The 72,089-nt window shown below is 42.4% G+C and overlaps 2 protein-coding genes across 2 annotated transcripts; both read left to right on the forward strand.

Annotated features, from left to right (window-relative positions):
• Positions 1-21,940: 21,940 nt before the first annotated feature.
• On the forward strand, positions 21,941-40,682 carry LOC138358354 (protein P200-like). Its single transcript, XM_069316191.1, has 3 exons — positions 21,941-21,976; positions 22,654-22,788; positions 40,173-40,682. Exons 1-3 carry the CDS (start codon positions 21,941-21,943, stop codon positions 40,680-40,682), a joined length of 681 nt encoding a protein of 226 aa, XP_069172292.1.
• Positions 40,683-55,998: 15,316 nt separating this feature from the next.
• On the forward strand, positions 55,999-71,960 carry LOC138358355 (osteocalcin 2-like). The gene is made up of 3 exons (XM_069316192.1): positions 55,999-56,120; positions 70,365-70,737; positions 71,853-71,960. The coding sequence occupies exons 1-3, from the start codon at positions 55,999-56,001 to the stop codon at positions 71,958-71,960; spliced, it is 603 nt and encodes a 200-aa protein (XP_069172293.1).
• Positions 71,961-72,089: the final 129 nt, after the last annotated feature.

Here is a 72,089-nt window from a genome sequence, read left to right on the forward strand (position 1 = left end):
TTCAGCTCAGAATTGGCCTGTTATCATGAGTCCACACCCTAACTGAGCCACCATGACTTTCCCTCTTTCTCCTAGTCTTAGGGGTGACCTCTTTCCAGTTCCCCTTTTAGTTTTCCGTATGCTGCCGTCCAGCCTGCAATTATTTATCTCTCTTTCCTCTTAGAAATCCTCATCTGGACAAGGTCATCCTGCCCACACAATCCTCTTGAAGGATTCACCACCGTGACTCCTCAGGACACGACCACACAACTGGCTTCAGGTCGCCCCTACTCACTGCCACTATTTAAGACATGCGTTACCAACTCGTCCTCTCAAAGCTTCCTCACGCTTCACTCACGAAGCTCCTCACAAATTCTTCTCCATAAACCACAAATAACTTTCTTCCTCTGGAGCGACGTCGTGCGTACTTCTCTTCAGACTTCCGCTCGATAAGTTACGTCTTAAGACGTTGACCAGACCACACACTAGAAAGTGAAGGGACGACGACGTTTCGGTCCGTCCTGGACCATTCTCAAGTCGAGTGTGACCCTTAGACGTCTTAAGACCTTTGCACACGACATTCTTCCGCGATGACCTCATTTTTGCTCACAGGAAGTTGCATACAGCCGACCTCTCACCTCAGAATAGCGTATTCCAACCACTTGGGCTGGACGGTAGAACGATGGTCGCGCATTATTTAGGTCAGCGTTCAATCACGGACTGTCCAAGTGGTTGGGCACTATTCCTTCCCCCAGTGCCATCCCAAATCCTTATCCTGATCCCTTCCAGGTGCTATATAGTCGTAATGGTTCGGCACTTTCTCCTGATAGGTCCCTTCTCTTCCCTCTTTCTCTCACCCCCTCCCCCCTCCCATTGCTCCCTCTCTCATAGCACGCACACATTCGTATGCGAAAACAGTGTACAAGTCTTTCTATAAATCTTTAATGGTAGAGAGAGAGAGAGAGAGAGAGAGAGAGAGAGAGAGAGAGAGAGAGAGAGAGAGAGAGAGAGAGAGAGAGAGAGAGAGAGAGAGAGAGAGAGAGAGGGAGGGAGAGTGTGTGTGTGTGTGTGTGTGTGTGTGTGTGTGTGTGTGTGTGTGTGTGTGTGTGTGTGTGTGTGTGTGTGTGTGTGTGCGTGCGCGCGTGTGTATTTGCTTTGATCACCGATTTTTAAATCCACATTTTTCAAACTCGATTCCTACTTAGAGCAGCCGGAACCGAAGCAAAGTGCAATGCAAAAACTTGCCCGTTATAGCACCCGGCTCTGTTGTATATATTTCAGTGCTTATCAGTGTCAGAGAGTGGAAAAGTAGAGGTGTAACTGCGTTATCTCTCTGACTTACATGATTGTTGAAGGATGAGGATAATGGAAATGCATGGGTGAGAGTGGAGGAGTAGAGAGAGAAGTGGGAGGGAGGTGGGGTGGGGAGAGTGGGAAGAAAATAAGGAATACAGGAAAAGAAATAGTGAAAGGAAGTGAAAAAGGTATGCAAGGGAGGTGAAGGTAAGCGAGGGATTGAAGAATGGAGTGAACAATAGGAAAAGAGCGGAAACAAAGGGGAAATAAATCTCTTCGTGGACAACTCAATGGAAACAAAACAACTTTTCCCGTCAGACTTGGTGGCCTTGGTGTCTGCACAGCCTCCCAGATTGCTTTGCCAGCCTTCTTTTCCTCCTCTGTATCGAACGATCTTTTAAACGAAATCCTATCAGAACCCATTGGTGATTCGGCAGAGGTACACAATCCCCCCTTGCAGGAGGCTTTCTCTTAACAGTACCTATGTTTGCAATAGGCACACGTCTAGATCCAGAGGCCATCCGTATTGCAGTGGCCGCAATTCACACCGGGTATAAGTGTATTTGCAACAAGGTGGAAGTCGACTAATATTGCTTGCATGGTCTGCACTGCAGAAGTTCCAAGGGTTGACATGCTGAACACAGTGAAGATGATGACATCATAAAGAGGAGCCATGGCTCAGCCCAGTACCCAGCAGAGAAGGGAAGGGAACTATCAGCAGAAAGTGCCAGGTCATTTCGACTATATAGCACTTAGGAGGGGTCCGGATAAGGATTTGGGATGGGACGGGAGGAAAGGAATGGTGCACAGCCCCTCGAACGGTCGGGAACTGAACGCAGACCTGCATGAAGCCATACCATCGCCATACTGCCCAGCAGAGAAAAAGCCTCGTTTATCCTTTAAAGCAATATCTTAACAGCCCTCTGCTTCACCAGGATGGTATCGCAATATACCTCTGAGAGAAGGGTAGACAGCTGGTGTGTGAACTACCCGTGTGTACCCACCCTGGCTGAGACCTATCCCTCGGTGCTGATCAGGTGTGTTGTGCGCCCAGCCATAGTGAAGCTGTACACTCCAACACCTACAAGCAACTGGAATATTGGTGAATGTTTGTCCCCATGACATCTGGCAGTCTTCGCTCGTGGGTCATAGGGAGCCATGAGCGTTCTCAAATAATTAAGGTTTAGGCTCATTACACTATCAAAGATCGATGAGCGGCAATTTTCCTGTTTTAGGGTCTCAGTGTAGCGATTCAGAAAAGAAACGCCTGGTGTTATTTTTTTGAGATGGGGGGAAGGGGGTCATAAACATTCCCTAGAATGCTTTGTATGTTCTTTCCTCCGAGGCTATCGAGTCCCCCATTCTTCCCAGAGGTGGTACTACTTTCAATATATAATACATTTTAATAAATCTAAATACGTCAAAAATCCGAAATTATTCCTCTACCGACCAGGTCAGATTTCATTGTGGTGCTCCATGCACCAAAGGACTAAAGTTTAAACCTTGCAAGCAAAACTATTTTAATACAGTTGAGAGTACACATACTCTCACGCAGTTATGCTCATACACAAACTCATACACACACAAACTCACGAAGTTTGTTCAAGAGCGGGTAAGGTTTAAACTATGAGGAAAGGCTGAGGACTCTGGACCTAACAACGCTTGAGGAAATAGAATAGATTAGACATAATGACGAAACATATGAGTCTCATGGAAGATGAACAGGTAAATAAAGAGGACATATGGAGCTAATGTTATACAAGAAAGCGGGACCCCAACAGGCACAGGTAAGTCCCAGAGATGTTAGTGGGGAAACGGAACAAATTTAGAGAGAGAGAGAGAGAGAGAGAGAGAGAGAGAGAGAGAGAGAGAGAGAGAGAGAGAGAGAGAGAGAGAGAGAGAGAGAGAGAGAGAGAGAGAGAGAGAGAGAGAGAGAGAGAGAGAGAGAGAGAGAGAGAGAGAGAGAGAGAGAGAGAGAGAGAGAGAGAGAGAGAGAGAGAGAGAGAGAGAGAGAGAGAGAGAAAGAGAGAGTAATTGAGACGGAGAAGCTAGCAAAATCTTTCCCAAAGTGGATTAATCAGGAAACTGGAATGCAACAGAAAATTAACCTCTGATGAAGCGGGTTACAGGAGCTAATTCTCAACCGATCAAAACATGCCAGTACACACACACACATAAACGCCTACACATGCATAAGTTTAATCAACGAAAATAACACATATACACTAGAGAAGTTACATCCTAAAATGGAACACAATTTACATCCAAAGCCGTCGACTCTCTGGGGCGAATATTGTATACTGTAATTATTTTTTTCCCATGATTGACAACCAATTTTCTGAACGAGGGAGAAAACTGAGATTTGTTTTTAATCACACTTGACTGACATTTTTCTCTGCCTGTTGATTTGTTTTATATGTTAGGGATAACTTACTTTCTCATTATGTCAAAAATAGGTTATTTAAAGATGGAATCGAGCGAGGATATGTATAATATAATTATTTTATATATATTATATATATATATATTATATATATATATTATATATATATATATATATATATATATATATTATATATATACACACATACATACACACGCACATAAATCTTGAGATGATTTCGGGGTTTAGTGTCCCCCGCGGCCCGGTCCTCGACCAAGCCTCCTTTTTGTTATACACCCCGAGGAAGCAACCGGTAGCAGCTGTCTAACTTCCAGGTATCTATTTACTGCTAGGTGAACAGATGCATCAGGGTGAAAGAAACTCTGCCAATTTGTTTCCGCCTTCACCGGGGTTTGAACCAGGAACTTTAGGACTACGAATCCCGAGCGCTGTCCATTCAGCTGTCAGGGCCCCCATTCATACATATTCTCCCTTTTGATTCTGATATTCTCGTGATCCAACTGTGCTACTTCTCCGTTCCCCATATTCTCAGACACATGCTTTTTTTCGTTCCTATTTTGCATTTCTGATATTCGCCACTCAATCAAATTCCCTTTCAATTTTTGCTTGTGGCACTTCCCTCGCTTGTAATTCCCTCACTTGTACACAACGACTAAGCTTCATTCATGCTTTCCCTATATTCTTCCTCTCTTTGCAGGCGATGAGTCACAATAACGTGGCTGAAGTATGTTGACCAGACCACACACTATAAGTTGAAGGGACGACGACGTTTCGGTCCGTCCTGGATCATTCTCAAGTCGATTGTGTGTGAACTTATAGTGTGTGGTCTGGTCAACATTCTTCCTCTCTTCTTCTCTTTCAAATCTGTTCCATCCCGTACCCACTTCCCTTACTCTCCTATCGTGTTCTTTCCATCAGGTGGTCAACGTGGTGTGTGTCCCACCTAGATCACATGACCTCATCAGCGCGTGCTCTTCATTTCTGGACTGGGAGGAGTAAGTGGGCCTTTGGGGTGAGAGTGAGAGGGCTCTGGCATGCAAATTTACTCGTGCCAAGTGCCCCCGATGAGGCTATGGCCCCTAGCGTTATTAATAGTCTATTTTTGGGGCGAAAATAGTAGTTTGGTGTACAGGTGAGTGCACTATTTTCCCCCCTCCGTTTAATAGTCACGACCTGCACATGGGCGTATGTGAATTTAATAAAGTGCTAATCAGTGGGTTAAATAAGTGGGTTGAGCATCCTTGCTACTCCAGGGATTCATAGTAACTCCTCGCCTTTGCCCACGTAACAGAGAACTTAGAGATGACCATCTTACCTTCCCCCCCCCTCTCCCGTTTCTAGAAGATCTCGCCTTGACAACATAACATACAGACAGGACATTTGTGAAATATCTTAGAAATAACCAGGTGCACTCACCAACATGTGCTAAGACCAACGAAACCACAGCGCTATATTTTTGATACTTGCGTCTTGAAACAAATTTGACGGAGAGAGAGAGAGAGAGAGAGAGAGAGAGAGAGAGAGAGAGAGAGAGAGAGAGAGAGAGAGAGAGAGAGAGAGAGAGAGAGAGAGAGAGTAAAGCATCTAAAAGCTGCGGGTAAGGGCCGGCAGAGAACAAGAGCAAAAGTATACAACACGACAGGTTTGGACATAAATGTGGAAGTATGGTGGATTGTGTTAGATGGTAGTTCAGCAAACTCTGAGGTGAGGGAGCGAACCATATGTTATATTTGATTAACACGGAGGGTGCCCGCTACAAAAAATAATTTTGTTATGGCTTGAATGTGGCGCAACTTTGGGAGGGAGAATGGAGCACAATGGGTTGGTTGAAAAGGCATAAGGTGGAGTTTGTTTATTAGAAATGAGTGATGAAGGACTCAACATTTGGGGTCACAAGTGAATGGGTTAAAGAGAGAGAGAGAGAGAGAGAGAGAGAGAGAGAGAGAGAGAGAGAGAGAGAGAGAGAGAGAGAGAGAGAGAGAGAGAGACCTAGAATTAATTAAAAGAATAAACGATAGAGGAAGCAGATGAGAAGTATGTAATAATAGGCATGTTCGGTGCAGGAATCAGCACCTTTCACCAAACAAATTTACGGGAATTAGTGTGTTGAAGCTAGATAAATGGTGATGATAGATGGATATATATACAGAGCAGGCAATGGAACAATAACCACCTCTCTTGTAATACGTTTGATCCCTTCTGGTCTTCGACACGATCGACTGACTCAAGCCATCTACACAATTGACTGCCATCAGCTACCGACACGATCGATATCCTCCAGTCGCCGTCGACACAATCGACTAACTCAAGCCATCGACACACCAGCTTTATCCCTCAGAACATCCTTTTAATTTTTCATTACCCGAGCGGTGAGCTGCGTCGTTCCTTCCCTCCTGGTAGAGCAAACCCACACAACCTAACACTACCACTGCACCCATACTACGACGTTAAATGTTTGCCACCTTAGTTCCCGCTGAGAAAGCCAAGGGTGAAAAAAAGAGGCGGTCGGGAGAACGATAACTCCACAGGTTATAGGAGACAGTGGAATGGTGTTTCGTGTTTGAGAGAGATGGTGTAAAGTAGTTAGGGGGAGTTGTCTTTCGGTGATGGAATTGGCTGTCTTCAAGTGCTCTTGAAGACAGGCTGATTGGCATTTGAAACAACATCAACGTTCTTTTTAAGATGTCATTGCTTGATATGGCCAGTAATACGCTTTCATATGGACAAATTTGTGTTTATTTAGACCCTCAAGCAGTAGCATCATATTTGTCTCTTGGGGTCCTACAGCATCCTTGTATTTTTCCTGATAAGTCAACTACATCAGAAACACACAATTGACTCTTTTGAATACATCTAATCTATTATTTATAAATTTTCTCATATCTGACACAAACTCCTCAGCTAAGTCTAGTTTTAATCCTGAAATATATAAGACAAATGACTGAGGCAGACATTTTGCTCAGTATGGCATCAGGACTGTCGCAAGCACATCACATGCACATCTCTGAACATGTGGTAAACTGCATGATTCATTCGATTCATTCATTTAATCGGTAAACTGCACGATTCATTCCATTCATTCATTCATTCATTCAATCGGTAAACTGCACGATTCATTCCATTCATTCATTCATTCAATCGGTAAACTGCACGATTCATTCGATTTATTCATTCATTCATTCAATCGGTAAACTGCACGATTCATTCGATTCATTCATTCATTCAATCGGTAAACTGCACGATTCATTCAATTCATTCATTCATTCAATCGGTAAACTGCACGATTCATTCAATTCATTCATTAATTCAATCGGTGAACTGCACGATTCATTCGATTCATTCATTCATTCATTCAATCGGTAAACTGCACGATTCATTCGATTCATTCATTCATTCAATCGGTAAACTGCACGATTCATTCGATTCATTCATCCATTCAATCGGTAAACTGTACGATTCATTCATTCATTCATTCAATCGGTAAACTGTACGATTCATTCATTCATTCATTCAATCGGTAAACTGCACGATTCATTCATTCTGTTACTTGTTACAGGCATTTCGGTCACTTAATAACCATCACTTTTACTCAGCGTGTCACTTTTTCCTCCTGTCACTTTTATTTTGTAAACCCGTAACTTTTTCACATTATTCCCCATTATTTTTTTGCACTCGTCACTACTGCAATTATTTGTTTTATCGCGTCATTTTTTATGTCCAGTCACTTTCCGAATTCCATTTTTTTTGTTTGGCTCCGACACTTTTCAACTCAATTACTTTTTCGAGTTCTTTGTCAGTAAAAAAATGGCAGAAGTGTCCTGAGAGTTTAAGGAATATGCTGCCAGGTTCAGACTTTAAATTGGTTCAGAGACTCAGGAAAATGCCAAGTGGCAAGAGGCAATTTGTTTTGTGCTCTCCTGTGATTATTGTTTCATATACGAATAGAAGACAGGAAGGAAGGAAGGAAAGAGAGATAGAGGAAGAGATAAATAGAGAAAGAGAACGGTAACAAAAGGAGCGAGAAAGAACAAGATTCTTTTTATGTTGAATTTTTTTGTCTATAGAACCACCAAAAATTAAACACCTACAAACCACACACAAACACACACTAGCCACTAGGCTAGTCCCAGAACTAAGAGGCATGAGTTACGAGGACAGGCTGCGTGAAATGCACCTCACGACACTGGAAGACAGAGGAGTAAGGAGGAGACACGATCACTACCTGCAAAATTTTCAGAGGAATTGACAGGATAGATAAAAATAAACTGTTTAACATGGGTGGTACGCGAACAAGGGGACACAGGTGGAAACTGAGTACCCAAATGATCCACAGGGACGTTAGAGAGAACTTTTTCAGTGTCGGAGTAGTTAACAGGGGGAATGCATTAGATGCATCAGGCAGTGATGTGGTGGAGGCTGACTCCATACACAGTTTCAAATGTAGATATGATAGAGCCCAGTAGGGTCAGGAATCTGTACCTGCAACGTTAATTGACGGTTGAGAGGCGGGACCAAAGAGCCGAAGCTCTTTGGCGAGTACAATTAGATGAGTACACACACAGAACATCCAACACAGAAACGCCAGAACCGTTCCATAATTCGTCAGTCTGCAAAGTTCTAAAATCAGGTATAACGAAGGAATCATTTCACCAAGGATGGAGAAAAACAGAGAACCTTCAAATGCAGTAATAATAAGAGTCTGACAAACAGCCAGGAATGAATGGTTTGTTTAAAGCTTCACTGAGAGAAAGAGAGAGAGAGAGAGAGAGAGAGAGAGAGAGAGAGAGAGAGAGAGAGAGAGAGAGAGAGAGAGAGAGAGAGAGAGAGAGAGAGATTAAAGCATCTACGAAGAAATAATTAAGTACGCAAGGCAGATGAACCTAGGAAGAGAAAGACGACCGAACAATAGTCCAAATCTCAGCTGAAAGAGAGACCAAAATTGTCAGGCGAGAGAAGGTAGTGATGCAGAGTATTAGAAAACTGTAGAAAAGGAAAAGAAAAAAGACTCGTGTATAAACACCTAAATGCAAGAACGTACAGACTCAGTTTTCTGAAACAAAGACAAAAACAATGTTTCAGTACAAAACATAGGCATATATATATATATATATATACGTCCAAAACAAAAGCGTATTAATGTTCCACAGACCAAAAATAGACGAAGTCAGCCAGACATAGACATAAAGACAGGTAGCCATAAAGACAGAGATAAGCCTAAAACAAGAGTAGACATCAGCACGTAGCCGCAAGATCACAAACATCAAAAGCTTAATGAAATTAGACGTTCATCGGAGCTTCTTAATGCAAAAAATTTTCAACTAAATTGTTTAAGATAATCCCGTTTGAAATATCCGTTCTTCTGTTTCTAAAACTCTATTTTACCTCTAATTTCTATAATTCCAAATGAAGCGAACATGCTTCCGCTGTCACGCAGTGACCACGTTCAGCATAGCCAGTGTCTCACCTCTCCCTACTCAGCATCACCCACCAACCAATAAATCCAGGTGAGAAATGTCCTTAATTTACTTAAGACTCGGATCAGCTCTAGAAGAACGGCCCTCATATCATTCAGCCCCTTCCCCCTGCTCTTGGGAGTGATGCTTCCTCAGCAGCTGTTCTTGGTGTCCTGATGCTACGTTAACTTGCTTCTCGGCCTCCAGAGGGCAACACCTGGCTATGGTCGCCGACTCTACCTGTACTGGGACTCCTGGTACTTCACTGCCTGTACTGGGACTCCTGGTACTTCACTGACTACCTGTACTGGGACTCCTGGTATTTCACTGACTACCTGTACTGGGACTCCTGGTATTTCACTGACTGGTTTAAGTCTGCATCATCTCACATGTGATTACCTTCACACTCACGACCCCAACACGCCCACACACTCACGACCCCAACACGCCCACACACTCACGACCCCAACACGCCCACACACTCACGACCCCAACACGCCCACACACTCACGACCCCAACACGTCCACACACTCACGACCCCAACACGCCCACACACTCACGACCCCAACACGCCCACACACTCACGACCCCAACACGCCCACACACTCACGACCCCAACACGCCCACACACTCACGACCCCAACACGCCCACACACTCACGACCCCAACACGCCCTCATCCCTGCGCCGTCCCTGGACAAGAGCTGTGACGACTGGAACAAAACAGTGTGATTGGCGGGACAACACGGAAGGGGGGAGGCGCTCTTTTCATTGGTCGCAATGTGTTTTCCGCTCAACACCCAAACATTTCACAATCACCGAATTTCAACACCGATGCGTTTATCAGTTGGACCGAAATTAAAGAGAATAAATTCGGATCTAAGTAAATACATAATTTTTTTTTTCCTTTTATTTCACCGTGAATTGGAACACGTTGAGAGATAAAACTTTATTTATTGTCTACTTTTTTTCACGTTCATATATTTCTCTGGCCCGCATGTTTCATGCTAAATGGACTCTTGCTGGAATGACAAGGGTTCTACTGTTGCATTTCAGTGGGTTATTTTTCAACATGATCCACATTCTGAATTTATGTTTTCATCGCTGTGTTCAGCTTGTTATTGAGAGCGAAATGCCGAGAAACACAATTGTCAGCGTCAAGAATATTCTTTTCTGGATCGATGAATCTTTGTCGATGGTTCATCGAGTTAATTGGTATTATTTAATACCCATACGCAGCCAGTCTTCATAAACTACAGTCAAATGCTCATTATTTTAGCCGCCAAACTATCTGCTTATGAGTTAAATACCATTTTACATGCGAGTTACAAACCTGTCTTCAGGCTTGGCTCGTCCACGCAGCGATCGACCCCCTCTAAAGAAACAATCCCCAATTTAACAAAACTGTACACTCAAAATACGAATTTTCTCAAATGGAACTGATAATTATTATTATGTAGTTGCGTTTGTGCTCATAGGAATAACGTATGTTATATGTAATGGTTCTGTTGGCAATTATTTGTTAGTAAGCGAGTGAAGCATTTTATTGTGGTGGGATTGAAACTAGCCTGTCCTCAGGGTAGGCTCGTTAAAGTGCCGACTTATGACAGAGACGCAAACATCAATTGTAATGTATTTTGTATTAAAATGGATTTTTACTCAAATGTAAATTAATATTATTATATATTAGAGTTCTACGTACAGTTAAGCGTAGGTTAGGTTAAGTGTTTAGATTCAACTGACAATTATTAGCATTTGAATTACGTGGGTGATACATTTATGGTGATATCATTCGAACAGAGCTCGCCGACGAAGTACTGTTCGAGACAGGTTCAAACGTCATTCGTTGCGAGTCTTGTGTAAAGCATTTATATATATAAACAAAGGGTCTCGCTGCTGGATTAGCGAGCATTTAACCTTTGTTGATAAGGACGGACTGCGACTCACAGCTGATGACGTTCGAACACCTGCGTAAGTGCTTCGCTCACTTCCTCTGTTCGAACAGCAAATCTATAAATGCTTCACCCACGTACTTCAAATACAAATAATCGCCAACAGAGCCAAAACACCTAACCTAACCTACGCCTAACTATACATAGATTTTGTATGTTTAATAATATTAATTTATTTATGAGAAACATATTTTTAGTACACAGTATGTTAAAATTGATGAATGCGTGTTGAGAGGACGGCCGCTGCTTTAAACCATAGTGTGAGGACGGGTCGGTGCTTCATCCACTTGCTACAAATATAAAATGCCAACAAAACCTTAGCATTTAAGCTATACCTATTTATACAATTTTAATATATAATTATATAATATTGCGTTTGAAAAATTGCTTCGTTGGTTCCGCAGTAAGTTAAAACTGTTGACTGAATGCTCGGTAACGACCGATGCTCCTAACTAACCACGAAGAGAATAGTCTGAGGATGTGTTAACACACAGTTAACTGTTTCAGACGTATTCCTTGACACACGTTACTATTAAAAAACCCCATTTACACCACTGACCTTCCCAGAGTTCAACCAACTAGGCTTGCCCGAATAATTCTTCGAATAAATGATAAACTACTCGATTTTACAAACCAACACATTCTTGGCGTCTTTCTAAAGAATATGGAACTCCTTCAGGGTAAACTTACCTTGCACAGCGTGTTTTAAAGAGTCGACGTTGATATTCGACAAGTAGGAAATTCGCTACAACATTTTAACACTCAATGTAAGACCACTCGGGTTAGTCATTCCTCACTGAATTGAATTTAAAACAAATGTCTCTTTCTATAGTTTCTGATCGTAGTCGTTTCACGCGGTCACTCACAGTGTCTTCAGTGTACTGACGTGCTCTTCCCAACAGCCTTGTCATCAACAGCTTCGGGTTATTATTTAATGGGAAATGAGACCTTAGATCTTTGAAGGGTTATTCATGCCCGTACCACCTTTTGGGGGGCTTAATCTTCATCAATCAATCTTAGTTCCTAACAACTCGTCTATGTCGACTTAGGTGTTTACACCACTATTGTTATATACATTATATACGTTCATTATATACATTATATATGCGTTTTTGTTTGTGAGTTACCATTACTGAGTACTAACGACGAGTCAATGTTTATAGATTAGGTTCATGTATTTAATGGTCTTAATATATATATATATTTTTAATTTTGTTATGTTCAACTTTGTAAAAATATTTTTTAACTTTAATTTATTTACCAGCTAATTGAGTTAGATGTTCTTGTGTTTTAACATTAAAGATGGAGTCTAACATTCTCATTCCTCTGATACAGAATTATATTCTTTATGGCGCTGGTGTTTTTTTCTTGAAAAAATTATAATTTCCAATCAGTTATTTACTGCTAAGTAACCAGTCGCATCAGGTGAAAGGAAACATGCCCAAACGTCTCGTCCTTCCTGGGAATCAAACCCAGAACCATTCTTTTACGAGTCAACTGCGTGGAGCATAAAGTAGCCGATATCACAAATAGTAAAAGGCACGTTCTCATGCTATCTCATCTTGCAATCGTTGTGTGAAATTGCAGAACGTCGCTTACCTGGTGTTCCATCTTACGGTATCGCTATCACGCAGTATGCCAAGTGTGGAATGTACCACACGGCGCTGCCAAACGCTTGCCTCTAACGCTGACAAGCTCATATTAATGAAATAGCGTCTGTTTAATTTGCATTCTGCTCTCATGTCGACAACTTGCAATGAGGGGGAAAATTTCTCATAGAGATGCAAAACAAGTTTATGCGATTTTTTAATAGTGGTTCGATGTTGCTGCAAAAATACCAGGGGGGCGTGAATTTTTTCCTGCTTCCATTAGTATTTAGATAATGTGATTAATTCTTTGCGATTTAATATACGAGTAATAATTTGCTATATCTCTTGATCTTTAATGTTGCAACGTCATTTTTATTTTGCCGATTTTAGTTAAGAAGTGAAGAAAACAAACTATAGAGGCATACATATTGCAAAAGCATTCAGCTACATATTCTCCATTAGACTCATTACTACAAACCCACAATACAGTACTAACTTCTCCCATTAGGTCCCTGGGACCCCTTCATTCTAATTACGATGTAAAAAAGTTCAATTGGTGAGATTTTTATTGCCTAAACATTTTTATTTTTAATGTTTAGTTTACTTCCCAACATATACATTATGAAACATTTCACATATTAATGTAAACCAAAGTTTGATAAAAAAAAGCACTAAATTACAGGATCTATTACCGTCTATCTACTTAGATTAGTCGATACAACGGTCGTGTTGCTTTTTGCAGGTTCGGCGTTCAATCCCCGACGGTCTAGTTGGTGGACACAGTTCCTTCCCTTCCTCCGTTTTCTCCCAGATTCTTGTCCTTATATCCGTTAGAAGTATCAAAGTGGTAATATTGGCTTAACGCTTCCTCCTCCTAATTTATCTAGTGTTTCTCTTTAATTTATCAATTTTTTTCTAAAGTTAGTTATAGCAAATAAATGTAGACACAAATTAAATGAAACAAATTAGAAAAACAAAATTCCTCTCATCGTTCATCAACATGCAGAAATGTTGTGATATTTGGATATTTCAACTTCGTAATGTCATTACTGGGTATTTTTTTTAGCAACGGAATTTAAATCATATTAAACAGAAAGCTAACGGTTGGAAAAACAGACGTTTGGTCTTGTAAACTATGTTAGGTACACACACACGCGCACACACCCACACACACACACACACACACACACACACACACACACACACACACACACACACACACACACACACACATATTATATATAATCAAAGCCGAACGGATAATGCTCGAGAAACGTAATAGCACCAAGAGTCCGGGTTCGATACCTGGCTGAGGCAGAAACAAATAGACAGAGTTTCCTTCACCTGATGTCTCCGTTCACCCATCAATAAAAATAAGTACCTGGCAGTGGGTCAACTCTACGGGTTGCATCCTGGAGATGTGTATACATATGTGTGTGTGTGTAAGAGAGAAACATGAAGTAGATATGATAGAAAAAATTAGGGCAGGAGTCAGTACATTAGACAACTGAGGTTTAAACAGACTGAGGGGGTCCAAGAGCTCGCAGCTCGATCCTGCAGTAATAAATAACTCGAGTAAATACATTGTTTGATTATCGTTACGGATGCTCCGATAAAATTGTCGACGATTACCATTTGTTTATCTTGTGTGTTATTGTTTCGCTTATTTTAATTGCGATAATCCTCCAGTAACGATGGACGAGGCAAATACTCATAAAACTTTGTAAAAAAAATACAAGTAATGGTGTATTCTCTGTAGCGGAAAAAAACAAATATATCTGTTGGTAACTTTACATATAGATTTTGTTTTTGTTGTATTGCTCTTTCTAGAACTGACTGAACGAATGACAAAAACAAAATGCATATTCACAACATGATTGCTAGTCTATTTTTAGAAATCCCTAACAAAATTCGAAATTCCAGAATATGGTTTGTAAAAATAAACCAATGTACAGAATTTAATTGGAATGAACTGGAATGATAGCTGTTTTCTGTGGAATGACAGGCCTGGCATACTGAACATAAACATTAAAATCAAGGTCGTACTTGAAATGACAGGCTATTTTTTTTTTTAATTTTTAAAATGAATTCTAAAATCCCAAATATAATTCAAGAAAGGCATAGATCAGTTTTTCTATGATTGAGAACAAGTAACTTGTTTAGTGTATCGAGTTACCCAATTCAACGACTGGGTCTTATCCAGAATGCGACCCACTACAGGTGCCTAGCTCCCAAGTACCTATTAACTAACAGGTAAACAGAGGCATTGGCTGTAAGGAATCATGCCAAAATATCTTGCCTGTGGAACGAGCCCAGGACCAATCGGAATGGAATCGGTTCCACAAACCACTGGGTTTGCTTCATTTCCTTCAAATGCCCTTCTCCTTGATGGCATTCCAACATAATTCATTGGAACTATGGACAAGGAGCCAGTCGGCCGAGCGGGCAGCACACTGGACTTGTGATCCTGTGGTCCCGGCATCGATCCCAGGCGCCGGCGAGAAACAATGGGCAAAGTTTCTTTCACCCTATGCTCCTGTTACCTAGCAGTAAAATAGGTACCTGGGTGTTAGTCAGCTGTCACGGGCTGCTTCCTGGGGGTGGAGGCCTGGTCGAGGACCGGGTCGCGGGGACACTAAAGCCCCGAAATCATCTCAAGATAAGATGGTAGAGAGTCGCACGAGAAGCCATGTCTCTAATGAAGATCAATTCCGCCTGGACTAATCAGAAAAATACGAGCCAACAGCAAGAGATAAATAGTGATGTTCTTACTGTTATGTATTAGACCAATATTTCCAAAATTCGCTAACTAGGTCAACTGTGTGGACAAACTGAATTCGGCAACCTTAACACAAGGCGCTCACCTGTCAATAACTTCATGCTATTAATGCCTTTCTCAGGAGCATCACTCCATCCACTCATATATTTTGAGAATAACTTATATATGGAATAATTTCAACACAAAGATACAGGTGAAATATGGCGAGCAAACCATATAAAGTGTCTAGCACACAGTTGGCTACAACTTTATCCAGTTACTAACATGATTGTAATTTAGCACAAAATATAGTTTATTCCTAATAGAAACAAATAATGAGATCATCAAATTAATGAGTATTTAGGATTCTGGCATCAGATGAGTTAATGTAGTTTAACAGCTCTAGCTTGCAGTTGCATTGGAACAGGGATGGCACTCCTAATGAACCTTAGTATTTGTTAACTAATCAAAGAGATTGAGACAAAGAAAGAGAGAGCCGGAAAATTATGAAAGAGAGTAGACGGAAATGGAAAGATGAGGAGAAAGCGAGAGAGAGAGAGAGAGAGAGAGAGAGAGAGAGAGAGAGAGAGAGAGAGAGAGAGAGAGAGAGAGAGAGAGAGAGAGAGAGAGAGAGAGAGAGAGAGAGAGAGATGGTCAGGATCGATGATCAAGAGCAAATGGTAGACGGAGAATGAGGGAGACTTGTTAGATTGGGAATAAAATAACGGACTGAAATAGTATTGTCTCATTAGTACAATATTGACATTAGAAATGAAGAGACATTAGAAAGGAAGTGACACGAAGAAAGGAAGAGTGTGAGATGGCACAATATAATTAAAAGGGTTGGCCAGTACCTGCTCAGTTAATGAATAACCACAAAAACACAGCCTCAGTTTGCGGGGGTAGTGATAAGCAGCCGGCTTGCAGTCCCGACAAGCAAAACCAACACTTAGAAAGATCCTCCACCTCCATAAAACAGAAATAAGGAGAACAAAAAACATAAACACCCTATATTATAATATTTTTAAATATCCACACAACCCTCAAACAAAAATATTGGTACAATTAATTCAAAGTTCCCTCAAACACACGCTTCCTAACACTCCAACACCGTCCCTACAACTCTACAACCAAGACCACCAAGTTTATTATTATTAATAGTATTTCTAATACTGTTATTACAAATACAATCGCTACTATTTCTATCATTTCTACTTTCCTCCGCCCTTGTATTCCTACACTGTGACGATCATGTAATACTGTTTCCCATTCTGCCTCTAATTTTGGGTGAGAGAGGGGGAATCCAATCCAATTTCTGGGATTCAATTGTAAGTGATAAGATTTGAGAACGGAGAACACCGTTGTTGGAGTGTTCTTGCCTTCCTCGAATCGGTGGGGGAGAGTGTAATGTAGTTTGTGTTTGGTGTGAATTGGTAAAATAGACTTCTGCTCGCCCTGAAGAATTATACAACCCTCGTGATGATATGGTAGAATCAATTATGGTAGACAGGAATGGTAGGCAGGTATTGTGGACACGATAAGTTGAGAGATATTGTATACAGGTATTGTTGACATGAATGCTAGAGAGATGTATTCTTGATTGTAAATGATTATTCATATATAAACTATTCTTTAATTATTATATATTTTGTAAATTTAGATTATTCTGTTGTTTTAATTTCCTTGGTGCTCATTTTTGAGGCCCCCGCCAGAGCCCAGACCCACGACACACACACACACACACACACACACACACACACACACACACACACACACACACACACACACACACACACACACACACATTCATACTTTTAAAACTAGGTATGATAGGGAAATGGGACAGGAGTCATTGCTGTAAACAACCGATAGCTAGAAAGGCGGGATCCAAGAGTCAATGCTCGATCCTGCAAGCACATATAGGTGAGTACATATAGGTGAGTACACACACACACACACACACACACACACACACACACACACATACACACACGACACACCCACACGACACACCCCCACGACACACACCTACTACACACCCCCCCACGAAACACACCTACGACACACACCCCCACGACACACACCAATATCACACACCCCCACGACACACACCTACGACACACACCCACGACAAACACCCACGACACACACCCAGTACACACACACAAGACACACACCCACGACACACACCCACGACACACACCCAGTACACACACACAAGACACACACCCACGACACACACCCACGACACACACCCACGACACACACCCACGACACACACCCAGTACACACACACAAGACACACACCCACGACACACACCCACGACACACACCCAGTACACACACACAAGACACACACCCACGACACACACCCACGACACACACCCAGTACACACACACAAGACACACACTCCAGCACTTGTTGTGCAACAAAAGAAAGTCATTAAGCGTGGATCATCACCTAATGTTGTCAACAGCTTACTCTTCATTTTTGTTGGAAGATTTCTTCAGGGAACTACTTACCTGAAATATATTCTATTCACCTATCAACTAAGTCTATACTAAGTGCATATAATTTGGCTGTGTGCGGGATTATGAAGGGAATTGTAATCTCTCTATGTCTGTCTGTCTGTCTGTCTGTCTGTCTGTCTGTCTGTCTGTCTGTCTGTCTGTCTGCCTGTCTGTCTGTCTGTCTGTCTGTCTGTCTGTCTGTTTAAAAATGGTGAACTGCAGAACTCGGAACACCTAATATAACTAACATTTGTGATGGGCTACGTTATAATGGAATGTCCTCTGTTGATTCAAATATAAACATAATGTCACTGAGTTTGGCTCACCTTGGTCAATTTTGCCACTGAAGTTACTATTGAGTTTGGTGCCATCTTTTGACATCTGAAATAGCTCTCAATTTGTTTATTTTAAACCCAGGAAAAGCTGGTTTCTTGGGAAATAATAGAGAGAGAGAGAGAGAGAGAGAGAGAGAGAGAGAGAGAGAGAGAGAGAGAGAGAGAGAGAGAGAGAGAGAGAGAGAGAGAGAGAGAGAGAGAGAGAATGAGTGTTATTATTGGGCAACAAAGGCATGGACAGTTACTGCTAATTTCCCCAACTACCATTAATCTGGCTATAAGCATTAATCACTCCTGGTGTATTGTGGGCCGCAGCATTTAGAAATCGTCCGAACGGAAGAGAAAAGCATTCCCAACATCTGAAGGCAAGCCAGGTTTTTTATGAGAGTTAAAGATTAATTTATTGCTGTACATGGTAATTCAGGCAAAGTGGGTTTGTGGCGTGCGGTGAGTGGTGTCAATATTAGTGTTGGTAATAGTAGTAGTGATGGCAGTAGTGGTGATGATAGTGGTAGTGATGATGGTGATAGTGGTGGTGGTGATGGTGGTAGCGCCGGGCGATGGTATTTTTTTTTTATTATTTTTACATGCAAGCATGCAAGGGAAAAACAATAAATACAATAAAACAATAAATGAAACAGTATACAACAAACAAGAAACCGCCGGCCGGAAGGACCGCAGCCCAGCACAACAATTATCAAAACTGGATAAGGTGACAATGTAAGCATGAGACACACACAGCAAGACAAAACAGAAAATAATTTACAAACAGGCAAGCACGGCAAAGAAAACAATAAAACATAGTAACATTATAAAACATTAAGCAGGAAAGAACAAAACAAAACAACATCACTGGCCGGAAGGACCGACAACAACGCACAACATCATGAACAACAGGCAAATACAACAAAAATCACAACATACAACAAACAAACACAACACTTAAAACATGAATATAACACACAGGGCAAAGAAATAACACAAAAAACTAATTCACAAAGAAAAACTCACACCAAACTACCTGCTACGGCCCAAACAAAGGGGGAGGCACAGGCACAAACTACACGAGGGCAAACAAGCAGCCATAAGGGCACACAGGATAAGAGGAAACACAGAATTTAGGAAATCAGGAGACATACTTGTCCGGAAATAAGCTCTTAGGGAACCGTACATTGTACGCCTCCCATTGCAACCACTGCCAAGGGTCGAGACCATCCACCGGGGACGCCATCTCAGCCGGAACCCTGGCAACAAATACCTGCAAACAGGGGATCCAAATGGTATTACACCGGAGGCGAGTGATCGGCACACGCTCCCACACGAAGGTAGACTCATCACGAAAGTACCGCGGCTCCTCGTATAACAGTAACGTAGCAATCCTCTTCCAGTGACCCTGCGGCATCTCAAACGCCGGCATCACGTCCCCAATGAACATCCTGCGAGCATGGACCCGTACAGACGGCACCACCAGCCACGGGCACACCGTCGGACGACAGCCGGGAATCCGATCGGCGCGGATTCTTCCGCAAAGTCACCACCAGGCCACGCCCAGCACCAGCATCCCTGGCAGCGGAAGCCACCACCCCCCACCGCGGAGATCCCTCCGGTGGAGGAGCAGAAGGCGCACGCGAGACACAGCCGCCGTCACCAGCAGGCACATGGACCTCCACCTCCACTAACCTCTAGGGACCCGGTCGGCCGAGCGGACAGCACGCTGGACTTGTGATCCTGGGTTCAATCCCAGGCGCCGGCGAGAAACATTGGGCAGAGTTTCTTTCACCCTATGCCCCTGTTACCTAGCAGTAAAATATGTACCTGGGTGTTAGTCAGCTGTCACGGGTTGCTTCCTGGGGGTGGAGGCCTGGTCGAGGACCGGGCCGCGGGGACACTAAAAAGCCCCGAAATCATCTCAAGATAACCTCTCAAGATAACCGTGGAGCCAACGGCGCATTCGGACCCACACCGTCCACATCCGAGGATCCACAGTCACTAAAATCCCCAACATCGGCCCAGGCGGACGACGAACGCCTGGAACGTTTGGGCTCCGGCCGAATATCGTCAGAGCCGGAAGCTGACCCTTCCGGCTCACCCAGAAACACGGGCACCACTAGCCGGACGAACCGACGCCCGACGCAGAACGGCAGCAGCCTCTACCTCAGGGGAAACCGGACCACACACAGCAGGAGGCTCCGCAGCCACCCCAGCACCCAGCACAGGAGGGACCCGAGGGGAGGACGCAGGGCCAGGTTCCACAGCCGAAGACGAGGAAGCAGACGGCGACGCCTCACAGGGAGTACCAGGAAGGTCCACGGGAGCGGCAGGGCCAGAGACACGATTAGGAGAAACATCCGACGACACCGCAACACCCGGAGGAGGGTCTGCGACAACCGGGGGAACGTCGGGCGACGCTGGGGGAGCCTCAGCAGCGAACGGGACGCTCATCTCCTCACCCCTGGAGTCCTCCAGAGGGAGCGGCGGGAAATCCTCCTCATGGAACAAATTCAGAGGAGTGACCGGATAAGCAGTACACCCGGCAGCCTGATGCCCCAACAAGCCACACCGGAAACAAGTACGGAGTTGACGTGCATAAAACACCCGCACGTTGTACCCTAACAGCCGGACAGAAGACGGAACGTCCGACCTCAGTCGCATCCCGAGGATCCGAATGTTGGTCTTCACACCGGAATACGTGCCAGACGATAGCGAGTTCATCCGCACACTGACGAAGGAGCCGTACCTCTGGAAGAATCGCCTCAGGAGAGTCTCAGGAAACTCCATGGGGGTTCCATAGACACTTACATAAGTCACAGCTCCACTACGGTCCGAAATGGTCACAGACCCTGAGCTGTCCTGCAGCTGCAAAGTACGTCCCTCGTACTTCCGGAGAAAAGCATGGTACACCGCCTCACCCACAAACTTGATGATGACACGGCGAGCAGTGACCAGCTCGACACCATACACATCCTGGACCGGGACTCGGAGCATGTCACTCAAGACCAAGTCCACCAACGGGTAACCAGCACGGCCAGTAAACTCCAATCCTATGGAGTTTATCCTCACGACAGCCGGAATAGGGCCGCCCATCGTAAACACCATCACTACCAGGAACAGCAGGGAGGGTAGAGACGCCCACACCCCCTTCCGGCGAAAACGGCAACCACCCCAAAACTGCCGGAGCGGGCAAACGACACGTCCACACCGCTCGGCAGCCCCAGTGGAAGTCCCCGGGCGATGCTAGTCGTTGAAACATTGACTGCCGTTGCAATTTTGCAAAAAGAGTCTGGGCTTTCCCTTGGTTTCAAATAGACTTATTATATTGTTACTGTTTCTCAGCGTCTGTACTGATTATACCGAACCTTGCAAGGCGTCCAGAGGAACATAATTAAGCTAGGTGTTGATGGAGTGTGTTTTCCAATACTGTTCTCTATAATTTCTCTGTATCACCGCAACTAATTTGGTTTCTTCAGGCCATATGGCACAGTAAGTCATTGTACGGTGGCCATTTTAAGTTAGACTTTGCTAATTAACACAACAGATGCTCCGTAAAAATATTGTGGAAATTAATTATGGAGTGAAGATATAAGACACGTTTGCATGATTTTGTAGATATGTTTTTTGTATATTTAAAAACGCGAAGATAATTTAGGGATGCGTGCGTAAAAGATGGTGGTAGTGATGGATCACCTAACAGTCACTAAGGTAAAGTTAGGTTTAGTTTGTTAATGGCCGACATAATAGCCTTGTTTTTTGTCTCGAGCGTTTTTGTTAAACTTTCCCAACACTCGAGTTCTTTGTTAAATTTAGCTTTAAGGTTGGGAATGGAGGTGGCTTACACGACTTCTTCTTTCTCTTTCAGTACATTCCACTTGTTGTCCACCCGTAGAGAATACGAGTATTTCCTGAATTTTTTTTTCGAGTAATTTGTGTTTCTGGTTCCCCCCTTCTCACCACCCATCTTTGTACGTATTAGAGTTCAAGTCTTATAGACATTTGTCTGCCCACTCCTGAAGTTTGTCAAGATCTTCCTGAATTTCTCTTCAGTCTTCCTCAGTTTCCACTTTTTTTTTTTACTAGTTTTGTGTCATTTACAAACATTGACAAGTATGAAATCAATTCTACGGAGAGATTATTTACATAAGTTATGAACAGCAATGGTTTCAAGACTGATGAGCCATCTGGGGACCTCGATTGCCATATTCCTCATGCTCGCCTCTTTCTCTCTGACTAGTTTTCATTTTCATTAATTTTTCATTTTCATTTTTCCTTCAAAGAGAAAACAATGTTTTCTCTCGATCAGGTAGTCCTCTAAGAAAAAGTTTGTTGTTATCCCACCTCGTTTCTACTTCACATACACCAGCCTTTTACGATTGTTGTAGATACTGGTAGCGGAGATAGTGGTAGAGGAGATATTGGTAGAGGAGATAGTGGTAGCGGAGATAGTGGTAGAGGAGATAGTGGTAGCGGATATAGTGGTGGAAGAGGTGACTTTGAATATGGTGAAAACAAAATTGGTTGGTAAATGTAGAGGTTACAGTGGTTAAGAGTTAAATAGAGATGGAGTATAAAGTTTATGAGGGTTCAAAAATGCAGCTGAACACAAAAATGAGCCTTCCTGGACAAAGATTTTTTTTAGTTCGTGCTGTAACGGGATGTTTGTCGGCGTGAGGGAACCTAATGGAATTTAAGCATTTTTTTCTTTCTAGTTGATGCTATGCGTTCTCCCATTAGTCGACTGCTCCGAAAAGTACCCGTAAATTAGCAGAGTAAATGTGTTTTGGTGATACGGCTGAGTGAATGCACACATTTGGGCACAGTAACTCTCACATGGGTCTATGGTAACTCTCACATGGGTCTATAGTAACTCTCACATGGGTCTATAGTAACTCTCACATGGGTCTATAGTAACTTTCACATGGGTCTATAGTAACTCTCACATGGGTCTATAGTAACTCTCACATGGGTCTATAGTAACTCTCACATGGGTCTATAGTAACTCTCACATGGGTCTATAGTAACTCTCACATGGGTCTATAGTAACTCTCACATGGGTCTATAGTAACTCTCACATGGGTTTATAGTAACTCTCACATGGGTCTATAGTAACTCTCACATGGGTCTATAGTAACTCTCACATGGGTCTACAGTGACTCCTACATTAGAGTGGTTAGAGGAAGAAAAACTACGAGAAAGGCGATTCCTAACAAACAACGTAACCCTCCCACATTAATATTACATTTTAACAACGTAATAACGTAAGTTGTTCTATTGTTGTGGTTACGTTGCTGGGAACGACATGACGCTTATCTTTTCCGGAAGTAATATACTAAACTTACAAATGTACGAAGATCCTCCTGTAAATTTTGTACTAAATAGCTTAAAATTATTTGAAGATTTAGACACTGCAAAGGTGGGAAATGTTATTGTCTAGAGGCATAACCACACTTGCTCATTGCTTAATTAAACACTCTACTATCAAGTCATTAAAGCTTTATCAGCATAATGCTCGGAACCGAGACACGTAAATTAAACGTTGTTCTGCCTATGCGACGATTGGGCTTATGAATGCATAATACCCCCCGGTGTTACAGCTCTACTTCAGTCGTTATCATAATAATGGAGGCCCTAAAAATATAATTAAATAACATGAATTTCCACAAGCTTTTTATAGTCATTAAACAATTAGCAGAGCCGAAGTGGGGCCCAATGATCGAAGAGCCCGAGCCTGCATTATGTTCATGGAATATATTTTGTTTTAATGCACCAGAGTAAATTATTAACGGTGTTTTACCTAGTTTGAAAAAAAAAATGTTTGTTACAGGAAATAATATTACTGTGTTTAACTTTATTGGTAAATTCCTGAAGTGTAAAATTAGGTGATTGGAGGTTTAATGTGAGTATTTTATATGTTCCTGTCATTTCTCCTATTTAGTCTCATTAGGTTAATTTCCTTCGTAGCTGATCCCACCTAGTTGTTGTAACCTACGTCTTTAATATATTTTTAAGTACAACTGAAAAAAAGGTATTTATCTAGTTGTGTTTTAGGGAAGAGAGAACTAGCTTTAGAACTGCACCTCGTAGCTATTGTATCTTATGCATGTATACCTCCTGAAGTGTGTGTGTGTGTGTGTGTGTGTGTGTGTTTACTAGTTGTGTTTTTGCGGGGGTTGAGCTTTGCTCTTTCGGCCCGCCTCTCAACTGTCAATCAACTGTTTACTAACTAACTACTAACTTTTTTTTTTTTTTTTTTTTTTTTCTTACCACACACACACACCCCAGGAAGCAGCCCGTGACAGCTGACTAACTCCCAGGTACCTATTTACTGCTAGGTAACAGGGGCACTTAGGGTGAAAGAAACTTTGCCCATTTGTTTCTGCCTCGTGCGGGAATCGAACCCGCGCCACAGAATTACGAGTCCTGCGCGCTATCCACCAGGCTACGAGGCCCCCTCAACGAGGTGTGTGTGTGTGTGTGTGTGTGTGTGTGTGTGTGTGTGTGTGTGTGTGTGTGTGTGTGTGTGTGTGTACTCACCTAGTTGTACTCACCTAGTTGTGTTTGCGGGGGTTGAGCTCTGGCTCTTTGGTCCCGCCTCTCAACCGTCAATCAACAGGTGTACAGGTTCCTGAGCCTATTGGGCTCTATCATATCTACACTTGAAACTGTGTATGGAGTCAGCCTCCACCACATTACTTCCTAATGCATTCCATTTGTCAACCACTCTGACACTAAAAAAGTTCTTTCTAATATCTCTGTGGCTCATTTGGGCACTCAGTTTCCACCTGTGTCCCCTAGTGCGTGTTCCTTGTGTGTGTGTGTGTGTGTGTGTGTGTGTGTGTGTGTGTGTGTGTGTGTGTAATTCTGCTCCAGGCTGAATGAACGTGTTCAGGTGTGGGCGTGTAAAGTGGTGTTGTTAAACACCACTTTACTTCCGTCACTTTTTCCACTTTTCATGTTGCCTTGACCTGTGTGTCTGTCCCCAGTGCCCTCTGCTCTTTGAAAATTCCTCCATTGTTCACTCCTATTCCACCTGTCCCGCCAGTATAGGCTTCTCCCTTTCCCTCAACTCCCAATTGCTTCCCAGAAGCACTCACCTTCTCCCATCCCTTCTGTCCCCTATTACTCAGTACCCTCCTTCCTATCCTGCTACTATCCCTGCTGTCTCGTGGCCTGCTTCATCCCCTTCCTACTGTTCCCCTATCAGTAGTTTCTCTTCTCCTTCTGCTCCTGCTATCCAGTAGCCGCATTGGATAGGCGTCATCCCTTATTTAATACCCTTACATTCCCTATTTCGTCTCCTCTCTTTCTCTCTCTTTCGGTATTTCATTCTCATCCATTATTCAGTTTTATTTTTCACAATTTGTACACTGCTGCACGTTTTAATGTAGTAATATTATTTAGTTTCCCTCGGCTCTCTGCCGTTGTACTTTTTACTCTTATATATATTTTTTTATTTGGCCGCCCCTATTTGCTCTTGCCTGCTCCCCTGTTTGTCTTTCTCTGATACCTTGGAGCCGTATCTCACTCCCACCTTTTATTATTTTTTGCTTATTTTATTTCGCTTTATTGGATTTTATTTAGCTATTAAAATGGTATAGATCACCCCTCGCGTCTCTTATTTTTACCTTATCTAATCCTGGATTCATTTTTTCTTTTATTATGCGTTATTTTGGTTTCTCGTTCTGCTTTACTCTCCCGTTTTCTTTTTGTTGGGATGTTTTATTTGCTAAATTATTGTTATTTCATCCTTCCCTTTCTCTCTATATCCCTCCTTCCTTCTCTACTTCTTTCTTCTTTCTCCTGTCCTCCAGGGCACTCGTGCCCCGGCCTCACTACTCTCCTGCACAGGACGACCTTCGCAAACCAAGATACGGTCTCGGGGAAAGGTCTCGGGGAAGGGTCTCGAGGAAGGGTCTCGGGGAAGAGGTCCCGGGTCATATCTCATGCAGTTATAGCAGCACTTTCCAGACAGCTCAGAGGGACTGATCCCCACAGATCTCTACCCCTCGGGCAGCGTTCCTTCCTCCTACCTTTCCACTACCACCACCACCTTCACTACCACCTACAGCTCGGCTTCCAACCTCCACCTTAGCCACTTGACAAACTTGAAGACCGAGACGTTTAACGAGGAAACTCCTGAGACATTGTGTCAAAGCCTCAAGAATGAGAGGGAACGAAGACCTTGCCATACTTTCAATTGGGAGCGAGGGACTGCTGGTCTGCAAATCATCTAGATAGAAGTGATGGCTAGTTTAGAGGGAGGTGTCGGAAGGCCGAGGGAGCACATAGAAGGTTAGGTTAGGTAAGGTGTGAGTAGGCCGAGGGAGCACATAGAAGGTTAGGTTAGGTTAGGTTAGGTGTGAGTAGGCCGAGGGAGCACATAGAAGGTTAGGTTAGGTTAGGTGTGAGTAAGCCGAGGGAGCACATAGAAGGTTAGGTTAGGTTAGGTTAGGTGTGAGTAGGCCGAGGGAGCACATAGAAGGTGGCGATCTGAGTCAGGTATGAGCTTTCCAGGGAAGTGAAACACAGAAGTAATGACTATAACTAAGCGCTAAGCCGTATATGGTTGTAAGATCTTATAATTTATATTTAAAAACATCTAAATGATCATAATGATGACTATAACAACAACTATGGCAAATAAAAGATAACAAGGAAAAAATGAATTAATCAAGCCCAATCCTTATCATAATATTAATATATGCATATGAAGAATGTAAACTCAATGCAATGTAAACTCAAGTTTACATTGCACGTATTTACAATAAATAGTATAATTATGTTTCCAGCTAAAATATATCTTCATGTTGCAAGGAAACGGTCCATGGATGGTTAAATATTCATGCTGCAGTTACAGTTTTCATTGCTTTTTTGTCTAGACTCGTGCGTCTCGTTGTGTGTACGCAGGCAGGGGTAGAGGGTATTGTGTGTACGCAGGCAGGGGGTAGAGGGTATTGTGTGTACACAGGCAGGGGTAGAGGGTATTGTGTGTACGCAGGCAGGGGGTAGAGGGTATTGTGTGTACGCAGGCAGGGGGTAGAGGGTATTGTGTGTACACAAGCAGGGGTAGAGGGTATTGTGTGTACACAGGCAGGGGTAGAGGGTATTGTGTGTACACAGACAGGGGTAGAGGGTATTGTGTGTACGCAGGCAGGGGGTAGAGGGTATTGTGTGTACGCAGGCAGGGGGTAGAGGGTATTGTGTGTACGCAGGCAGGGGGTAGAGGGTATTGTGTGTACACAGGCAGGGGTAGAGGGTATTGTGTGTACACAGGCAGGGGTAGAGGGTATTGTGTGTACGCAGGCAGGGGTAGAGGGTGTTGTGTGTACACAAGCAGGGGTAGAGGGTATTGTGTGTACACAGGCAGGGGTAGAGGGTGTTGTGTGTACACAGGCAGGGGTAGAGGGTATTGTGTGTACGCAGGCAGGGGTAGAGGGTGTTGTGTGTATACAAGCAGGGGTAGAGGGTATTGTGTGTACACAGGCAGGGGTAGAGGGTATTGTGTGTACACAGGCAGGGGTAGAGGGTATTGTGTGTACACAGGCAGGGGTAGAGGGTATTGTGTGTACACAGGCAGGGGTAGAGGGTATTGTGTGTACACAAGCAGGGGTAGAGGGTATTGTGTGTGCGCAGGCAGGGGTAGAGGGTATTGTGTGTACGCAGGCAGGGGGTAGAGGGTATTGTGTGTACGCAGGCAGGGGGTAGAGGGTATTGTGTGTACGCAGGCAGGGGGTAGAGGGTATTGTGTGTACACAAGCAGGGGTAGAGGGTATTGTGTGTACACAGGCAGGGGTAGAGGGTATTGTGTGTACACAAGCAGGGGTAGAGGGTATTGTGTGTGCGCAGGCAGGGGTAGAGGGTATTGTGTGTACACAGACAGGGGTAGAGGGTATTGTGTGTACGCAGGCAGGGGGTAGAGGGTATTGTGTGTACACAAGCAGGGGTAGAGGGTATTGTGTGTACACAGGCAGGGGTAGAGGGTATTGTGTGTACACAGGCAGGGGTAGAGGGTATTGTGTGTACACAAGAAGGGGTAGAGGGTATTGTGTGTACACAGGCAGGGGTAGAGGGTATTGTGTGTACACAGGCAGGGGTAGAGGGTATTGTGTGTACACAGGCAGGGGTAGAGGGTATTGTGTGTACGCAGGCAGGGGTAGAGGGTATTGTGTGTACACAGGCAGGGGTAGAGGGTATTGTGTATACGCAAGCAGGGGGTAACGCATCCCTGTTGTGTGCACAGGGAGTAGCCCGTCCTTGTTTTGTGTACGCAAAAAAGGCATTAGAACATCCCTGTTGTGTGTACGCAGAAAGGGGGACACCGCGCGTGTCTCTTGTATGTGTACGCAGACAAGGAGTTATGTATCTGTTATGTATTTCCCAGACAAGGGGATGGGGGTATATTGCATGGGTGTTATGTATATTCTAAGGAAGGATAGCACTGTCCTGATGGGTGTATGAAGACAAATGGTAATATAAATATATATTAAGTAAAGAAATACACAATATTTCCACATAAGGTGGCAGAAAATACCGAATATTTTAATTACTGTAATCCCCGACAATTTATTTCATAACTGAGCAGAGAGCTTGATTTGACCTTCCACCACGCGTTGTTTGAGAGCGACAGGAATGTAAACAAACCAGAGATATTTTTTTTGTATACTTGGGAGGAGATTTGGCGGGAACGGGTGGATCTCAACGCTGTTTACTCTGGAGGCTGATCAGCGTTCTCTGGTTTCTGAATGGTTGTGTTTGGTTTGATGAATTGGGAACATATCCATGCTTTAAAGGGATACTTCTTAGAGCTGACTGTCTATACACATGCACGCACACGCACACACACACACACACACACACACACACACACACACACACACACACACACACACACACACACACACACACACACACACACACACACTCATTTCAGGATGCGCAAGCCACAGACCCGGGTTCCATTTCCGTCCGAGGAAGATACAAATGGCAGTTTCATTAACCAGATGCTTTTGTTCACCTTGAAGTAACTAGTTGTTGCAAGCTGCCTCCAGAGGACACGTGTGTGTGTATAAGATATGACCGAGAAGTACGATTTAACCCCATTGAAAGCTTCGGGATCTAGAAGTCACCCTTAACAAAACATAGATAAGTAAATATAGCCAAGTACAGACACCCAGACCTGCGAAAGACGTTTACCGGAAACAGGCATAATATATAAGCGAGTCCAACAGACAGACACTCAGGTGTCTTGGCGCCTCCAGGGAACTATATCGTCGTAAGTGTCCTAAGAACCCACACAACTTCCAAGGAACTTCCGCGCTCTCGATTCATGGGAAAGGATGGTGAGGAAGTTACTATAAGGAGGTCGTCTTAAGGCGCTGGGTTTGAGCCCAGTGTGAGAGCTCCGAATGCTGGGGAGTTAGTTGTGTTTCCTCTTGGGGTTATAAGGACTGTCTCGGTCGACTTGAGGAAAAGTTCTTCCTACTGGCGCACGAGAGACACAGTATGCCATTAGTCTTTTCCGAGGAGTGCTCTAGGGCAAGGGGAAAGATAAAGGAAAATCTTGTTAAAGTCTTGCAAAGGATAAATGCTTTGTGCCAATAATTTTATCTAAAAGGGTTTGGTGTTTTTTTTCATAGTCCGGTGATGTTGGAATGTCTTACGAAGTAAAGACGTTTTAAGGTCTGTCTTAGTAACCTGCACACAAATGTCTTTATTTTGACAATTCAAGAGAAACACACTGTGAGTCAATTCAGGATAGGAAACGAAAATTTTAAACTTAATGTCGTCGAAGAAAGTTAAATGCTTTATCAAGAAAATTCCTCAATAGGGATCTAAGGTTTCGTTACAACTGCTGTCAATACCGCGGCATCTGTGTCGTTATACGAGAGGGAGAATTTGGGAGTTGGGGGAGACTCCTCCAGGAAGTTCGTGTGATGGAGTGAAGAGGGGAAGAAGGGAAGAAGGAGAGGGGAGAAACACACACTCTCTCTCTCTCTCTCTCTCTCTCTCTCTCTCTCTCTCTCTCTCTTTCGTTCCACGCCGCCAGCATCTTTCACTGTCTCTCAGTTTTATAAGCTAACGGTTAAGCAATCGAGTCCTCTGCCGAGTCATCAAGAAAACGAACGCTTTTTTCCTCATAAAGATATTGGAAAATATCCAACAAATTGACGGCAAGAGGTAGAACCTGAGATGGAAAACTTATCTGTCAATATTGAACTGCAGAAGACAAGTTACAAGAGCTTGGGTTGATAAGAAATATGTCGGAGTGTTTGTTCTTGTCGATGAGGCCGTGAGAGGTAAGTAGAAAGGGATGGAATGGGTAGGTAAAGAGGAAGGCAGAGAGAAGAAGGAAGAAGAACGAGGGTAGAAAGCAGAGACGAAAACAGCGAAGGAAGGAATTTGAGATGAAATGCAGAAGGAAAAATGAAAAAAGTAGGAATTGACAAAGATCGTTACCTAGTTCTGAACAGAAAGAAGTGCCACAAAGCCAATACAAACCGCTATGTTCATTAGTTAGCTTGTCCCCATAGCGATTGTCTGCTTGCTCGTTGCTGAATATTATTGCATTATTGAATGTTAATACAATTTGAATAGATAAACAGGTTCGACTCCCAGTGGGAACGAATTCTGTTTTTATTGTTGAATTTCCCTATTGTGATTCTCATTTTGGTTTTTTGAATTAAAATTGCTTTTATGATATTTTATCTTTATAACGTTGACTGGGTTACCACCTGATACTCCATCTAGTGTATAAATTATGTATTAAATAAATATATACATATATATTCATCTGAATATATAGGTTGCATATATGCCTGGGGACCATTCAGGCTTGTTCGCATATATATTCATAAATATATATTTAACTGAAACGGTATACGTATCGAATTTAGTTACAAACGTTACTATACATATGGATAACATACTTTAATACTTTAGAGGATGTATACTCAGTGAGGGATAGCATTGTATAAAAGTCATTATATGCGCTTGTTATTGTTGTTATTATTATTATTAAAGGTGGTATTTGCTCAGGACTTTTCCAATTTCACACCCATTTGATGTAATATATTGTTTTTGTAAGTAAACAAGGAATACGCTACATTTATCATTCATTCACCACCACTACCCCCAACACAATACTCCACAATACCTCTCCACCACACACTACAATTTTACAATACCACACATCAATATAATCCACCAACACACCCTACAATACACCACCACCACACCCCACAATACACCACCACCACACCTCACAATACACCACCACCACACCCCACAATACACCACCACCACACCTTACAATACACCACCACCACACCCTACAATACACCACCACCACACCCCACAATACACCACCACCACACCTCACAATACACCACCACCACACCTCACAATACACCACCACCCCACCCCCATAATACACCACCACCACCACAAACGACAGAACTCCACCACAGTATTTGAGCACACCACAACCCCTCCATCACCTAACATGACAATCACATCACACTTCACTACACCACAGCACACCATACTACACCACACCACACCACACCACACCACACCACCACACACCACCACACCACACCTCACCACGCCACACCACTACACACCACCACACCACACCACACCACACAACACCATCACACAATGGAACTCCCTCTACTACAGCAATTAATCTCTTCGGTGCTATATTGGTACACCTCGCCACCACAGTGATTAATCCCCCCTTTCCATCCTCGATGTGTCTCCTTCACTCTCCCCCACAACTGCTCTCCCATCACACTATCTTCGCCACTCTGCCTCACGCACTCTCTCCCATTCTATATCCACCGTCACTTTATCTCTTACTCCACTATATTACTATTTATCTTCCACCCACTTCCATCTCCTTAATTAAGCATTGCTTATATGCACGATTTCAAATAGTTTTCCGAATTCACATCTTTTGATAACAAACCTTTTAAAATTCTATCTGTGTATGTTTGTATATAATTATGTATGCATGTATGTACTGATGTACGTTTGGGTATATGTAGAGAGAGAGAAAGAAAGAGAGAGAAAGAGAGAGAGAGAGAGAGAGAGAGAGAGAGAGAGAGAGAGAGAGAGAGAGAGAGAGAGAGAGAGAGAGAGAGAGAGAGAGAGAGAGAAGGGAGAAGGGAGAGGAAACACGAGGAAAAAATATTTGTAATGAGGGAGGGAATTATCAGGGAAAATCGCCAAGCCATTATGACTATATATCACATGGAAGGGATCAGGATAAGGATTTGGGATAGGACGGGGGAAAAGGAATGGTAGCCCAACCACTTGGACTGTCGGGGATTGAACACCGACCTGCATGAAGCTCTACCGTCGCTCTACCGTCCAAGTGATTCATAATGAACGACGATACATTCAAGAACAAAGCCATATTCATCGATATCTTATCCACAGCTTAATAAAAAGGAAAATAAAGTATCAATTCTCCTTTTCCTCTCCTGTTTACCAACGATAAATTATTATGCTTAGCAGTGTCTTTGCAATTCCTTACCGGGACTCGTCATGGTAATCTAGTCATGAAGAGAGTCTGAAGAGGGAATTAGAGCGCCCTCTGCAAGCTGGTCTTCTTGTCATCAACTGTATTGACATTAAAGCAATATTATCACATATATATTGGTGACTGCAGAGGGCTCTACCTTCCTCCACACTCCTGGTCGACATGGGAGGGGTAGAGAACCCTCTGCAAGGTGGGTGGGAGAGGGTGGGAGGGAGAGACAGGCCAACATATGACAGGACTATGGAGGTTGTGTCGTGGGAGGGGAGAATAAAATCATTTGTGTGGTGTTCTAAATAAAGCATAAAAATATTGTATATTATGTCATTGTGGTGAATCGTCTTAGAATTCCCATGGGACACCATATTAAGGAGTAATAACGTTTAGAATATAAATTTAGTCTGAAAAAGATTGATATCTTGGCGTTGATGGACAGTAAATAAGCTGCAAATTAGGCAAATGTTTTTAAATTTGATCATAAATACAAAACTAAATATTTTCCTCCGTGCATAGTACCTGCAATTTACGGAACAATATAATTAAAAATAATCCCATTTAATTTATATGATGTTAATTAGTATATTTAGGTTAGTTTTTGTGTGAGAAAAGGTCAAGTAGTACACATAGGGAGATTGGTTGAGGTTATGGGAGGATTGGAGGATTGGGGAGGGTGTTTGAATGGGGAGGAAGGTGGGGAGCGAGTATGGTTGCATGGAGTGACGGTGAGGATGGGGAGGGTGCAGAGGTGGGGAGAGGTAATGGGTTAGAGAAGTAGGAGGAGGGGAGATAGAGGAAGCTAAAGTATTGGAGAACGCAGAGGGACTGGTAGAGAGAAGTAACGAGGATGGAATCTTCCAATCTTGCAAAGGTCAAACCTTGCAACGCGTCTGTCCGACTGGATGAAATGTTTATACCTGAGATATAGTGAACAGCATTTCCAGTGACATGACCCACCACCAGTCATCGTGATATTGAGAAGGTGTAAAACTTTTGTTAGCCTCGTGAGCGTTTTGGTCAGGTCTGTATAGCAACGACTAAGCATCTTAAAAACATAAGAATGAAGATAACGGTAGAAGGCCTTTTGGCCCATGCAAGGCAGCTCCTATTTATATCCACCCCATCTTCCAGGGGGTCGAATTGAATCCCAGATGATCAAATCTAATAAAAGACACAAATATCTTTCAATTCAAAAGTTAAACAGAAATAGACAACAGCGTTCAACGAGGAATACAAATGAACATAAAATAGGTAATTACCTATATTGCAACGTCTCTATTGATGCACAAAGTTAGTGACTTACTCTTGTGTTTGGGAGAGACCTGTCCAACGAGAGAACTCTTTCGCCCATGTTGACCAGACCACACACTAGAAGGTGAAGGGACGACGACGTTTCGGTCCGTCCTAGACCATTCTCAAGTCGATTTTGACAAACGACTTGAGAATGGTCCAGGACGGACCGAAACGTCGTCGTCCCTTCACCTTTTAGTGTGTGGTCTGGTCAACGATCTTTCTCCCATCTCTCTTCCTAGGTATAAGCCTTTCAGAAGTGACAAAAATTCACACAACAGGTTTGAAGAGCCATTTATGATCTCTTTCACATAAAAAAATAGAGTATTTTAATTTGGTGCACTGGAATTCTAACTAAAAGGCAATTGTGTAAAACTTATTATCTAAAAATTAAGTAGAATATTGTACTTATATTATTAAATAGTAACAAGGATGCTTCAGTAAAGATTATTTGATGAATTTGCTTCCGTAAATTGTTGAATTGTGTTATACATTAGTTGGTATTACTTTATATATATATATTTTTTTTTGACACACTTGTTACAGATTTACATCTTTTCGTATCGAGTCTACTTACAAGAAGTCATCCCTCCTGTAACGCATATTGCTTCTTCACAATCATCACAAGTAGCCTTGTGTGTGTGTGTAATGTAATAAATTGTAATAATTAACTGAGCACAACAGGCGACGAGTCACAATAACGTGGCTGAAGATATGCTGACCACACCACAGATCAGAAGATGAAGAGACGACGAGGTTTCGGTCCGTATTAACTTGATAATGGTCCAGGACGGACCGAAACGTCGTCGTTTCTCCATCTTCTGGTCTGTGGTTTGGTCAGCTGACCATAACAGTTTCCAAATCAGCACATACTTAGTACATTAAACTAGAGCAGTTAGCCAGTTAGTAAATATATATTTGTAAAAATCTCTAGAGCTACAGCTATCACGAGCCTATCCTGTTCTCTAATTTATAGAAATTAACAAATTACACATAAAATTAACAGCATCTAAGCCAAAGTTTACAAAGGAAGTTATCCCACTAAGAACTTACTAACCCCCTAATAAATTTGAGAATAAACTGATAACACCCAAGCAGTGGAAGGTGAGTGGCGATAAATTAGATTGTTGTGGTAGTAAAGATAATTTTTAATCTACAGCTTGAGGCTCCAGGAAGAAAAGTTGACGCTGAGCACGACAGATTCGAGTCACGAAATGCTCTAACATCAAAGGGTAACCATTGCTACCACACACACACACACACACACACACACACACACACACACACACACACACACACACACACACACACACACACACACACACACACACACACACACACACATTTCCTAGATACTGGTCTCTAGTTCACTCACTATATACCTCTCATAGTCCCTCCATCACTTGACAGGCATCTTCTAACTCTAGAAAACACATACAAGAAAGCCCTTAATTTTCTTCAGCACATAGTAGGTACCTAATAGCCCTCGGCTTTATCAATACAAACAAGGTAATCGAACACGATATTTGTAGTTCCCTACCTCGTCAACAGAAGCCAAGATGTTCTCTAACATCGTCAACAGAGGCCAGGATGTTCTCTAACCTCGTCAACAGAAGCCAAGATGTTCTCTAACATCGTCAACAGAGGCCAGGATGTTCTCTAACCTCGTCAACAGAAGCCAAGATGTTCTCTAACATCGTCAACAGAGGCCAGGATGTTCTCTAACCTCGTCAACAGAAGCCAAGATGTTCTCTAACATCGTCAACAGAGGCCAGGATGTTCTCTAACCTCGTCAACAGAAGCCAAGATGTTCTCTAACATCGTCAACAGAGGCCAGGATGTTCTCTAACCTCGTCAACAGAGGCCAGGATGTTCTCTAACCTGGTCAACAGAGGCCAGGACGTTCTCTAACCTCGTCAACAGAGGCCAGGATGTTCTCTAACCTCGTCAACAGAGGCCAGGATGTTCCCTAACCTCGTCAACAGAGGTCAGGATGTTCTCTAACCTCGCCAACAGAGGCCAGGATGTTCCCTAACCTAGTCAACAGAGGCCAGGATGTTCTCTAACCTCGCCAACAGAAGCCAAGATGTTCTCTAACATCGTCAACAGAGGCCAGGATGTTCTCTAACCTCGTCAACAGAGGCCAGGATGTTCTCTAACCTCGTCAACAGAGGCCAGGATGTTCTCTAACCTGGTCAACAGAGGCCAGGACGTTCTCTAACCTCGTCAACAGAGGCCAGGATGTTCTCTAACCTCGTCAACAGAGGCCAGGATGTTCCCTAACCTCGTCAACAGAGGTCAGGATGTTCTCTAACCTCGCCAACAGAGGCCAGGATGTTCCCTAACCTAGTCAACAGAGGCCAGGATGTTCTCTAACCTCGCCAACAGAAGCCAAGATGTTCTCTAACATCGTCAACAGAGGCCAGGATGTTCTCTAACCTCGTCAACAGAGGCCAGGATGTTCTCTAACCTCGTCAACAGAGGCCAGGATGTTCTCTAACCTGGTCAACAGAGGCCAGGACGTTCTCTAACCTCGTCAACAGAGGCCAGGATGTTCCCTAACCTCGTCAACAGAGGCCAGGATGTTCCCTAACCTCGTCAACAGAGGCCAGGATGTTCCCTAACCTCGTCAACAGAGGTCAGGATGTTCCCTAACCTAGTCAACAGAGGCCAGGATGTTCTCTAACCTCGCCAACAGAGTGTAAGCAGTTCAAGAGACCCCTGAGAACACAGGCAAGGTAATTCTCGATCCTCATCAATACGTGAGACTCAAGGAATACCGAAAAAACTTGTGAATACGTCGCGTGTATTGGTGATAGTTGTCTCGTATGTGTTGATGAGAAATGTCAACAAAACAGACAATCACCAGATCTAATCAACAACAACACACATTAGGTATAACCCATGTTACTTCCTAGAACACACACACACACACACACACGCACACACACACACACACACACACACACACACACACACACACACACACACACACACACACACACACACACACACATACAAACACACACACACACGCGCGTTTAGCCACATTCTTATCAACATCGGCGTTTTAGTACACACTCAAATGGCAGAGGAAGCCACAGTAATTATTTACAGTGAGACTTAATGGTATTCAGAGGCAACAGAGTGTGGCCCATTACCGCTGTGCAGTCGCGACTTCCTTCACTATTTCCCCCCCCCCCCATTCCACCCCCTTCCACAACCCTTCCCCCACTCGTCCCTTCCCCCTTCACCTCTTCTGCTCCCCCACCTTTCACCACCCTACTCTTACCGCTCTCAACTCTCCTCGGCCCCACTCATGTGGTATGTAGCAGCATGATGAGGAGGGAGCATGTGTGAGGGAGCATGTAGCTCGTGTGAGGGGTGAGGGAGGTAAATAACGCTGAACGAGCATCGTTAGCTGTGGAATGACGTGGTTGTATACGCTGGTTAAGCTTGCTTAGAGTGGCATTGTTCAGGGAATGCTTCACAAAGCAGAGATGATGAAGTATGCAGGGAATGCTTCACCTGCTTCGTCTTGACAGCAAACCAACATTGTCTTGGCTCGCTGAACAGTGCTAGAGAACAAAGAACAAATTAATTCACTCCATAATCAATTTTATAAGGTACAATAACAATTTAAAAGCATAACACTTATAGTACTTTTACTATATAATTAGCTGTAATATAATTCAATTCGAGAACGTCTCCCATTTTCTGTGGTAACTGTCTTAAAAATTCACCTACTTTATCTGTAGCCAAGACACTTAATGCTAGAAGCACCCTCGAACCACCCCAAAGTCTCTACCCCCCCCACACCCACACCTCCGCTCATACACCCCCATACCCCCATCCACATCTCCCCCTGCCCCCCACACCCCCACTTCCCCCAACTCTACGTCCACAATTGCCGGTCTCCAATATAAACGAAACCTTGAAGCTTCGTTGAACATTCACCAGAGTGACGATAAGGCCGGCAAGCTCGTCCATTCCAAAGATCCAGTTAGCAAAGGAAACAGTCATCCTCCCGCGGCCAGATAACAAGCTTATCATGCTAACTGAACTCTCCCGACGCTTTCAGACAATCCAGTTAGCTCAATGAACAAATAATACCACAGTTACCGTCGACTGGAGGCGCAAGTGGGAGGTAATATCATTGGGTAATACTGAGAGCTTGGATTCCTCCCCCTTCGCTACGTCTCTGTGGGGGATCTTGTGCACAATTGAATTATACTGTGCGAAATACCGCAATCTATATGCAAAACAAATGCTAAGCAGCTTCTTGCCTGGAGGATGGAGCGCCAGCCTGTCCGGAACCTCTGTGTTCACCTAGTTGTGCTTGCGAGGGTTGAGCTCTGCTCTTTCGGCCCGCCTCTCAACTGTCAATAAATCAACTGTTACTAACTACTATTTTTTTCCCACATACACACACACACCCTGGAAGCAGCCCGTAACAGCTGTCTAACTCCCAGGTACTTATTTACTGCTAGGTGACAGGGTCATTAGTGTGAAAGAAACTCTGACCATTTGTTTCTGCCTCTGCCGGGGATCGAACCCGGACCCTCAGGACTACGACCTCAGAGCGCAGTCCACCCCAGCCGCGAGGCCTTCCACACATACACACACATGTGTGGACGGAACTCACCAGTTGATTGATTCAGCTGGAACCCACTGAATGTTGCGTCTTGCATTTGACCGCCGAAAAAAAGCATTATGTTACCTGTTAGAGTCAACAGTTCCTGACAAGGCTCCAATTCCAGTTAACAAAAAATGGGAAGTACTTTGAAGCATTAAGCAACAATGGAACATTTAAATGGGAAGTATATTAAGGCACTGAGCTACAGTGGAATATTTGGTTTTAATGCTCATCTGTCAATTTAAAATTAATACAAAAACAAAGAGGATATGTGACCTACTTAAACACATACACTCGATGATTCCTACATATGTACTTCCCGACCATATTAACACATCCACTCTCCCCCCCTTCCCCCCACCCCAGAGATCATTACGACATTCACTTTCCTATCCATTTCTAAAAATTCACTTTCCCCACTAATTCCTACACATACACACTCCAAAAACCATTCCGAATGTCTTTACGGACCATAGCTCAAATATTATAATATGATAGAAGTTTTTAAACCGTTACTAGGTTACCAGTGCAAGGCGAGGAAATGTACAAGTACATTTATTTATGCAACATTATTCACGACTGTTTACACAGTGAATTGTGGGACGAAAGTAGAAAAGTTGCTTCCCTTGTATTTTTTGGCAAGACTTTGTTGTGTGTGAGGTCCACTTTTGTTGTTGTGTGAGTATGCAAATTAGGCAACATCCAAGGATCATAACACGACCGTAGGAAGAAAGAACCGTATTTTTCTTCGGCTAAAACTATACATCTGTTTTCATAGTTCTCTTTCTCACATACTTGCTGTTAGCATAGTTCTCTTTCTCACATACTTGCTGTTAGCATAGTTCTCTTTCTCACATACTCGCTGTTAGCATTGTTTTTTTTCTCACATACTCGCTGTTAGCATAGTTCTCTTTCTCACATACTTGCTGTTAACATAGTTCTCTTTCTTACATACTCGCTGTTAGCATAGTTCTCTTTCTCACATACTTGTGGTTAGCATAGTTCTCTTTCTCACATACTCGCTGTTAGTATGATTAATAACAAGTAATTTAAATTAAATAGGACAGATAATTGATGTACTTACCGGTGGAGGCGGAAACAAATGTTCAGAGTTTCTTACACTCTGATGCGCCTGTTCACCTAGCAGCGAGGGAGGTAAATAGGTAACCTAGATGTTAGACAGCTGTTTACGGACTGCTTCCTGGGGGTGTGTAACAAAAAGGAGGCCTGGTCTAGGACCGGGCCGCGGGGACATTAAGCCCATCCCTATAAGAGGGATGGTTATCTCAAGATAACCATCCCTATAAGAGGGATGGTTATCTCAAGATAACCATCCCTATAAGAGGGATGGTTATCTCAAGATAACCATCCCTCTCCCAATTCACACTTTTTACCTTCCAGGAAGACTTGTAAATAAGATAATTTGTTTGTGGTAGGTAAATGTTCTGTGGCGCTACGGAAACATCGTTAAGGCGGTGAGTGAACGCCCTGAGATTCTCCAAGTTCTTCCCGTTAAAGCCGTGAGTAAACGCCCCGTTGTTCTCCAAACTCTCGCCGTGAGTGAACGCCCCGTTGTTCTCCAAACTCTCGCTGTGAGTGAACGCCCCGTTGTTCTCCAAACTCTGACCATGAGTGAACGCCCAGTTGTTCTCCAAACTCTGGCCGTGAGTGAACGTCCCGTTGTTCTCCAAACTCTGACCATGAGTGAACGCCCAGTTGTTCTCCAAACTCTGGCCGTGAGTGAACGCCCCGTTGTTCTCCAAACTCTGGCCGTGAGTGAACGCCCCGTTGTTCTCCAAACTCTGGCCGTGAGTGAACGCCCCGTTGTTCTCCAAACTCTGGCCGTTGCCGCAGTGTGGGGAGGGCCAGAGGTTCTCAAAACTCTCGCCGGGCAAGATAACACAGTTTTCATGAGAGAGATAAAAGCTCCTCAGAATAATTCATAACTCAGAGCCAGGCCAGGGCTCCTCGGGACGTTTGTTGTGTAGATTGTGTAGAATGAATTACACTGTGTAATATATTTATTTATATATATATATATATATATATATATATATATATATATATATATATATATATATATATATATATATATATATATATCAATAAAGGTTGTTGCTGCTGCCTAATGGTGGTAGTGGTGGTGCATAGAGGTGGTTTATTTACACTTCTCTGTAAATATTTGTCAATATATTTCTCCGTAGACCATCGAAGCGAGAATAAAAAAAGTAGAAAGAGGAGGAGGAGGAGGAGGAGGAAAGACAGGAGGACGGTAGGTGAGAGGCTGTGAACTGGAGAGAAGAATGCTTAGGTGAGAGAAAGATTACCTGAGAGAAAGGTTAGGAGAGAGCATGTGCAAATCCCTATTAAACCATCACAAACGTAGGCACTCAGACGCAAACCCCAGTCATACAATCACTAACACTGGCAGTCGGACGGAGAAAAACACAGACACACAGTTTCCGACGCACTCAGACGAAACCTTACGAGCACATATACAAGAGAAACGTTGTTTCCGTCCTGTTCCTGACACCGTTTTTAACATATATAGCAATAAGCAGGAGTGTGTGTTGGGTAGGTGGTGCGTGCGTGCGTACTTGCGTGCGTGCGTGAGTGTGTGTGTGTGTGTGAGGCCACTAGTCCGTCGTCACACATCCAGCCCGACCCATAAGGCGTCGACATACAGACACACAACGTAGCGTCGAGTCGGCCTCATAATGCCCCCACTTGCCTCTCCCTCTTAAATATCGCGCTGAGTCGGTCCTGTGCATAATTTTCAGCATTCCGGTCCTGGTATACGGTGGCATATAGGACCCGGCGCGTCCAACGGGCTGACAGACGCGGTTCTGCCGTACACATAACGTCTATTTCTTTCTCGTAAACTTTTCGCCCCGGGGTTCGAATACCGGCGCTGCTCTTGGCCTCGATTGTAAATATTGTAGGCGAGCTGTCCCGAAGACAACGAATACGTGAACGGGCCAATATCACTTCGTAAAAAAAAAAGATACTGCTCTATATATTCATCAGGCGTGTCTATATTTAATGAAGGTATATTCATCAGACTTTTATGTTTAATGAAGGTATATTCATCAGACTTTTATGTTTAATAAAGGTATATTCATCAGACTTTTATGCTTAATGAAGGTATATTCATCAGACTTTTATGCTTAATGAAGGTATATTCATCAGACTTGTATGTTTAATCAAGGTATATTCATCAGACTTTTATGTTTAATGACGGTATATTCATTAGATATATATTTACATTTAAGGAATGTATATTCAACACGATTAATGAATGTATATTTTTTTAGACCTCTAAACGTTCTATAGACCTCTAAATTTATCATATATATAATACATAATAAATTCCATAAATTTTAGTATGGAGTTACTGAGGAGTACATAAATAAATTCTGCCTTTCAGTAAACTTCTCTTTTCTTCTATAATTCATGATATGCTATTAGTGTGCACTACACTGCTATCAACATGCAGTGGAAAAACTGTCAGTATACACTGGAATACTATCATAATAATCTTGAATGCTATAAACATACGCTGGAATGTATTCAACACACACACACACTGGACTATAAAGGAATGATTATTTCTCAGGAAACAACATGTTAGTATAATTGGAATTAAGTCAGATTGAGAAACCATTTTGTTAGTTGAGTGCCTCTAAGGCTCAGTCTGGGACCTGTCCTGTCTATCATATATATATACAACGATTTAGATACGAGACTGAGCAGCAATATTTGCAAATTGGTCGACGACACAAAAATAGGGTGAAAAATAAATTCAGAAGAAGAAGAAGAGTCAAAATTACTTCATGATGATCTAGATTGGATGAAATGGATGACAGATTGGTAGATGCAGATTAATGTAAAACAAAGTAGAGTTTTGAGGCTAGTTAATGACGATGGAGTTACCAGATAACAGCTTGAAAGTGTTCAAATTAAGAAAAAAGATCTAGACGTTATAATTAGTCGGAATTCAAAGCCCGAAAAATAATGTGTATATATATTTTTTTGAATAAGGCAAATAGAATACTGAGATTTCTTTCCATAAGCGTTAATAATAAGACCAATTAATGTTATTCTTCAGATTAATGTTACTCTTGTTGGGCCCCATTTGGACGTCATACTCACATACTAATATAGCTCATAGACTCACTATGAAACGTCACAGACACTCACATACTAGAAGAGCTCAAAAACTCACATACTAGGAGATCGTAAAGACATCACAGACACTCGCAGACTCATCCACATAGAAATCTCACTGGCATTCATACACTAGCAAGTCCAATGTGATCACAGACTCACAGACAAGCAAGTCAAATGATACATACTCATAGGCTAATTGACTCACAGACTCACAAACACACACTTACTCAGAAAATAGCCCGTTCATAGACTCACCAACTAGCTAACTCGCAGACACAGACACTCACAGGCTCACAGACAGAATTCCTCAAATTCTACATTCGCGCTACGCAATGCTCGAAATATTATTTCCAGCAAAGCCTCAATATATTTGATGCGTATTTTTCAACCTGAATCAATGTAATTACATTCAAATACTGACATTATACAGCTGCTGTATTTTCGCTATACCTGCACTATACACTTATTATACTTGCTATAAACCTGCATTCTATCGGTATTACACATGCACTCTACCGGCAACATACCAACATAGCCTTGGATTATTCTCAAGGCTAAAGCTTACTTGCTGGGTGACAAGTAAGCTTTTGAGGTGGCCTTAATAACCCTCCAGCGAATGATAGGCCTTAATAACCCTCCAGCGAATGATAGGCCTTAATAACCCTCCAGCGAATGATAGGCCTTAATAACTCTCTTAGAGGTTGATAGGCCTTAATAATTCTCTAGAGGTTGATAGGTCTTAATGCCCACCAAGAAGTTGATAGGTCTTAATAACTCTCCAGAGATTGATAGGTCTTAATGCCCACCAAGAAGTTGATAGGCCTTAATAACTCTCTAGAGGTTGATAGGTCTTAATGCCCACCAAGAAGTTGATAGGTCTTAATAACTCTCCAGAGATTGATAGGTCTTAAACCCAACAAAAACTAAACAATCATCTGTTAAGTCTAATGAAACACCTTGTTACCTAAGTCTGACGGAACCTCATGCTGGCACATACGCCAGACGGAGCCTCATGCTGGCACATACGCCAGACGGAGCCTCATGCTGGCACATACGCCAGACGGAGCCTCATGCTCCCACATATGCCAGACGGAGCCTCATGCTCCCACATACGCCAGACGGAGCCTCATGCTCCCACATACGCCAGACGGAACCTCATGCTCCCACATACGCCAGACGGCATTTTGTTTCTGCTCTCTGTTGGAAACATTTTGTCGCTAACTTCTGGTGGAATATTTTCTTTCCTTCATTTTGGCAAAGGATTTTGTTCAAGTTCATCGAGGTGCATTTTGCAGTCAGTATCAGGCGGATCATTTTAGTGCCTACGTCTGGTGGGAGCATTTCATTGCAACGACTAGTGGAGCATTTTAATGCCTGCCCCTATTATAGGATTATATTGCGTCGGTAGAGTGGTGAATTTTATTTCCTACGCCTAGTGGAAGATTTTATTGCATATGCGTAGTGGAGCATTTTATTGCATGAGCGTAGTGGAGCATTTTATGGCATACACGTAATGGAGCATTTTGTTGCATACACGTAATGGAGCATTTTATTGCAAACGCGTAGTGGAGCATTTTATTGTATACACGTAGTGGAGCATTTTGTTGCATACACGTAATGGAGCATTTTATTGCAAACGCGTAGTGGAGCATTTTACTGTATACACGTAGTGGAGCATTTTATTGCATACGCGTAGTGGAGCATTTTATTGCATGAGCGTAGTGGAGCATTTTATTGCATACGCGTAGTGGAGCATTTTATTGTATACGCGTAGTGGAGCATTTTATTGCATACGCGTAGTGGAGCATTTTATTGCATACGCGTAGTGGAGCATTTTATTGCATGAGCGTAGTGGAGCATTTTATTGCATGAGCGTAGTGGAGCATTTTATTGTATACACGTAGTGGAGCATTTTATTGCATACGCGTAGTGGAGCATTTTATTGCATGAGCGTAGTGGAGCATTTTATTGCATACGCGTAGTGGAGCATTTTATTGCATACGCGTAGTGGAGCATTTGATTATTTATGCCACATTGCAAAACTTGACGAGTACCAGCTGAAAACTTTATTTTGTTCAGCTCTCGATCACGGGGGAGAATTATCTGATCCATTTATTACTTTTCTCCCGTCGGGCGGATCCGTTGACAGCGCTGCTGTCAGTGTCTCTGTCACTCCTTACCTTGAGGTTACCTTGAGGTGCTTCCGGGGCTTAATGTCCCCGCGGCCCGGTCGTCGACCAGGCCTCCACTCTGGCGATGACTTTTGATGTCCAAGTGGGGGATTTTTGCACTCAGCGTTGGGCACGTCGTGTTATTTTTCTGTGGGTTTGGGACCTTGACATCAGCAGTGCTGTGGTTATGGTTGTAATTGAATTTTTTGCAATTTTTGGGTCGTCCCCTTAAGGGCCTTTGGGGGTGTACTTGTGAAATCTTTCACACTAGCAAGTTGGGTCAGCCCCTGGAAACACAAACCGAAACTGTCTCTATTTTCCGCTTGTTACAACTTGTAATCAAGTTGTTGCATCTTGGCTTAATGTTTTTATGACGTGTGAGAACGTTGTTACAACTTGCTATATTGGTTGTTATAACGGGTTAGGAGGTGTTAAAACTTGTTCGAACGTTGTACCAACGTCGTAGTTTCGGTGTATTTTTGGCGGACTAGGTGATGAGACATTCGTCAGTTTGTTCATAAGAAGCTAAAATAAAAATAAAAATATAAATAAAAAAATGCCCCGCAAGACAATACTAATTTCCTTTTTTGTAAAAAGCTTTTTAATTTCAGTGAGCGATTTTTTTTCCAAAAGATTTGAATGATTCTGAAGGACCTATGCGCATGGAAGGTCTCCTTTCGTGCACAACGCTCTCTCGTGTGTCATAGGGACGTCAGAAAGAATGAACATTTCCAACGTTAGCGTCCTCAATAAGTGGAACAGGTAAGATGTAGAAAGCGTCGAAGTTAATTCGATTCAACGTTTTAAATGTATATGTGATAAAAGCGTGAGAAATGAGTCATTGCATTAATCTAATAACATTCGGAAGGCGTTGGGGCTTAGAGCCTAGCTCGACCTTGTAAGCAAATCTAGGTGAGAACGTCTATGTTAGTACACACACACACACACACACACACACACACACACACACACACACACACACACACACACACACACACACAAATAGGGCGCCGGTGGCTGTGTGGACAGCATGCTCTACACGTAATACTGTGGCCCGGGTTCGATTCCCGGTGCCGGCGAGAAACAAAATGGGCAGAGTTTCTTTCACCCTCATGCCCCTGTTACCTAGCAGTAAATAGGTAACTTGGAGCTAGACAGCTGATACAGGCTGCTTCCTGTGTGTGTGTGTGTGTGTGTGTGTGTGTGTGTGTGTGTGTGTGTGTGTGTGTGTGTGTGTGTGAGAGAAAAAATTAAAAATTAGTAGTTAGTAACAGTTGATTGACATTTGAGAAGCGGGCCGAAAGAGCATAGCTCAACCCCTGCAAGCACAACTAGGTAAATACAACCAGGTGAATACACACACAAATTAGGTGTGAGTGAAACGATTAGGAGAGTCCACACACACACACACACACATATACACACATATACTCGTGTGTATTTATGGTATATATTTTGCTTATATGAAATCAAATAATAGAGCATCAGATTGATATAATTACCTGAACTCCATATAATTAAGGCTGATTGATTTTGAAACTTTTTCATTGTGTGTTTAAAATTAATTGTTAATTAAAATACTTATTTTACATAAACTTTGCCTATATTATTTGAGTTAATTAAAAAAAGTACACACACACACACACACACACACACACACACACACACACACACACACACACACACACACACACACACACACACACACACACACACACACAAAAACACGTTTGAGTGCTTGCTTTACACGTCAAAAAACATTGCCACCATCTTCCATCCTGGACGAAGCATCATCTAAGACACTCCCGTGTCTGAAAGGTCATCTGTATTCGTCTCTGGTATGAAGAAACTAAATTAACAATTACCGAGCGAGTCTGGTTTAATTTGGAGCGTTAAAAAAGAATCTTGGTGAGGAGGGACCGATAAATAATGTAGGAAGAATATGAGGAAGAGATTAGGAGGAGGTGGAGGAGGAGGAGCGATAAGAGGAAGGGGAGGAAGGGTAGGAGGGGGAAGGAAGGGTAGGAGGGGGAAGGAAGGGTAGAAGTGGGTAGAAAGGATAAGAAGAGAAGGAGGAGGGAAAGAATGAGAGTAGGAAGATGAGAAAATCATCGTCTTATCCCTGGTTTATACAAGGATACTGTTGTTTGATCCATGGTTGTTTGATCATTGGGATAAAATCTGGGTATGTGAGAGAGAGAGAGTTGTTGTTTGCTTCTGTGTTTGGAAGAAGAGATTTATGTTTGCTTCCTAAGTTGATTGAGAATTGATTGTTTAATACATGAATTTGAGATGAGAAAAACTTGCTTGATCTTTGGATATTATAGACTGGTTGTTTAATTACTTGGGTAGAAATGAGAGTTGGTTGTTTATTGGTGGGTTAAGAAAGAGATTAAGGCTGTCTTGCGAATATGTTATTGTTTGCTTAATTTCTACACTAAGTGAAGAAGAGACATAGCTCAAAATTTGATTCTAAGATTGACTGGATTACGGAGGAGGTCTTGATTGATTAATTCTGGAAGAGATCAAGAAAGAGCGTTCTTCCTTGATCTCTGGGTTGGATGATCGGTAGAGATTGCTTTATTGTCATGTTCAGCTGAGGAAGGAGGAAGGAAAAGCTTGACCAGACCACACATTCTCAAGTCGATTCACAATCGTCTTGAGAATGGTCCAGCACGGACCGAAACGTCGTCGTCCCTTCACCTTCTAGTGTGTGGTCTGGTCAACTTACTTTGCCACGTTATTGTGACTCATCGCCTGCATAAGGAAAAGCTTGCTTGATCCCTGGCTTGGGAGCGAGAGAAGTTGTTATATAATGTCGGAACTGGAAGGTGAAAACATTTGCTTGATTCTCATGTTTAGGTGAGGAGAAAGAGCTTTCTTTTCCGAAAGAAAGAGACAGAGCTTCAAAGAGAGAGAGAAAGAGAACATACAGATATAGACAGAGAGAGACAGACAGAGCCAGAGCTACAAAAGGAGGCAAATGTACACCCCTATGAACATGATAGAGAGAGAGAGAGAGAGAGAGAGAGAGAGAGAGAGAGAGAGAGAGAGAGAGAGAGAGAGAGAGAGAGAGAGAGAGAGAGAGAGAGAGAGAGACATACAGACAGACAAAGGCAGAGCTACAACGGGAGGCAAATATACACCCATACAACAACAACAACAACAACAACACCACACTGTATAAGCAGAGAGAGAGGAATGCGAGACACAGACAAGCGCGGACACAGCGGACATAAAGATATCGTCAGTAGCCCACAATCAGTAGCCCACAATCAGTAGCCCACAATCAGTAGCCCACAATCAGTAGCCCACAATCAGTAGCCCACAAATACTGATCCATATCGGCTTCCAATGTCCTATCATTGGCGATCAGTCATATTATATATTTTTATGGGTGAGCCATCAGCGGCTTTCTTGGCCGCTCTGAGGAACGACGTCTGTGGGTGAAACTAATATCTCTAAAATATCGCAGGGAAAAAAGTGTGTGTGTGTGTGTGTGTGTGTGTGTGTGTGTGTGTGTGTGTGTGTGTGTGTGTGTGTGTGTGTGTGTGTGTGTGTGTGTGTGTGGGTGTGTGTGTGTGTGTATGTGTGTGTGTGTGCATGTGTGTGTGTGTGTGTGTGCGTGTACTCACCTATTTGTGGTTGCGGGGGTTGAGCTCTGATCCTTTGGTCCCGCCTCTCAACCGTCAATCAACAGGTGTACAGGTTCCTGAGCCTACTGGGCTCTATCATATCTACACTTGAAACTGTGTGTATGGAGTCAGCCTCCACCACATCACTGCCTAATGCATTCCATTTGTCAACCACTCTGACACTAAAAAAGTGCTTTCTAACGTCCCTGTGGCTCATTTGTGCACTCAGTTTCCACCTGTATCCCCTTGTTCGCTTACCACCCGTGTTGTGTGTGTGTGTGTGTGTGTGTGTGTGTGTGTGTGTGTGTGTGTGTGTGTGTGTGTGAAAAGCTGATATGTCAATATGCTAAAATTTATGATGATATTTTCAAGCCTTTAAATTAACACGAGATGGGGTACCAGGCTGTGCCCGGGATTCTCTTCCCCTCTCTCTCTTCTCTCCCCCTCACCCCTCTCTTTCCCTCACCCCATTTCTTCTTTCTCTCAATTTTCCCCGTCTCTGTTTCCATATCTGTCTGTCTCCTCTTTGTCTCCTCTTTCTCCTTCCTCCCTCCCCCTTTCCACCCACCTCCTCTCCCTACATCTTCCTATCTCCTCTCTTCTCCCTCTTAATCGCTATATATATATATATATATATATATATATATATATATATATATATATATATATATATATATATATATATATATATATATATATATATATATATGTATATATGTTGTACCTAGTAGCCAGAACGTCGTACTCGGCCTGCTATGCAGATCCCGATTTGCCTAATAAGCCAAGTTTTCCTCAAATAATATATTTTCTCTAATTTTTTTCTTATGAAATGATAAAGCTACCCATTTCATTATGTATGAGGTCAATTTTTTTTATTGGAGTTAAAATTAACGTAGATATATGACCGAACCTAACCAACCCTACCTAACCTAACCTAACCTATCTCTATAGGTTAGGTTAGGTTAGGTTGCCGAAAAAGTTAGGTTAGGTTTGGTTAGGTAGGTTAGGTAGTCGAAAAACAATTAATTCATGAAAACTTGGCTTATTAGGCAAATTGGGCCTTGCATAGTAGGCTGAGAAGTGCGTTCTGGCTACTAGGTACGACATATATATATATAATATTTATTTTTAAGTAATAAAATATTTATTTTTAAGTAATAAATTACGAGGCCGCGTTCACTTTGTGAACGCGGCCTCGTAATATATTACTTAAAAATAAATATTTTCAAGGAAATAGAAGGAAATGGAAACGTACCTTAATATTTGTGTGTTTCTGTCCCTCGAGGAGCTGTGGGGGATCTTACCTGTAATGGCATGAAAGAGAATTAATTATTCTTCATTGGCATGCTTTTATACATATGTATTTATTGACATACCCTTATATATATATCTATTTATTGACATACCCTTATACATATGTATTTTTTAACATGCCTTTAATCATATGTATTTATTGACGTGCCTTTATACATAAGTTTTTATTGGCATGCCTTTATACATATGTATTTATTGACATGCCTTTATACATATGTATTTTTTGACATGCCTTTATACCTATGTATTTATTGACATGCCTCAGTATTGACCTCATGCCTAAAATTGACCTCAGAGATGGCTTCCTGAACCTTGCAGGAATTAACCTCACTGAGGACCAAGTCACTCTCCTAAATCTGGGCATAAACTGTCACGTTATGTCCAGACCGAGTGAGATGGCCCGGAAAGTAGAGTTGGAAATTCTGTTGGACGACATATTCGACCTCGAGACACAAAAGAAGTCACTACCAAAGATACCTTACAAGCAGAACTTATTGCAGAAAGAGGAAAGAATCGAGGCAATTACAGAAGCACCATACTGTCCCCCGAGCTCAAAGCGGCAGCTAAAAGCCTTCGTGAGAACAAGGAGATAGTTGTCAGGAGAGGTGACAAGTCGCCAATATATGTCATTCTTAAAAAAGACGAATATCTGGCGAAAATGAACCTCATACTCTCTGACCAAACTAAGTTCCAAAGGGTAACGAAGGACACTACAGCCGAATTGAAAGCAAAGGTCAACAAACTGATAGAAACTGTGAACGCCAAGAAATCCGGACTCCACCTGCCAAAGATCATTGGGGAATATAAACCTGGATATGCGTATGGAAATGTCAAGACACACAAGCCTGGAAACCCACTTCGGCCAATCATTAGCCAGATACCCACACCCACGTACAGACTGGCGAAGCGACTCAACGGTCTGCTGACTCCTTATGTTCCTTGCGCCTTCAGCCTGAAGTCTCCAAAGGAATTTGTTGACTTACTGCGGGGCACACGGGCCACAGGGATAAGAGCCTCGTTGGACGTAGAATCGCTGTTCACTAACGTACCAGTGGACGAGACAATCGGGATGATAGCCGACAGAGTGTATCGTGATCCAGCCTGTACTCCTCTTGACATACCAGAAAATATCCTAAGGAAACTACTCCAAGCTTGTACTAAAGAGGCACCCTTCTTGAGCCCGGATGGGCACATGTATAAGCAAGTAGATGGGGTCGCCATGGGTTCTCCCCTAGGTGTCCTGTTTGCAAACTTCTACACGGGTACCATCGAGCAAAAAGTCTTAGTCGACATGAACATGAAACCGGCCATATACTGCAGGTATGTTGACGACATTTTTACACAGGTACCTGATGTCAGACATCTGCAGGAGTTGAAGGAGGCATTTGAGCGGAGTTCCGTGCTGCGTTTCACTTATGAGATGGAAAAGGATGGGAAGCTGCCCTTTCTAGATGTAACAGTCATGGAAAAGAGCGGAGGTTTCCACACTGCAGTCTACACTAAGGAAACGAACATAGGAATGTGCCTAAATGCCAAAAGCGACTGCCCAGACAGGTACAAGAGGAGTGTTGTTAACGCATATGTCGACCGTGCTCTCAGCCACAGCTCAGAATGGAAGCAAGTCGACGAAGAACTCTGTAGGGTAAGGCAGGTCCTAGTCAACAACGGCTTCTCCAATGGTTTCGTCGAAGACATCATAAGAAGGAAAGTGAAACGCCATGCAACCTCTGAAGAGACAACTAACACAACACCTATACCCCCTATTAGACTATTTTACAGGAACTTCTTTTCCACAGCTCATAAAACGGAGGAAAGGGTCCTGAAAGATATTGTTAATAGAAACGTTATCCCTACAGACAAAAATCAGAGGATACAACTGACGATTTACTATAAAACCAGAAAAACGGCCAGCCTACTCATGAGAAACTCTCCAGACACAAAGCAGAACGCTTTAAAAGAGACCAACGCCACCTCACCCCATCCACCTCACTCAAATGTAGATATAAACAAAATCGGAGATATGTAAGTTCTATTCAGTTGTGTATTTGTAAACTAAAGTCTTTGAAAATGTAATAAGTTTTACGAAACGCGCTCGTGTCGCGTCAGACTAGAAATAAAAATGAATTTTGGAGAATTGATTTTTGAATTACCTCCAACAGTGAAAAGAAAAATCTTACTTTTTCGGTCATATTTAATAATATTTGTCTACAGGAAAGACTGCTACCAAAATATACTAATATATATATATATATATATATATATATATATATATATATATATATATATATATATATATATATATATATATATATATATATATATATATATATATACCTCTAGCTGGAAGAAGGGGGACATAGCCTCGGAGGAAACCACGCATAACGCATTAGAGGGAATGTTTAGATCCCCTCCAATACAGTTTCTGTGTGCTTTTCTCCTACCACCCCCTTCCTTTTTTATTTTTTGTGCTTTATTATGCATTTGATGGTTACAAGATATACATGGGTTGATACAAAAATAATAATGCAAAAAGGTGCTTAAAGGTTATGGATCTCTTGAAAAACACAACAATGGGAAACATTGATGAATGTCACAGACGGGTTCGATCATTGTTGCAAGTCAAACACTTCTTCGAATTCCTCTGAAGTTGGACTAGTGCCCAAGACGCAACAGGCATTTCCCCTCTGAATCGCAACACTGAGGCGCTGGAACAAGAAACTTTTTGTTCTCTGGTCTTTTGTAGCGCTGATCAATTTGTCCCCCAATTCCTTCAGGAACTTCAATGCACATTTTCCCCACGAACCGAGGGTCTCCGAGCCGATTGGAACAAAGCTGTAGCAGTGTGCTAGACCTCTATATTTAATAATTTTCTGCGATTCCCTGAAAGAAGCAGCACCACCGCTTTCACGTGTGCTGTAGTGGAGGTAGGTACTGGCCAGTGTGGCAGCGCACGTGTAGTCCCATACCACTTGCTTACCATCCTTCCAAGGTAGCAAGGTGACCCCATCAGGGCGCTTCTGAGGGTCGTTAGGTCTGGATAAGTGTGGTTCTTTTTGTGCCGGGCACAAAATATAAATAGAATATATATATATATATATATATATATATATATATATATATATATATATATATATATATATATATATATATATATATATATATATATATAGATATATTCTTAAAATATTGTTTGTAATAGGTGGTTTTAAGCTTAGACTGACCAGTGGGGGATTTTGAATATATCCTCCCAATTTATTTTTCGAAATTGACAGCCAGCAATTATTTAGGTTTAAGTGAATCGCCAGTCATTAGTGCAGCTAATACAAATATACAATATTCGCGTATTTTTTGTTATTTCTATAACTTTGTGTGTTTGTGTGCTTGAGTGTATGTGTGTGTGTGTGTGTGTGTGTGTGTGTGTGTGTGTGTGTGTGTGTGTGTGTGTGTGTGTGTGTGTGTGTACTCACCTAGTTGTGTTTGCGGGGGTTGAGCTCTGGCTCTTTGGTCCCGCCTCTCAACCGTCAATCAAGAGGTGTACAGATTCCTGAGCCTATTGGGCTCTATCATATCTACACTTGAAACTGTGTATGGAGTCAGCCTCCACCACATCACCCCCTAATGCATTCCAAAAGAAACTTTACCCATTTGTTTCTGCCTCGTGCGTGAATCGAACTCGCGCTACAGAATTACGAGACCTGCGCGCTATCCACCAGGCTACGAGGCCCCTGTGTGTGTGTGTGTGTGTGTGTGTGTGTGTGTGTGTGTGTGTGTGTGTGTGTGTGTGTGTGTATGAATTGGAGAGCAGATATAGAGCGTCTGAGGGAGTGTGAGAGTGGACGTGTGTGTTTTTATTAAAAAACAAAGCCACAAGAAATATGAAACTTTTTTACTAGACTTTCATATGCCTTACTGGACTTACAAAACTTAACTCCATGGAGGATATATGTCGGAAGATTGTTCCTCTGGCAGTGGAAAAAACACTACTAATATAATGAAAACATATAGTATAGCATTATTTTGATTAGACACACAATATCAGTGACAAGCTGCTATACGAAAATTGTGGAATCGCACGTGAAGAAAGTTATAGAAGAGTTAGAGTTAGAGAAGAGTTAGAGTAAGAGTAGAGTTAGAGTTATAGAGGAAAGATCATGATGAAATTTTGATGGGTCGCTAATGAATCTAATGCGAGAACAAAGGAACAGATGAAGCGGCCAAACGACTTGTACAATGACTCTGAAAACATAAACACACACACACACACACACACACACACACACACACACACACACACACACACACACACACACACACACACACACACACTCGCACACACACACACACACACACACACACACACACACACACACACACACACACACACACACACACACACACACACTAGGGTGCCTCGTGGCTGAATGGACAGCGCTCGGTGGTCGTAGTCCTAAGGCCCCGGATTCGATTCCCATCCAAGGCGGAAACAAATGGGTAGAGTTTCTTCCACCTGATGCCCGTAGCAGTGAATAGGTACATGGGAGTCAAGTAGCTGCCACGGGCTACTTCCTGGGGATATGTGTGTGTAAATGTTAGAGAGAAATATATGTATCGTGATATAATAGAGGAAAAATAGATCGGTTAGAAAGGCGGGGTCCAAGAGCTAATACTCGATTCTACAGACGTAAATAGTAAGTACAAATAGCAAATACACACGCGCAAATAATCAATACATCACTCATCGCCGCGGGTGAGCGAAACATTCATCAACTTCCCAAATTTTAAGAATCTTAATTGATGTTCGCCAGATCACGTTGCTGTTAATTGGAGAACGGTAATTGCCAGGACGCAAGCCAATTTAAACCAATTACAGGACATCGATTGACTAGTACCCGAGGTTTCCTTAATAAAATTCAAGCACAGAACAAGCAACAGGAGCGCCCTCTAATTTGATGTCATAGAAACGAACCAGATTTTTTTTCTCGGTTCACTTTTTCAAGCAATATTTTTCTTTCCTTAAATAGAAGTCAACTTTTATATCTATTTTTGTCTTTTACTGTAGGATAATATGACTTATTTTCTTTCTCTCGTAGTCCCGATTATTTTAGTGTTGACGTCAGGAGCTTGAGGCTTGTAGCTCATTGTTGACGTCAGAAGCTTATAGCTTGTAGCTCATTGTTGACGTCAGGAGCTTGTGGCTTGTAGCTCATTGTTGACGTCAGAAGCTTATAGCTTGTAGCTCATTGTTGACGTCAGGAGCTTGTGGCTTGTAGCTCATTGTTGACGTCAGGAGCTTATAGCTTGTAGCTCATTGTTGACGTCAGGAGCTTATAGCTTGTAGCTCATTGTTGACGTCAGGAGCTTATAGCTTGTAGCTCATTGTTGACGTCAGGAGCTTATAGCTTGTAGCTCATTGTTGACGTCAGGAGCTTATAGCTTGTAGCTCATTGTTGACGTCAGGAGCTTATAGCTTGTAGCTCATTGTTGACGTCAGGAGCTTATAGCTTGTAGCTCATTGTTGACGTCAGGAGCTTATAGCTTGTAGCTCATTGTTGACGTCAGGAGCTTATAGCTTGTAGCTCATTGTTGACGTCAGGAGCTTATAGCTTGTAGCTCATTGTTGACGTCAGGAGCTTATAGCTTGTAGCTCATTGTTGACGTCAGGAGCTTATAGCTTGTAGCTCATTGTTGACGCCAGGAGCTTATAGCTTGTAGCTCATTGTTGACGCCAGGAACTTGTGGCTTGTAGCTCATTGTTGACGCCAGGAGCTTATAGCTTGTAGCTCATTGTTGACGCCAGGAGCTTGTGGCTTGTAGCTCATTGTTGACGTCAGGAGCTTATAGCTTGTAGCTCATTGTTGACGCCAGGAGCTTGTGGCTTGTAGCTCATTGTTGACGCCAGGAGCTTGTGGCTTATACTTCGCTGTGGAAGTCAGGAATTCGTGGCTATACCTTATTGCTGACGTCAGGAGCTTATGGCTTGTATACGCAATGCCAACGCTAGGAGCTCTAAGGCTCTCTCCTTAGAAGAGGGAGAGAAGGTTCTCTCCTTAGAAGTAGAAGCAGGTTCTAAGAAGCTCTTCAGGAGCTTCACCGTGTAAGGCACTTCACCGTGTAAAGCACTTCACCGTGTAAGGCACTTCACCGTGTAAAGCACTTCACCGTGTAAAGCACTTCACCGTGTAAGGCACTTCACCGTGTAAAGCACTTCACCGTGTAAAGCACTTCACCGTGTAAGGCACTTCACCGTGTAAAGCACTTCACCGTGTAAAGCACTTCACCGTGTAAGGCACTTCACCGTGTAAGGCACTTCACCGTGTAAAGCACTTCACCGTGTAAAGCACTTCACCGTGTAAAGCACTTCACCGTGTAAGGCACTTCACCGTGTAAAGCACTTCACCGTGTAAGGCACTTCACCGTGTAAAGCACTTCACCGTGTAAAGCACTTCACCGTGTAAGGCACTTCACCGTGTAAAGCACTTCACCGTGTAAAGCACTTCACCGTGTAAGGCACTTCACCGTGTAAAGCACTTCACCGTGTAAAGCACTTCACCGTGTAAGGCACTTCACCGTGTAAGGCACTTCACCGTGTAAGGCACTTCACCGTGTAAGGCACTTCACCGTGTAAGGCATTTCACCGTGTAAGGCACTTCACCGTGAAAGGCACTTCACCGTGTAAGGCACTTCACCGTGTAAAGCACTTCACCGTGTAAGGCACTTCACCGTGTAATGCACTTCACCGTGTAAGGCACTTCACCGTGTAAGGCACTTCACCGTGTAAGGCACTTCACCGTGAAAGGCACTTCACCGTGTAAGGCACTTCACCGTGTAAAGCACTTCACCGTGTAAAGCACTTCGCCGTGTAAAGCACTTCACCGTGTAAAGCACTTCACCGTGTAAAGCACTTCACCGTGTAAAGCACTTCACCGTGTAAGGCACTTCACAGGAGGTTATGGTTTGAACTTCAATGTTTCTAACAGCAGTTCAAAGCTTAACTTATTCCACCGCAGATGTTTAAGGTCTGTAGTTCATTAAAAAACCTTTCTATGTAATCTCCCTCAACTGACTGGAGCAGACAGAGGCCTCCCCAAAAATGCCGTCAAGAGACACAGCTGCGGCTGACCTAATTCCCTGATGTGACCCATCAACTGGGAAGGCAGGGTTGGCGGGTGACCATATTGGCAGAGGTCAGAGGTCATTTGCCAGCTTCGTCATCTCAACAGCTCGTTCGTTGGCAAACACATTGGCATCTGGTGCAGTCCGTCCTCCTAAGGTTTCCCATCGTCAAGAAAACGGTCAATTTCAAGTGTCTTAACCTGACCTACCAGAGGACCCAAAACAGAAAACGGGACATTACGTCACTTTCGCCAGCCGCTTCCATTTTCTAGTACGACAATTTTTGGCCGTATGTAACGCATACGAGCGAAAAACGAAATTTTTGTAGGAGGATTGGTTGTAGGAGGACAGGTTGTAGGAGGACAGGTTGTAGGAGGACAGGTTGTAGGAGGACAGGTCGTAGGAGGACAGGTTGTAGGAGGACAGGTTGTAGGAGGACAGGTTGTAGGAGGACAGGTTGTAGGAGGACAGGTTGTAGGAGGACAGGTTGTAGGAGGACAGGTTGTAGGAGGACAGGTTGTAGGAGGACAGGTCGTAGGAGGACAGGTCGTAGGAGGATAGGTTGTAGGAGGACAGGTTGTAGGAGGACAGGTTGTAGGAGGACAGGTTGTAATAGGACAGGTTGTAGGAGGACAGGTTGTAGGAGGACAGGTTGTCTGGTGAACATCGGTCGAAGTTTATATAACAACCACGTCTCGGAGCTTAACACAGCCATACTTCCAGTTCTAATACGTGCAGTAAATTTGCATTAGTAAAGGTGTAGCAAATAACATTGATGGACTCCATATGCATGCAAATATTTATAGAGAACTTCCTACATTCACAGAATCTTTGATATTAAATTAAATACTTTTAAGAGTACTTCATTTATTTACAGAAACTTTGAAATGTACTTAAATACTTTTAGTTCAAGGAGTGAACTTTCTTTATTCAAAGAAACTTGGTTCTAAAAAATATAAATGAAACAATGTAAGTATTCTTTAAACTTATTTCTTAAAAAATCACGAATTCCGTTCAGTTTTAGTATTGCCCTGAAACGTGGCTGATCTTGTTAGCACGTTATAGTCATTGCTTATATATAGTTTCTATCTTGATTCAAACCAACCTAATCACGCACCTTTCCTCAACGCCCATGATAACGCCTTCCATGATAACAAACAAACCCCAACACTTTTCCCTGACATTGAAAACTTCGCCATCTAGCTGGCTGAGAGCTGGAGAAAAATGATTCTTAACTACGTCCATTGCCTCGTCAAAGATATTCATATCTACCAAGTAGATTTTTCAGTCGTTGAATAGAGTAAGCACTCATATACCCCAGCGAGCACTTATATAAAAAGGTTGAGCAGCTAGTGTCTCTGATTATCATTATTTGATACACCAGAAGAAACAGAATCTCTGTACTTTCTGCCGAAAGATTTGCAAATCAAACAATGATTTTGGAAAGTGAATATAACACAACGGCGTCGGCTGTTCACCCCTGAATTATTCTCTTGTGTTTGGGAAGAATGTGCTGTTTGAATTTTCGTGTGTGTTTGTCTCCTTCGTACCCTGAATGGTCGATTATGCTCGATTATGCATTTATATTCGTTTATACTTTCACATGTTCACTTGTCAGCCCAAATGAACTCAATATACAGACAACAACATTTCTTGTAACGCACCTAACAATGCACATACATCATGGCCTTATTAAGGAACATGTAGACTACACCTAATCAGATAATCACCAGAGATATTCTGATAAACACCACCAAAATAGTCGACAAATACGGCGACAATAGAAGACTGGACATTGGTGAAGCTTTATACAACAAGCAAACCAAGCCATTATACAACAAGCAAACCAAGCCATTATACAACAAGTAAACCAAGCCATTATACAACAAACATATCAAGCCATTATACAACAGCCAACTTACACTCTGCCATCATCATACAACACGATGAATCATACAACATACTGCCGCAGCCATCATGGAAACATGAGGAGATTGGTAAGTTAATGTCGAATTTAATTTTATTGTTATCAGATTAAAGCATAATTACTCCTATTTTATGATATCTGATACAATGCCGCTATTTTGCACCACTTGATGGCTACTGTAATACTTATCTCCTTTTCTTATCTTATTTCTCATTTGCTACTTTTTTTGTCTTTGTGTTTCTCTCTACTTTTCTCTCTCCTCTCCTCTCCTAGCCTCTCCTCTCCTCTCCTCTCCTCTCCTCTCCTCTCCTCTCCTCTCCTCTCCTCTCCTCTCCTCTCCTCTCCTCGCCTCTCCTCGACATCTCTAAATCAGTCATCCTGTAAATAATTCAGTTGTTTTGTTTCTTCTTCTTCCATCTCATTTGCAATTCTTCCTCGCGCTCTATTGTCTTTACTAATTCTTAACTTTAGCATCACTTGAGTACGAATTCGTGGCACGTACTTTAAGCCTTAATTCATTCTGTCTCCTCTGTTTGTGTCTCTTCTCCCTCACTCGTCTAGAATTTCTCTTCCTTCAACCTTCCTTTCATTCATCTTTCTACCTCTCATTCTCTTCCTTCGTCTTACCCATCTCTACCAACCTGTTTCCCTCCCTACGTCTTAATTTGTCTATCACCACTTTCCTTCTTTCGTTTTATCCTTTCTTTCTCCCATCGTGTTGCCATCTCTACCTTCCTCCTGCCTTTATTGAACCCATTAACCTCCCTCGGTTGGGTAGTTTCCTGGCCTATCTCCGCCTCTCTCTCTCTCTCTCTCTCTCTCTCTCTCTCTCTCTCTCTCTCTCTCTCTCTCTCTCTCTCTCTCTCCCTGCCAAAGCTTCCTTCAGATAAGAGTTATTCGGTCCACTGTCTTGTCTTTCCTTCTTTCTCGCTCTCCAGTCATTATTTTATCATGTTTAATTTCTTTCCCTTCTCGAAAATTTACTTTCAAAGCATTGAACTGAGGGTTAACATTTCAGAGAATATTTTGTCAAATGTTCGGTGAATTCTGTATTGATTTGTCGGGTCTGCGTATGGCGTCTCGAGGTTTGTATTATCTCACTGTGTGATTTATGTCTGTGCGTTCGTCTGTGTCTATCCGTTTTGTCTTATTTGTTGTTCGCTATCCTCTATAAACGAGCAGAAACCTGCTGAGAACTGGAGCTGAAATATATCGAGAACAGTTACACACACACACACACACACACACACACACACACACACACACACACACACACACACACACACACACACACACACACACACACACACACGCACACACACACACACACACACACTCACGCACGCACACACACACACACACACACACACACACACACACACACACACACACACACACACACCCATACATACATATAATATATATATTACTTGAATCGCACACACACACACACACACACACACACACTCACGCACGCACACACACACATACATACATATAATATATATATTACTTGAATCCTCAAGGATTTTATAAAATGTTCTGTAAAATACGTGGCCGTCGCTTTGTCGTTCAAGCCGAGATCACACATACAATTTAAGGCTAGAGACCAGACTGAAATGCTTCAAAGTGGTTGATAGGAAGGAGAGGCGACGACCAGGAGCTGATGCTCCACTATTCAAAGCTGCAGATGAGTACATCTAGGTGAGTACAAATTCAAGCTTGCACTCATATTTATGGTGTTAATCGAAATCTAGTTTTTTCTCGAAAATGAAATTTGTGAAGTAAATAACTCGGAATGAGAGGAGCTGACTCTTCAATTGACTCTGCAAACACGAGAGGACTACACTATCAGACCAAGCGAGGGAGAGGGAAAGAAGACTTTCTGAGGGAAGATGATAGATGAGAGAGAGAGAGAGAGAGAGAGAGAGACAGACAGACAGACAGACAGACAGACAGACAATTGACGGGGTAATTGGGTGAGAAATACATGTCATAAAACAACACGTAAATAATGAGAATGTAGAAAATTAAAGGATCAATAGAATAAATTTCATGTCAAACATTCGAGGCATTTCTCTGGAATAAAAACATTCAATTTTTATCTTCTTCTTCTTATACTTAAGAACAATCTAATGCCTTTCCGTACCTGTTACAGTATCGAGGAGCACATACAATCACTGCCATTACCAATACAAAAGATTAATCAATTACTAGAGTTCCCGAAGTAAATAAGTTTACAAGACCACTGAGGTTCAGCGAACATAAACTCACACAATCACTATAATACTTAGAGCTTTGCACGATAGGTAAACAAAAGGAGGGTTTTTATTTGAAAATTACTTGTTTCCAATATTTTTGTGTCTATATATATATCATGCCTCTTAGTTCTGGAACTAGCCTAGTGGCATACCTCTGAACATTTTCAAGCTTCGTCTTGTGCTTGATAAGGTAGGGGCTCCATGCTTGGGCTACATGGTGCCGTACGGGTGTGTGTGTGTGTGTGTGTGTGTGTGTGTGTGTGTGTGTGTGTGTGTGTGTGTGTGTGTGCGTGTGTGTGTGTGTGTGTGTGTGTGTGTGTGTGTGTGAGTGCATCCGCAAGTGTGGGACCCATCTGAGACTCTCCGTGGGTATTGGCATTCAGACAGTCTCGGAGGAAATACAGGGCCTGCAAGAGCTATTTTCTTTCAAATAATCGGAAATAGATTGCTCTAAGAGCCTTTTCCAGCTCTCGTAAAGAAGAAAACAGCGACTGTAAAAGGCAATTGTCAGTAACGTATTGGAGTTCGACAGTGTACCACAAGCGGGTCAGGACGTACAAGTCCCAGCTCCTCCTCTCATTGCGTTACCTGTACAAACTCTACAAGTTTAAGCTCCACGTCTTAGCGTCTAATAGAGAGTCTCACAAGTCCCAGCTAACCGTCTGATTGTGTTACTCCTGCAGACTCTGCTGACACAAAATCTGCGTCTTTGTCTCTTCTTTAGGCTAAAAACATTACGTCTTCTTCCTGTCTCTCTTTCTCTGGTTGAAAGCGTAAAGATTGCGTATGTGGGTTTCTTACTGAAGCGAGAATCACTAGTTTTATCTGCGGTCAGTTCCACGGTTAAATCCATATGCTCATCATCTATACCGAACCAACAGAGAAGCAGCAAGAGCAATTATGAGCCAATAGGCCATCTGCAGTTACTTCTATCTTATGTTTTCATACCCATTGATTCGTTTTCTGGTATAGCTCTGTCACTTCACCCAAAACTTTTGTGCTATATCACCTCACCCAAAACGAGTATAAGAATGATGTATGTTAAGTGTAAACTATTACGGGCTATTCATGCCCGTGCCACCTCTTGGGTGGCTTAATCTTTTTCAATCAATCAGTGTAAACTAGTCTTTGAAAATGTAAAAAGCATTACGAAACGCGTTCAGGCATCAGACCCAAAATAAAGAATGAATTTTGGAGAGTTAATTTTTCAATTACCCTCAACAGTGAAGAAAAACGTAAGAAATAGTGAGAAGATTCGTGTTAGAATTATTAATCTATATATATATATATATATATATATATATATATATATATATATATATATATATATATATATATATATATATATATATATGCATGACTGCATGCATACATACCAGTTACCTCAGAACACTGGAGAGTATTGATTGCGAGTGTCTCCGGAGGGAGCTGATGGCGACCCCTTGTCATTCCTCGGGGAAATTTGGGGCAAACGACTACACTGCTCCAGTTCTAGTGGGAATGATCTAAGAAGATGGATGAAGAGAGAGCGAGAGAGAGAGAGAGAGAGAGAGAGAGAGAGAGAGAGAGAGAGAGAGAGAGAGAGAGAGAGAGAGAGAGAGAGAGAGAGAGAGAGAGAGAGAGCGAGAGAGAGAGAGAGAGAGAGAGAGAGAGAGAGAGAGAGAGAGAGAGAGAGAGAGAGAGGTAAAGATAAATTTGCCTAACTTTTGCAGAAACCAACAAACCATTGAAGACAAAAAAGACTTGTTATTAATACACAGGAGAGACGAGATGTTTCAAGTGCTCGATCTTATGACGACCCAGGGAGAGAGCTCTACAGGAGGAAATATATTCACAACTTTAAAAATTCCTTGTTGCCATTATAGGACGAAAATATCTACACACACACACACACACACACACACACACACACACACACACACACACACACACACACACACACACACACACACACACACACACACACACAGGGGATAAAATTATTCCGCTAAATATATACTGAGTAGGAAAAATAATATGTGATAGATAAATAAGACGAGAGAAACCTGAAAGAATAATGGAATAAGTGGCTACAAGAGTTAAACGCAAGCAAGTGTAAAGTAATATAGCTGGATGCGGGGGGAACAGGAGACCGGTCGCAAGGTACCAAAGGAAGAGAAGAGCTTCCAAAAGTCAAACAGATAAAAACATCTGAGGATGACATCACACCAAACCAGTTTCTTGAGATTCTCATCAAATGGACGTCATTTACTGGTTACGTTAGATTTATCAATATAAGAAATACATTTAGGAATCTACATAAGGAGTAATTCAGAACCTGGTATACCACATACGTCAGACAATTTCTGGAATATGCGGGGCCAGCCTAGCATCTTTATCGTGTCACTTAACGAAGTTGGAGGAAGTCTGGTGGTATGCTAGCCGAGTAGTCCAAGTGTAAAGTGTTGTGAGTTACAAAGACTAAATTTGGAATGGAAGATACAGAAATAAGGGAAGACATGATTACCACATACAGAATTATTAGTGAACTGACAGGACAGACAAGAGAAGACAATATGGAATAGATGGACTACGAACAAGAGGACAGAGTAAACAAATATAACACGATAAAAATGGCACGTGAAGGAAGCAGGATTTAGAAACAGCTTAACAAATGTAAACAAAACAAAACTGAATATCCTCGAGAACTTGAAATGCAGTTAACTGAAGGTTGAGAAGCGGGAGCAAAGATGCTCAGACTCAAGCCTAGAAAACACAGTCTGATGAATACAACCAGATGAATACGTGTCAGTGTATTATAGTATGTTAGGTATAAGGAGGCACCTGAGCCACATACAGACTCGGTGAATGTATACTGACGAATGAATACTGACGACATAGTGGCAGTCTCCTTCATCCTGGTCGCTACATCGCTTCTATTGTAGCGTGAATAATGCATTAAGAGAGGCAGTAGACCACGCCAGCTTTCTCTCTATCAAGCCATGATAGAGAGAAAGAGAGAGAGAGAGAGAGACAGACAGACAGACAGACAGACAGACAGACAGAGATACAGGTCACAAATCCCGTGCACAGCCAAATTCTTTGCATACCGTATTGACTTAGCTGAAAGGTGAATAAAATAGGTTACCTTCGATATCCCTGAAGAAATCAACAACAAGAAAAAACAAAGGGGAGTTTGCAAGTTGGCTATTCTTGCTTGACGATCCTGTGGGAGCTGTAGAGAGGAGGGGGAGGAAGGAGAAAGGAAGGGAGAAGAAAAATGAAGAGAAAGGAAGAGGAAAGCAAAGGGGGGAGAAAATTAGAGGAGGGGAAGAGTAAAGGAAAAGTAAATGTTAGTAAATAGAAAATAGAAGAGATTGGAAAGGAAGTGTGCGGCAAAAGAGGAAGAGGGAACGAAGAAATTAGAAGAGAAGGAAAGAGATTGAAAGGGAAAATGAAACAGGGGAAAATGGGAAGTGAAGGGAAAATAGAGAGGAAGGATGAAAACAAGATGAAGGAAGAGAAGCGGTATGACATCAAGTAACAATGAAAACCTCAGGGAGAAGGAAATCGTTAAGGAGTCAAATAAGTCCGAGGAATGAAGAATGAAGCAGAGCTCAGGAAAAAGAAGTTGACGAAGAAAAGGAATGAAAATTGGTTAAAGTTGAGGATGAAAAAATATTGCTGAAGAAAAAGAATACGGTGTGTGTGTGTGTGTGTGTGTGTGTGTGTGTGTGTGTGTGTGTGTGTGTGTGTGTGTGTGTGTGTGTGTGTGTGTGTGTGTGTGTGTGTGTGTAAACAAAGACTTAAAAGTCACTAGTAACAGCGGTAAGTCACTTGTAACAGAAGCGTCACAACTGGGTTGCTTTCATCCATTTATCATTACTAACGAAGACAGCCTCTTGGTGGATCAAGAATACTGGATACAAGTTGTGTAATACAGAGTTGTGTTTGCATTCGCCTGGCTGTTTGTTCTCGGAGGGATCGAGCTTTAGCTCTTGGACCCCTGCCAATCTAGCTGTCAGTCCTACCTTCTTCGAGTACTTTATCTTCTCTAGGTTAGTCTCATGTCCTGTTGTAATTTATATATATATATATTGGAATGATATCTTGATTTTCCACTTTGATCTTTCTCTAAGCATTTTATTTGTCTCTATCATATCTAAGGTATCTCTGTCTCTCTGTCTGTTTGACTCTGACTCTCTCTCTCTTTATGGTCCAATATGTTGGATTACTCCTAAAACAAATGTTTTCTTCACTAAGATTTGGAGACACACGACAGGAGAAAAAAATGAAAAGGAAAGCGTCTCTGGGTTTGAAGGAGACAGAGGAGACGAGTCCACTTGAGTCCAGCTGTCCAAGACTGGTCGTCAGGACCCGATGGTGAAGTCCACCGTCCCCACCACCGCAGCTGAGGTCCTGTAGTGGCGGCTGGCGGTTCCTGATGTTTGTGACTTCGTGGGGAATCAGGCGTCATAGGTGCCAAGTTCCTCTGATCTAAATCTGGCTCTATAACCAGTGCCGGGCTGCCAATTTCCTCTTCCTTTCCCCCCTACCACAATCTCTGGCTCTGTCAGTCTGTCTGTCTGTGTCTGTCTTTCTCTGTATCAGTGCTCTCATTACTGGGGCTCTGGTGAGCCGCCCCCATCTTTACGGGCTGGAAGCGATGACATCAGATGCAAGCTTCAGGGATGGTGGAAATGGGAACAGGGAGGGAGGGAGGGACAGCGACGAAGGGTTAGAAAGGATGGAACGGGAAGGGTGAGAGAGAGAGAGAGAGAGAGAGAGAGAGAGAGAGAGAGAGAGAGAGAGAGAGAGAGAGAGAGAGAGAGAGAGAGAGAGAGAGAGAGAGAGAGAGAGAGAGAGAGGGGGAAGGTGGTGGAGGGAGAAGTGTGGAAGAAAGATTTAAAAACACAGGTTATGGGAGGAGAAGGAAGGGGGGGGGAGGGGGTAATAAAAAGAGAAGGAAAGACGAAAAGAAAAAAGATAAAAAAGATAAAAGAAGACCAGGAAAGTCAGGGAAAGCTGCTCTTTATAAATGCTCCCTTGAGTTTAGGGTATCTCCCTATCGTTGGGAGATACCTGTAGACATTAGTCGAGAAATTTTTTTCCAGCAACGCCACTATCGTTTCCATTGACTTCGTTACCGGTAAGTTCAAGGCGTCAGTAGGAGAGGAGGGATTACTAACACCGTGAGGTCAAAAGTCACTGTCGAAGCACCGTCAAAATATCACTAATCGTACAATGAAAGTGATCAATGTAGCTCTGGAATTTGAAATAACTGTACTATTTGTTATTATTCAATGTACTGTTTTACATTACTATTCAATATCACGGGTCATTGAATATCCCTCCCTTCCCTACCATCCCTTCCACCTTTTCCAGGAGGTGTTGCGAGATAAAGCAGCTTACATGACATGACTGAGTGGAATACAGCAAGATACAATAGGGTGTTACAGGGAAAGGTGAACATTCTGACTGAGTAGATGTTAGCTACACATATGTTGAGAGTCAGAACTGCACTTGTTCTGTACCATAATCTCTAGTTAGTATGCTTACTGTTTATTTCATTCCATTTTGTGTAAATAGCCATTCATCTGTGGTCAATAGTCATAAATTCCCTCAATGACTCCATGTAATTGAAAAAGAAATTGAAAATAAGATTATTGGGATAGAAACACATATAAAGGAGTGAGGTAACTGAAGCTATTTCTATCCTATTCGAGACAATTTGTTTACATATTTCACAGACATCACAAACAATCGAAATATAGCTTTACATTCTATATAATTGTTTATACCCTGTTGCGAAACTCGTTCTCTAAATTCGGGTTATATTGGAAGGAATGAATGTTGAAATTGCTCTGTTTGTGACATGTAAATCTGTTATCGTTGTCACATTTTGCATCTATTGTTTGGTGTTTTATTCTTGAGGGAATTATGGAGGGGAAGGAATTTTGTGGACAGGCACACCTTTGCTTTAGTTGAGAGTCTGAATGGTAAGTATTGGGTTCAGTTATCTATCTCTAGGTTATCATGAGACGATTTCGGGGCTTATCGTCCCCGCGGCCCGGTCCTTGACCAGGCTTCCTTTTTCACATACCCCGAGGAAGCAACCTGTAGACGCTGTCTAACTCCCAGGTGCCTATATTTACTGCTAGGTGAGCATGGGCTTCAGGGTGAAAGAAACTTTGCCCATTTGTTTCTTCCTCCACCGGGGATCGAACCCGGAACCTCAGGACTACGAATCCGAAGTGCTATCCACTCAGCTGTCAGGCTCCAAGCTGGGTGGATTAAATGTAGTTCTCACTAGGTGTGTGACCTTATTTTCTATTTTATCTAAAAACCATAGATATGTCTGTGAACAAGAAACTCAAATTAGTACCGAATTTCCAATGACAGATCTATTTCGTGAGTTGAATTGTAGAGGTGTTGAAATCCTCTTTACTGTACCCTCTGAAGGCGAACAACTTAACAATACCATTTGCTGTAGCATCTTTCACATGCCTGTCTAAGGATTTTTTTTCATCAATTTCTACACATTAAACATGAATTGAAAGGTTAAATGTGAGGATGTTCGCCTTACCCTTAGGTGCCGTAGTGGGTCAGCAGTAACTTACCATCTTGTTTGGAAACACATCAGCAGTAACTTACACACAATAATTGTGGTTGACTTTTTCTCTCGTGTCTCCTGTGCATACAATCACCTGAATTGATGTTATTGCTCCTACTTTATTTCCTACTATATTCTATTATTTTTGTTATTTGTATTGTTAGTTATTATTGTTATTTGCATAATGAAGTACGTATTCACATATTTATCAGAAACAAGAAAAACATATATTTCTTCAGTAAAGGTAAAAGAAAATGAAAAATCTTGTCGTTATGAATCAAAAGCAGCTGGCAAGGGAACTGATGATAGTTTCATTAATATAACATAACTCAGAGTGTCACCTAATTAAGACAATATTCAAGTCGTTTCACAAAACGAAGCTTTAATTAAATGTCATAAGAGACGAAACTGATAAGAAGTTCGTGAATCAATTTGATCATTTTGCTTGTATACATTTCTTATCAAAATTAGTTTTTTTCTATCTCCATCGCCTCATAAAATGAGCATCAGATCTATAATTGGATGATAAACAAAAAATATCTTTGATATGGAGAAATCGACAGTCAAATAACATTTGATTTCAATAATATTTTTTTCCTATTGATGCGTGAAAATTAAGTTGTTGAATAAATATTATATAGAACTAATAAATATAATATTTAAATGCAATTCTACCACTACGACTACTGTTGATTGCTGCTACTGGCTTTGAAATGAGGGGTTATGTTGACGTATTGTTTGGTATTGTAGGTCTTGTTCTTAATGCCACGCATCTGCTTCAGTTCCAGTATTGTAGCTATTGTTCCTCTCTATTTTTCCACCCAAATATGCAGCAGCTGACTCATGAATCCAGTCAGACTTTTCATTGTGTAGCAGATAGCACTCTCTGTGTCCCAGAGAGAATCCTCTGTGTACCAGAGATAATCCTCTGTGTACCAGATAGAATCCTCTGTGTACCAGAGAGAATCCTCTGTGTCCCAGAGAGAATCCTCTGTGTACCAGAGAGAATCCTCTGTGTACCAGAGAGAATCCTCTGTGTCCCAGAGAGAATCCTCTGTGTCCCAGAGAGAATCCTGTGTGTCCCAGAGAGAATCCTCTGTGTACCAGAGAGAATCCTCTGTGTCCCAGAGAGAATCCTCTGTGTCCCAGAGAGAATATAACTTGCTACATAGAATATTGCGTGCTAGTTAGAATATTATGTGCTATGTGAAATATAATGTGTTAGAACATATCTTAGGTGCTAACGTATTGTCATTATGGCCCGTTTAATGAGTGTTATTTGTTAGTTATAGAGACTGGGCTATGTGCTGATTGTAGGGGGGTTTATATTAGTGTTAGTTACAGTGGCCGTATGTTATGTGTTAGTTACAGTGACTGTTACGTGGTAGGTGCCGTAACTTACGTGATAGTTAGAGTGACTGTTTGCGACGTGCAAGTTATAACAATTAAATGTTTCATGCTTGTTATAGAGATTGTATGTTATGTACTAATTATGATGATTGTATGTTTCAAGTCGTGTTAATTAGAATAATTATATTTTTCGCGTTAATTATAATCATTGCATGTTATGTGCAAATTATAGTGATTGTATGCCACGTGCTATGATGATTGTTTATCACACGCTAGCTATAGTGGGGAGCCGGTCGGCCGAGCGGACAGCACGCTGGACTTGTGATCCTGTGGACCTGGGTTCGATCCCAGGCGCCGGCGAGAAACAATGGGCAGAGTTTCTTTCACCCTATGCCCCTGTTACCTAGCAGTAAAACAGGTACCTGGGTGTTAGTCAGCTGTCACGGGCTGCTTCCTGGGGGTGGAGGCCTGGTCGAGGACCGGGCCGTGGGGACACTAAAAGCCCCGAAATCATCTCAAGATAACCTCAAGATATAGTGACTGAATACGAGAGGAATAGCCTAAATGTTCGTCTTCCAAGATGAAGTTGTTACCGCTAGTTTACAGCACACTAACTACAATAAGACAAACCAGTGAGATTGTGTGGATTTCTTCTCTGGTGGCAAAATCCAGTAGTCAGTTATAAAACATTAAAAATACATATTAATAAAAAAATGAAGTTCCCAGAAATATTGAAGCATCGGTTATATCATATCTCGTGCTGAAAAATATAATTTTTTTTATTTAAATTTTTGTCATATAATTTTTTTTATTTAAATTTTTGTCATATTGCTTTTCCGTTGCAGCTTCACAGGATGCCAGGCTCTGTCGAGCCAAGAATTTCCATGGAAATTATTTTTTCACAGATTTAACAAACTTGTTTTTTCACTGTCGGAAGTTCGGTGCAAACCAGTACTAAGGAAGATGTGTTTCCAAACAACACATATTCATAATCAAACTCTCTCTCAAACTACTGACAGATGTCTCATACTGACAGATGTGTCATAGTCTATTGGATAAAAAGTGACAAAAGTAATGGTATCAGTAATGCTGCAGTAACAGTGACAGTACGGAGAGTGCCAGCAGCAGCAACAGTGACAGTGAGGAGAGTGCCAGCAGCAGCAACAGTGACAGTGAGGAGAGTGCCAGCAGCAGCAACTGTGACAGTGAGGAGAGTGCCAGCAGCAGCAACAGTGACAGTGAGGAGAGTGCCAGCAGTAGCAACAGTGACAGTGAGGAGAGTTCCAGCAGCAGCAACAGTGACAGTGAGGAGAGTGCCAGCAGCAGCAACAGTGACAGTGAGGAGAGTGCCAGCAGCAGCAACAGTGACAGTGAGGAGAGTGCCAGCAGCAGCAACAGTGACAGTAAGGAGAGTGCCAGCAGCAGCAACAGTGACAGTGAGGAGAGTGCCAGCAGCAGCAACATCATTGTAAGCAGTTGAAAACCATCAGAAGTACCAACAGAAACAGAAGTAATACTGGTGATAGCAGCTGTAGAACAGTGCCAACAACCTCAGCTGTAGAAACAATGCCAACAACAGACAGCAGCTGTAGAAACAGTGCCAACAGCAGCAGCAGAAGTTGTAACTGTGCCACCAGTGCCCAAAATGTCCCCATATCCCACTTTGCCAGACAGTTGAAGTTATTATCATCACTGACACTATTAGGTACAAGCATAACTTCAAAAGACCTCAATTGCGTCGTTTTACTCTACATGCAGAGAGCTGGAAACAGAATAGCTGAAAGAACAAAAATCATTAACAACGGTGATTGTTAATTCTAATCTAGCAACAACCTATGTAATTGTTCAGAGCTCGTGCCCCATACCCACAAGGTGGGTATGGATATCCATACCCACCTTGTGGGTATGAATACCCCAGGCTACGAATCTCTGTTCCAGATCTACAGCAGAGTTTCTCCTTGCGTAGTCTGTCACTGTAGATAGTTGACTAATTAGATGGTTACGTCACTCTTGATTCGTATAGTAATTTTATCATTTATTATATGTTACGTCTCTCTAACAATTATCTGTATGTTCTGAACAGGTTTTCCTACGTATAAATAACCAAACCTTTAGAACTGCATCAAGACAGATGCTAATATTTATGTTACTAGCACAAATAAGATTCTGAAATTCTGGAAGTAAATGTCGACCCAAATATTTGAGCTCAGATGTTGGAACAGAAGAATATTTGTGCCTCCTTCCCGTGGGGACTTAAAGAGACCAGAAACAGGTCTTCAGAAGTTCCTGTGGCAAGCTCCTTCAGCTTGTATTCTTCTCATGCATTTTTTCCTTGTTTTAATTAAATTTAAACATTGGTTTATTTTGTTTCCAGTAATGAAAGAAAATTTGCCTTAACCCAAATTAAATTCCATGTGAAACGAGCAATAGGAAACCAGCAAAATAATTCCCTGGTAAAAAAAAAAGGAATATAAGAATTAGGAAATTGCAGAAGGATTATTGGCTCACACGAGGGCCGTTCATTCTTATATCCAGTCATTCCTATATCCAGTCATTCCTATATCCAGTCATTCCTATATCCAGTCATTCCTATATCCAGTCATTCCTATATCCAGTCATTCCTATAGCCAGTCATTCCTATATCCAGTCATTCCTATATCCAGTCATTCCTATATCCAGTCATTCCTATAATCACTGCGCTCTTCTTCGCTTTCAGTTACCCCCTTTTGCTTCCTATTACTGGATTCTCTTCGCATTACTTTATATTCTTTCCTTGAATTTGTTCTCTTCCCAATAATTCTTTCTCTTCTCAATACATCT

The sequence above is a fragment of the Procambarus clarkii genome, chromosome 83 (assembly GCF_040958095.1).
Source record: "Procambarus clarkii isolate CNS0578487 chromosome 83, FALCON_Pclarkii_2.0, whole genome shotgun sequence".
NCBI lineage: Eukaryota > Metazoa > Arthropoda > Malacostraca > Decapoda > Cambaridae > Procambarus > Procambarus clarkii.

What these genes read in the sequence shown, in the direction of transcription:
- LOC138358354 (XM_069316191.1), top strand. Translation starts at nt 21,941, where the DNA reads ATGGTGGTAGTGATGGATCACCTAACAGTCACTAAG. An exon ending in ATCACCTAACAGTCACTAAG is followed by an intron (nt 21,977 to 22,653) that starts GTAAAGTTAGGT and finishes CGATTGTTGTAG; the next exon opens with ATACTGGTAGCGGAGATAGT. An exon ending in ATATGGTGAAAACAAAATTG is followed by an intron (nt 22,789 to 40,172) that starts GTTGGTAAATGT and finishes TGTTTGTGGTAG; the next exon opens with GTAAATGTTCTGTGGCGCTA.
- LOC138358355 (XM_069316192.1), top strand. Translation starts at nt 55,999, where the DNA reads ATGGCTTGTATACGCAATGCCAACGCTAGGAGCTCTAAGGCTCTCTCC. An exon ending in CTCTTCAGGAGCTTCACCGT is followed by an intron (nt 56,121 to 70,364) that starts GTAAGGCACTTC and finishes GTAATGCTGCAG; the next exon opens with TAACAGTGACAGTACGGAGA. An exon ending in CCAGCAGCAGCAACATCATT is followed by an intron (nt 70,738 to 71,852) that starts GTAAGCAGTTGA and finishes TCCTATATCCAG; the next exon opens with TCATTCCTATATCCAGTCAT.